We start from the raw sequence: 60,948 nt of genomic DNA, 5'->3' as shown, positions 1-60,948 counted from the left end.
GGTTCAAACCCAGCCCCAGCCAAAAACTGCAAAAAAAAAAAAAAAAAAAAAAAACACAAAAAAACCCACTTATTGAAAAAAAAAAGCAAATTGCAGAAGGGTATCATTTAACATTAAGTGAAAATCTCACTCCCCAAAAGCTATCTTATTTGTGAATAAATAAATACATACGTGTATAGAAACATTAAGGATATATAACTGGGAATTATATCCACTGATTTCAAGATAATGGCTGTCTGTGGGCAGGAAATGAGAGGAATGGGATGGAGGAGGGATACAGAAAGAACATCAAGTGTAAGATTTTATTTTTTAAAAACCTGCCACTTTAGAGGGACTTTACCTAACAATTGCAATCAGTGTAACCTGGCTTATTGTACCCTCAATGAATCCCCAACAATAAAAAAAAAAAAAAAAAAAAATTCCGCTTTTTTTAAAAAGGAAAAGTGTAACATTTGTTAAATCTGGGTTGAGATAAAATACATGTCTTATATTTGTCTGTGTACTCCACTGAATATTTTCACTATTTTACAATAATTTTAAAATTTAAAAGTTGCTCCTTTCACTTGTGAGTACTAGAAAACCTCATTGTCTGTATAGGAAGAAGTCCTTCGAAATGACTGCCTCAAGAGATTTTAAAAAATTGATTCTTTGTGACATCTAGTGGTAGCAGAAATAGTTATAACATAATACATGGTTAAAAATAATCCTGATTCGATGCATTAATAGCTGAATATTTTGTTTCACTTGGTTTTCAAAAAAAATTAATTTTCAAAAGATTATGCTTTTGCCCATTAAAAATAGGGCATGACACTGTGGAGTGAGGTTATTATCATGCATACATTAATTATGTGGCTCAACTGCTGACCTCCTGAAAAAACGTATCGATTATGTCAGTTCTAGTATCCCCCAAATCGGTGGCCTCCTCTTGGGGTCAGCGAGAGCAACCTGCAAAAGCTCTGGGCTTCTCCTTTACACCTTACTACACACCACCTGGCCAGGGGGTCCCTCCCAGCCCACACCTGCACCTCTGCCTGACCCCTCTAAGCTCTCAGTGCCCCACTGTTGTTCTGCAACCCGGGCTGTCCTTTGTCCCTCACCCCCATCCAATCAACTGCCAAGTCCACTTATGAAATGTGTCCCACCTATCACTTGTTTTTCTTGCATCTTCTACATACAGCACAGCCATAAAGTTTGTGTGCAATTTAAAATAGCGTACAGCTTAAAAGTGTACACAAACCATATTATGGCCACCCCTGTATTGTGACTGACCTGAGAGCAGGCACCACGTTTTGCCCATATGTTCCCTATGAGAACGTAGTACAATGCTTGGCATATAGCAGGCACACGGTAAGTGTTCACTAGATGTTAATTCCCGCTGCCACAATCTAGGTTCAGACCTTCATTATATTAAGCCTAGACTCTTTCAACAGCATTCTAAATACCATCTTAAATACCACTAATGAAGCATCTTAAAACATCTCTTTGCAACACAACACCACTTTCTCACTTTCCACTCCCAATAAGTGTTTTCAATGTGCTTATCTCTAGACCCATTGTCAGAAGATACCATGTGAACTTCTTAGCTTGGAATTTAATGTGCTTCAAAATCTGGTTGAGTTTCCTGAACTTCTCTCTCACTACATCCCTGTACACATCAGCTATTCTTCAAGCACCCTACAGACATTCCCACTTTTATTTCTCTGTACACATTTTTTCCTCCTGCCCACCCATGACGAATTTGTTTTCTTTTGAATTTTGTTGCTTGGTTTAGTAAGATTCTCCCCAAATCCAAGGATAAGCCTGAAACTTCAAAGGGACCAAGAGTGTGCATCCTGTGTCCAGGGAGATCTTTACTTCAGTGGTTACTCCGGTATTTGAGCTTATTGATTATTCTGGAAGACACTCTGCTTCTTTGCACCCCAAACCTTTGTTTGGTCCCATTTGTTTGGTCCCATTTTCACTCTATGTGGAAACTTCCTACATTATCTCTGGACTTCATAGACTCCAAAGAGGAAGAGGGAAACCTGTACGCCCAGCTGGATAGAGAGGTGAGGGAAAGGAAGACCCCAAATCTGTTCCTGGGTGTGGATGAACAAACTAAGGTGGAGGAAAGCCCAGAACCAGGACAGTGGTAAAGTGCTCCTTCCCCAGCCCAACCCCATCACCTACGTGTGTATTAAGTGGTACTATGAAGCATCACCTGCTGCAAACTGGGAAAAGCTTTGCAGTTTACTCCCAGGAAGAGACGCCATATCTAAAGCACACTCAATACTCCTGGGTCCCACAGAGAGGCTGCCTCATTCATGTCCCAGAGACCAGCAACTTGCCTCTTGGGCAATCTTGTTTGCAGGCAGATGTGTCCTTTGTCACCTCGCTTCCCATTCGCCCTTTCAGTTGCTTCAGCAAACTCCTCTATTTTCCCACTGGAATCACAAGTCACCTGTTGCATTGTGGGATCTGAAACAATATTTTAAGGCTACCCTTGAAGCCCATGTGTGAAGCTGACTTTAGAGGAAAACAAGAAGTCGAATTCAAGTTTGGAGGTGGGGGGTGGGATGCAAATTGGGGACTTCACGATTTGAAATTTGAAACAAGCATAAAAATTTATTGCTCTTAGGCTGGTTGTTCCTACAAATCTTGATCAATGTTTAATGCAACCTAAAAAACAAAACAAAAAGTAAATTTGCTTTCATACAATTCAAACTGTGAAAAGGTGCAAGCCAAAGAAAACAGTTTAGGTAATTTCTAGGTGACTATGGGAACGAAGTTTTTTGAGAGGTTCAGACAATTTGAAATAATATTTGAATAGGATATGATCCTAAATTATATTCTTGTGATAATTCTTATCCCATCCATTTTTCTATTTCTCTTGCTACGCTTTCTCATTCCTGTGAGGTCCTCTTCCTGTGGCTTCCCCTTCAATGTTAGAATTTCTAATGGTTTCTCCAAGCCCTCGGGGCTGCGCACACTGCACACTCTCCTGGGTATTTACTCACTCCTGTTTCAGTTAGCACTCATGCCCATGAGGGGGAATTGATATCTCCTGCCTGGGCCTCTTTCCAGTTCTGTAGCTTCATACTACACAGCACTAGTCTTTGACCATTTTCACCCGTGTATCTCAGAGTCACCTGAAAGGCAACATCTGAAGCCATTGTTTTCAAATAACCTACTTCCTCTTCTTATATTCATCAGTTTATCCAATGATAATACTCCTACCTCATTTACCCAAGGAGGAAATTTGGACTTCATCCTGACCTCTCTCTCCTTTATCCTCAAGGCCAATCTCAAACCCACTCAGTTCTCTCTGTCATTTCATCTCTGCAGTCTAACCCTAGTCATCTTGTGTCTAGATGACTGAAATACTCCTATGTGGTCTCCCTTTTCCATTCCTGTCCCTCTCCAATTCTATCTCCACCTTATAAAAACACAAATCTAATCCTTAAATTCTTTCAACAACTCCCAAGGCACTTAGGAACCCAGCAAGATCTGGCCTTTTGTCCACTCTCTAGCTGTGAATCGTGCCCTTCCCCCTAGCTTCATACAACCCAGACATAGTCCTGGACCATTTCAGTCCCTTGAAAGTGTCTTGCTCTCTCCCTCCTCTGGGCTCATTTCAGGCTAATATCTTGAACTTCACTTCCTCAGGAGGATTCATCCAGACTAGCTCAGGTCTCCCTTCCCTGTCCCCCAGGGCACCTTTCCCACTGGCCCACACCCTCAGTGATTTTTCATAGGCCCAGATCATAGCAGACATTTAATACAAATGTATTCCCAATGGACTAGCATGAGCCCATCCACTCTACTTTCTGGAAACACCATTCTCTCCAGGCTGTCAAAGTCTTGTGTCTCTAAATTACTACCATAGCCTCCTCACTGGCCTCCTCGGACCTACTTCTCCATTCTTTTTACCCTCACAGTGGTAGATAGTCTTTTTTTTTTTTTGGCTGGGGCTGGGTTTGAACCCACCACCTCCAGCATATGGGGCCAGTGCCCTACTCCTTTGAGCCACAGGCGCCGCCCGGTAGATAGTCTTTCTAACACGCAGTTGTGAACACATCAGGCTCCACTCCCTTTAGGACAAAATATAAGCTCCTGAGGAGGAATCACAAGCCCTTCTGTGGTCTGGTCCCTGCTTCCTCCCTAGCCTCATTCCACAACTCTTCCTGCCTCTCTCTCTCCAGACCCCCTCCTATCTACATCCTCACATGTTCTGTGCTCTCTGCCTAGAACACTATCCACAGCCTCTCATGCCACCACTGAGTGACAAATCATTGACTTTCTCCTGGAAGCCTTCCCTGACCAAGCTTCCTTGATTGTGCAGGCTGCCCCACCTTGTCAGTACACAGTGACTAAAGTCACCCACTGCCACCCCTCCTACCACAACAGCCCTGGTTTACACCTGCTGATATGCCTCTATTATTAATATCCTCCTTCCATCCTCAAAAGCACACTAGTTAGCATACAATAAATTACCTGACCACTCTAATAATGACTATTAAATGTTTGTCTAATCATCTGTTTCCTCCTGGGTCAGTAAACTCCAGAAGGTCAGAACTCCGTCTTACTCACAAAAGCATCTAGCACAGTGCCTGGCACTTGGAAGACTCGCTATGTTTGTTAAATAAGCAAAAGTAAGTAAGTGCACTCATATGCTGGAAACGCATGCACTATCATTAGGATATTTACTTGGTTCTAGGGTTTGCTACTAAGAACTAAAATGGTAGCCCCCCAAATATAAAGATCACATATTTCACAAAATGATTTCAAAAACATGTTTTGGGGAGGTTTTGTGATTTTCACACTCTAAACCAGGCGTCTTCAAACTTTTTAAACAGGGGGCCAATGCACTGTCCCTCAGACAGTTGGAGGGCCGGACTATAGTTTAAAAAAACAACAAACTATGAACAAATTCCTATGCACACTGCACATATCTTATTTTGAAGTAAAAAACAAAACGGGAACAAATACAATTCACACCGCGGGCCGCAGTTTGAGGACACCTGCTCTAAACTACAGCTATAGATAAGCCAGTGACACACTTCACAAAAAGGCAGAACGCCAGTTAGGAATATGGTCAGCAACTAGTTTTCAGTCTATGAAGCAAAAGGCCCATTTGTCGACCAACCCTGGCCTCATTTTCCCTAGGCTTTACCTATGCTTTTGAAAAATCCGATTTTTACGAAACGTTTGATACTTACGTCAGATAACATTGGCTCATCAAGCTCTTCTACTCTGCTCAAGTTAGGCGCTCCGTATCGATCGCTGATTTCAGCCAGGGTTTTGCCTGCATCTTGTGTTGCTTCCTATAATCATAAAATTCATTTTCCCATTTAAGTGTCCTCAAAATTATGGCCCAGGCACAGTGGCTTAAACTTGAAATCTTAGCACTCTGGGAGGCCGAGGCAGAAGGATCACTGAAGATCAGGATTTTGAGACCAGCCTGAGCCAGGGTAAGACCCCCATCTCTACAAAAAATTAAATTAGCTACGTATGGTACCCCATGCCTGTAGTCCTAGTTGGTTAGGAGGCTGAGGCAGGAGGATCACTTGAGCCCAGGAGTTTGAGGTTGCAGTGAACTATGATAATGCCACTGCACTATAGCCATGTGATAGTGAGACTCTACCTCAAAACAACAACAAAAAAATTGCCTTCAAAATTAATGCATTACTTTCCTTTCTATTTTGATAAAGGATTTCTAAATTACATCAAAATGCAGCATTTTTATTTAATGGAATTAACCAATACCTGTTAATAACAAGAGAATTCTAGTAAGAAATGCTAAAACTTACAAAAATACATGTAAAAATTCAGAATGATTCTAAGTTATTATGTGGTCAATATCTTAAGATAGTTTAGTTTGTATAATAAAAATATAAATACAAAACTGTCCAATTTTTATTTATTTTGAGATTTTGCTTCAAAGCATATATTTATGACTTATTGTTATTGGATTATATATTAGGACTATCTGTTTTTCTGACATCCTTATTAAAAATTTAGCTACTAACACATCAAAATTAAGTTTTACATTCCAGAATACTCACTCATTTCACGTAACATAAAACAATATTTTGTTCTCACCTCTGAATGTAAAATATCTTCACTCTTAGCCATATTTTCCACATTCATTCTCATCTGCTATAATATGTAAAAATGGAAAAATATTTAGAACACACTTCATTTTGATTCCATGTTTAATTTTCAAGCATTTTTAGCTTTATATAATATGAAGATCAATTTAAAGCAAAAATGCTATCATTCTGTAAGGAGGGATACAAACGTACTTATCACAAAACTGCAGATCACAGTCTCAATAATACTCTACAGTAATAGAAGACAAACAAGTTTTAAACATAAACCTTTTAAATAAAACTTTTTAGGATGGGTGTGGGACTCACACCTGTAATCCTAGCACTCTGGGAGGTTGAGGCAGGTGGATTGCTTGAGCTCAGAAGTTCGAGACCAACCTGAGAAAGAGTGAGACCCTGTTCCTACTCAAAATAGAAAAACTAGCCGGGCATCATGATGGGCACCTGTAGTCCCAGCTAGTTGGGAGGCTGAGGCAAGAGGATTGCTCAAGCTCAAGAGTTAGAGGTTACTGTGAACTATGACACCAGGGCATTCTACCCAGGGTGACAGAGCAAGACTCTGTCTCAAAAATAAATAAATAAATAAATAAATAAGCCTTTGTTAGAAATAAAGTGGACTGAAACATTTAAACTGAAGCCAAAGTGACAAAATAAAAATTCTAATCAATTCTTTTAGGAGAACTTGAAGTTTTGCACCTAGAAAGAAAGAAGTAAATATTTCTGAAGGTATTAATCTGGTCCAAGTCACTACTGAATGCATAAATCTTGTCCATGGTACCCGAGCACTGCCCCCTACAGTACTCTGAACACTGTGGTAGGAATGTACTGCCCACCACGCAGGCCTCTTGCTGGATGTGAAGATGTTCTAGCTGTGCCAAGCCCCACTATGGCATCCATCTTTGCACTCTAAGTCAGAAAGTGATCTAACTGATCCTGAGCTGGTTTGTTTTGGCTGTTGGGAGACTCGTAATCACCCTAATTACAGGGACATATATGGTACTGTTTTCCCAAGATCAGTCAATTTTCCTGGTAACTTCTTATCCCAGTGTCCACAAGGCCATACTGGGAACACCCATGTTCTTAAAGGACCTTGTCCCCCAGCCACAGAGATACATATTTCACACAAACTAAACCAGTCACAATCCTTCCCCAAGATTCTTTTCTTAACTGAAACAAAAAAATAGAATATATCACTGCTGGATGGTAAGAGCTACAGCATAACGAAGCTCAGAGCCATGGAGGACGGTGTTCGTCACCCATGTGTAGCACCCCAGGCCATAGTGAGAGAGACTGACATTGTCCTCCAGAGGGCAGTCGAGGTGAGATCCTGGTAGTATCTGCTTATCTTGTCCCCAGAGGTTTGCAAAGCCAGAGTCCTTCACAGTTCGAGTGTTAAGCACTTTCTTCAAACCAGGATCCTTCAAGTAAACTTCCTTTTGCAAGTGCTAGTTTAAGTTGTGTGTTGTCAGCCACAAGAAGGCCATGGCAAATGACATGAAGGGACTCATCTCTGAGCAATGGGTGAAGCACGGGTACTGCTTAGGGGGAAAGGTGAGGGAGGATAAGCCAGTAGGAATATGAATTATTAAAGTTACCATGACTCTGATCACATGAGCCAAGAGATAATGAAATAGCATGAATGCATCACCCTGGAACTGCAAAGCAAAGGCTGTTCCTTTCTTTCTTTTTTTTTTTTTTGAGACAGAGTCTCACTTTGTCGCACTTAATAGAGTGCTATAACATCACAGCTCACAGCAACCTCCAGCTCTTGGGCTTAGGTGATTCTCTTGCCTTAGCCTCCTGAGTAGCTGGGACTACAGGCACCCACCATAACGCCCGGGTATTTTTTTGTTGCAGTTTGGCTGGGGCCTGGCTCCAACCCGCCACCCTCAGTATATGAGGCCGGTGCCCCACTCACTGAGCCACAGGCTATCCCTTCTTTTTCTTTTTAATTTCAAATTAATATGAGGATACAAATTTTTAGGTTACATTGTTCTCACTTTCAAGGTAAAGTTCAAGTTGCAGAAGAGCACCTCACCCGGGGGCGTGCTGAACACCTTCACCTTGTGCACATTAGGTGAGATCCCGCCAAATGCCCCCCCTCCTCCCCCTAGTCACCCTCTTCTACTCCTCCCCTCTTGCCCCTCCCCTCTCCCTTCTCCTCCTGTTTTATCGTTTGTATAAGAGTGTAATTGTTGGTCCTTTCTACAGACTTCTTTAAAAAAAATTTTTTTTTTATTTTTTATTGTTGGGGATTCACTGAGAGTACAAGACTTTCTATAGACTTCTAAGCATTTAAATATAGCTATCTGGTCATCTCAATGCAAAAATCCTTTTAAATTCTCTTATTTTGATCATTGTCTCCTTGATATGTTCCTGGTTTCCGTTTCCTCTTTCAATTTAGTCACTGAATTACTTTAATTTTTATGGATACATAATAGTTGTACATATTTATGGTGTACATGTGATATTTTGATACAAGCATACTACACGTAATGATCAAGTCCTGCTTAACTGAGATATCCATCACCTTAAACATTAATCATTTCTTTGTGAATCTTTTTTTTTTTTTGTAGAGACAGAGTCTCACTTTATGGCCCTCAGTAGAGTGCCGTGGCCTCACACAGCTCACAGCAATCTCCAACTCCTGGGCTTACGTGATTCTCTTGCCTCAGCCTCCCGAGTAGCTGGGACTACAGGCGCCCGCCACAACGCCCAGCTATTTTTTTGGTTGCAGTTTGGCCGGGGCTGGGTTTGAACCCGCCACCCTTGGTATATGGGGCCAGCGCCTTACCGACTGAGCCACAGGCGCCGCCCTTCTTTGTGAATCTTAATTAAAGAGAAAGAGGCTACTTAAACATGTGTGTGAATATATACATGTCCATATGCTCCTTTTACACTCAAATTAAGACAACACCAGCCTCTGTCCTTCTCAAAACCATGTAGAGAGCTTAGAATTTATCCTTTAAAAATCTTTTTTTTTAATTTAATTCCTGCTTTACACTTTTTAAAATTGCTTTAAATAATGATGCTCTCATCTAAGCATTAATAAACTTACTGAACATATTCTATAAATATTTTATAGAATATTTATATTCTGCTTCTCTTTTCAATTTTTTTTTTCTTTTAGAGATTGGGTCTCGCTCTTGCTGAGGCTGGTCTCAAACTCCCGAGCTCAAGCAATCCACTCGCCTCAGCCTATATTTTCAATTTTAATTTCTTTTTTTTTATTTGAATGAAATAAATAATGGGAGTGACATTTGAGTAAGAGATAGTGGCTATAAACTCAGTCAACCAGAAGTTTGCTCTATGTGACATATACTTTTTGGATAACAGGAAATGCCTGTCAAACTAGAGGCTTGATGTTATACAGACACACTCAATGAAGGTGGACTATTTTGAAATAAATCACTGCATAGTTTATTTATTTATTTATTTTTTGAGACAGAGTTTCACTTAGTCGCCCTTGGTAGAGTGCCATGAAATCATAGCTCACAGCAACCTAAAACTCTTGGGCTCAAGCAATCCTCTTGTCTCAGCCTCCCAAATAGCTGTGACTACAGGTGCCCACTATAATATCAGGCTATTTTTAGAGACAAGGTCTCACTCTTGCTCAGGCTGGTCTTAAACCTGTGAGCTCAAGCAATCCACCCACCTAAGCCTCCCAGGGTGCTAGGATTACAGGCATGAGCCACTGCACCCGGACACTGCAGTTTATTTTTAATGAAAAGCATGAAAAATTCACATAAAAATATTTTAAAATGTAAATTATTGTGAATACATCTAACATGAAGAGATGTTCTATTTTTTTTTTGAGTTTTTTTTTATTAAATCATAACTGTATACAATGATATGATTATGGGGCATCATACACTCACTTCATAAACCATTTGACACATTTTTATCACAGTGGTTAACATAGCCTTTCCAGCGTTATCTCAGTTACTGTGCCAAAACATTTACATTCTACATTTACCAAGTTTCGCAAATACCCCTGTAATATGCACCACAGGTGTGATCCCACCGATTCCCCTCCCTCTACCCACCCCCCCGCCTTTCCCACTTCCCCCTATTGTTAAGTTGTAGCTGGGTTATAGCTTTCATGTGAGAGTCCCAAATTAGTTTCATAGTAGGGCTGTGTACATTGGGTATTTTTTCTTCCATTCTTGGGATACTTTACTAAGAAGAATATGTTCCAGCTCCACGAATGGATTAATAAATTGTGGTATATGTATACCATGGAATACTATGCAGCCTTAAAGAAAGATGGAGACTTTACCTCTTTCATGTTTACATGGATGGAGAGATGTTCTATTGTCTCAGAGATCAGAATATCCTCAATATTACTAAGTATTTAAACTTCAAATCAACATCAGCTACCATAATTAGAAACAGCTAGCTTTTGACTAAAATATTGAGGGTATCAACATTATAAAAGAACTCTACCACTGGCAAAGTTTCATGTGTATGATTACAATTGATCATCAGAAAAGTCTAATGAGATATTGTATATAATATAATATAAATAGTACTGTTATCCCTATTTTTGAAATAGGTAAACCAAGAATGAAAAAGGCTATGAGCCCTTCTAAGTTACACAGCTAATGTGTGACAAGCCTTTAGAGTGTAAATATCGTGATCTTTCTACTGTAATAGCTAGAAGAAACAGTTGGAGGATTCTAAGAAGTTTTAAATAAAACAGACATTTATAAAATTTCAAATTACCTTCTCTAACTGTTCTTGAGCTCTCTGTAGTTCTTCTATTCTCTGTCTCTCTTTTTCTTGCATTTCCAACTCCATCTGGAATGCCAGCTGTTGCTGAATATTCAGAAATACATGTCAGATTACAGTCAAATTAATAGCAAGATAATTAAGTTTATACCCACCTAATTTCAGACACTTACAAAAATAAATTGTCCCAGCCACCCAATACTGCGGGTTTCTACAATGTTTCCTGAAGCATAAAATTTTAGAAAGAAGCTTTCTTCATTGCTAATGATTGTACAAAATCAAGTCATTTTCTCTGTTTTTAAAGTTACAAATGAGATTACGGTAATTTTTTCATACAAAATCTCTTTAAGCATAGATAGGTGTTTATATAGCCAAAGCTTGGCTGTAGAACAACCATATACTTAAATATATTATCTAAAACCACAGATAACCAACAATGTATTTATTCCCAACTCAAAATATATGTCACACTGGTAGAGATCAGTAACAAAGTCTTTTTTTTTTTTTTTATGTTTACCATTATTTTATTACTTTTTCTTAAGTTCAATATACAAATCCCCATTGTATACCATTAACAATTAAAGAATTAAAGTTAACATGACAACGCAAAATATGAAATACATAGAAATAATTCTTCAGAAATATATAGTATTTCTACATGGAAAATTTCTAATTATTATTAAAAATATAAAAAGACACATGTGTGTATATATTGCAAAATTTGTTATTAATGATTTTTTTTTACTTGTTTAGGTATTCCTTCTGTTATAACTCGGGTTATTGTCTTTCTAGAAATATCAGTATACCACATAGGAAATTCAGTTTGCTCTGGAGATTCAGAAGGATTGGAGCAAATAGCTGGCCCACTGTGGGGGGGGCACACATATCTGATATTGGGTGTTATTATATATGCAAGTACTTTCAAGGCTTTCCTGTACATTTATCTTACGAGTAAACCAATAACACAATTTTGACAGTTTGTCTAGTGTGGGTTACCTTTGGATACATTTTTTCACAACCTTCATCATGATGAAAAAATCAAAAGAGTAATATTTCATGACATACAAAAATTATATGAAATTCAAATTTTAGCAATTTTTTTTTGTTTGGGATTCATTGAGGGTACAAAGAATTAGGTTACACTGATTGCATTTGTTAGGTAAAGTCCCTCTTAAAATTGCGCTCCGCCCCCAAAAGATGTGCCATACACTGTGACCTCCCCCACCAACTACCTCCTCCCCTCTCCCCACTTGCTCATTGCCCTAACCGCACCCTCCCCACCCCGTCGTATTAGCTCATCTACTGCCTTTATATCAGAATTGAGTACATTGGATTTCTGCTTCTCCATTCTTGTGATGCTTTACTAAGAAGAATCTGTTCCACTTCCATCCAGGTTAATACAAAAGATGTAAAGCCTCCATCCTTTTTAGTGGCTGAATAGTATTGCATGGTATGCAGCTTTTTAATCTAACCCTGGGTTGGTGGGCATTTAGATTGTTTCCACATTTTGGCAATTGTAAATTGAGCTGCTATTAAATAGTCTAGTGCAAATTTCCTTATGATAAAATGATTTTTCTTCTTCTGGGTAGATGCCTAGTAATGAGATTGCAGGATCAAATGGGAGGTCTAATTTGAGTTCTCTGAGAATTCTCAGACTTTCTTCCAAAAAGGTTGTATTAGTTTGCAGTCCCACCAGCAGCGTAAAAGTGTGCCCTTCTCTCCACATCCATACCAGTATCTGCAGCTTTGAGACTTTGTGATGTGGTCCATTCTCACTGGGGTTAGGTGATATCTCAGGGTGGTTTTGATTTGCATTTCTCTGATGATCAGCAATGATAAGCATTTTTTCATAAGTTTGCTAGCTATTCGTCTGTCTTCTTTAGAGAAGGTTCTATTCGTGTCTCTTGCCCAGTGAAATTCCAGCATTTTTAAAGTTGTGTGGAGACACAACCATGCTCATTTGTTTATGTATTGTCTATTTCTGCTAGACCACGCCTGGTACTCTGATGGCTTTGCACTGCTGCTCGGCATGCTATAAATTCATGACATCCTTATGGCAGTGTTTTGGGTACTGTATCACAATACCCTGATGTTTTGAAATTCGTATTCATCATGTCAAAACAAGAAGTGAACTTTGTTGCACTTTTAAGAGAAAATGGAGTGGAGATTATTTTGTTATCAAATTCAATGGCAAAATATAGTTTTTATTATACAATGACACTGTGCTAAAAGAATACAGGAAGTGTCAACATTACCTGACTAAGCACTCATCACAATATTCCCAACTCACATGAAAGCAAAGGTCAGAAAAATTAGAAAATTTAAAACAGAATTATCACAGCAGAATTTCTTCACAAAAAAATTAAAATAAAAATAAGGCTGCAATGAAAGTAAGCTTCCAAGTACCCAATGTGTTATCCAAGCAAGGAAAGACATTTACCAATGGTGAGTTAAAACATGTTTGATTTCAGTGGCTGAAAAAAGAACATGTCCAGAAAAAAATAAGTTTGTTTATGATTTTAGCCTTCTGGTGAGAACAGTTGTTCAAAGAGTTGACATTGGGAACAACATCAATAGTCAAATTAAAAACAAGGCACATTTGGAGTGGTTTGGAGTGGTTTTCCTTGGCTCTTGATGAGTAGGCAGATGTTCCAAACATTGCTCAGTTGTTGTTTAAACTAACTGAGAGAGAGAAGAACTAGTCTCTACAAATAGTATGAACAGAACAGTTATAGGCAAGAATATTTTCAACAAAGTTGAGAAACACTAATTCAATACAGCTAAAGTGAAATCTGCTAAGATGTGTTATAACCAATGGTGATTAAAAATATGTGCAGAGGCTAGGCACAGTGGCTTATGCCTATAATCCTAACACTTTGGCAGGCCAAGATGGAAGGATTGCTTGAAGCCAGGAGTTTGAGACCAGCCTGAGCAAGAGTGAGACACCATCTCTACAAAAAATAGAAAAATTAGCCAAGTGTAGTGGTGAATGCCTGTGGTCCCAGCTATTGGGGAGGCTGTGGTAGGAAGATTGCTTGAGCTTAGGAGTTTGAAGTTGCTGTGAGCTGTGATGGTGCCACTGCACTCTAGCCAAGTGACAGAGTGAGACCCTATCTCAAAAAAAAAAAAAAGTAAAATAGAAAAAAAAGATGAGCTTAACAAATTTATAAACTTGTGAGAAAATAAGAGTGTTTAAAGCCTGTGAGTATTCATCATATAATTCAACAGCAGCTACTCTGTAGAGAATATTTGAATCTATCATATGTTAATGAGCTAGTAATGTCAACTGTGACCTTCAGTCACTCTTGAAAACCTGACCATCTTTAGTTCTGTGAATTGCAATAAGAAAAAGAAGCTAAATAGATCCTGACTTGCCCTACCATACAGCAGTACCATTACTGAACAATGGTAGTGTTTCACTGTGAATTTTTGAGCTCAGGACCAAGTTTAATTTTTTTTATTTTGTAAATTTAAGGTCTATACAACATGATGTCTTGATATACATGTATAGTGAAAAGATTACTACAGGTAAGCAACTCAACATGCTTGTCATCTCGCAGTTACTTTTTTATGGTAACAGCACCTAAAACACACTCTGACACATTTTCCAGGATATAATACTATTCGCTATCATCCTTATGCTGTACCTCAGATCTCTGTATCTCCTCATCCTGCACAACTACAGTTATGTGCCTTTTGATCTAAATCTCCTCATCCTCCCTTCCCACTCCCAACCCTACCTCTGATAACCACCTCTATTTTCTATGTATTCAACCTTTTTTTTTTTTTTTTAAGATTTCAACATTTTTCGTTCTGGGTCTGGCTTATCTCACTTAACATAATGAGCTCAGTTTCACTGATGTCACAAACGGCAGGACCTCCTTATATAAAGCTTTATATGTGCATACATATGATACATATATATGAGATATATATATGTGATATACATGATATAGATGTCACAATTGTTTATCCAGTCATCCTTCAACAGACATTTAAATTATTTCTGTGATTCTAGTATTGCTAATAATGCTGCAATGGACATGCAGTGTAGATAATATCTATGAGGTGCTGATTTCATTTCCTCTGGATATACCCCCAGAAGAGGGATTGATGGTCATAGGGTAGTTCTATCCTTAACTTTTTGACATACTGTTTTTCATAATGGCTGCACCAGTCTACTCTCACCAACAACGTACAGAGTTCCCTTTTCTGCCCCCCTGCACCAACACTTGTCATCTCTTCTCTTTTTGATGACAGCCATCCTAACAAGTGTAAGGTGGTGTCTCACAGTGATTTGATTTGCATTTCCCTGATGATTAGTGATATTAAGCATCTTTTTTTTTTTTTTTAAGATAGAGTCTCACTTTCTTGCCCTTGGTAGAGTGCCCTGGCTTCATAGCTCACAGCAACCTCAAACTGATCAAACGATCTTCCTGCCTCAGCCTCTTGAGTAGCTGGGACTACTGGCACCTGCCACAATGCCCGGCTAATTTTAGAGACTAGATCTAAACCCTTCTCGCTGGTCTTGAACCCTTGAGCTCAAGAGATCCACCTGCCTCAGCCTCCCAGAGTGCTGGGATTACAGACATGAGCAACCATACCTGGCCTAATATTGAGCATCTTTTCACTGTCGGCCATTTTTACATCTTTGGAGAAATCTCTATTCAGGTCCTTTGCCCATTTTTTTATTGGGTAACTCTTTTTTTTTTGCTATTCAGTTTGAACTCCTTATATGTGTATATTTTAGATAGATATTAACACCTTACATATATATGGTTCACAAATGTTTTCTTCCAAGCAATCCACAGGCTGCCTTTTCTTTAGTTGATTGTTTCCTTTGCTGTGCAGAAGCATTTTAATTTTATCTAATCCCACTTGTTTATTTTGTTTTTATTTCTAATGCTTTTGGTGTGATATCCAAAAAAACATTACTGATGCCAATATCAAGAAGCTTTTCCCATACTATGTCTTACAGTTTCAGGTCTGACATTTTGGAATTTATGGTTTTGTATGCTGTAAGACAAGGATTGGGTTTTGTTCTTTTGTGGATATCCAGTTGTTCTAACACTATTTATTGAAGAGACTGTCCTTTCCCTATTATATCTTCTTACAGGCCTTATCAAAAACTGACTGTATATGCCTTGGCTTTACTCCTGGTCTCTATATTCTGTTCCATTGTTCCAGCCAATCCAGCACCATATTGCTTTAATGACTGTGGCTTTGTGATATAACTTTGAATCAGGTCATATGATGCTTCTGACTTTCTTTTTTTTCCTTCTCAGGGTTGCTTTGGCTATTCAGGGTATTTTGTGGTTCTCTGTAAATTTCTTTTTCCTATTTCTGCAACAAATACCGTTGGAATTTTTGTAGAGATTAAGTTGAATCAGTAGATTGCTTTAAGTTGTACAGACATTTTAAAAATAATCACTCCCCCAATCAATGAAGACAGAATATCTTTCCATATATTTGTGTCTTCTTTAATCTTTTCATTATTGTTTCATCGTTTTTAACAAACAGATCTTTCACTTCCTTGGTAAAATTTATTCCTAGGTATTTTACTCTTTTTGATGCTATTATAAACAGAACTATTTTCTTGATTTCTTCCTCAAATAGGTTATTAGTATGCAAGACTTAAATTTTTCTTAATGAGAAGAACCACTCTCAACCATTATTATCAAACATTAAGTGGCTTTGGAAATTAGCTTTTGCAGCAGACTAAATAGTATATCTTAATTTCCACCTAAAATTACAAGGCAAAACACCACTCATATGTAAAAGTTACACCACCGTAAAGTCACTTCAACAACTCATGTCATTTGAGTCACGAGTAATGTCAAGCTGCTTTATACACGTTCAGTGCTGTCAAACACTAAAACAAGGTATTAGATCTCCATTTCCACACAAATTGGCAAGGAGTATATTTTCTAATCTCAGACTATAATTCCAGAGTGTTTGTTAGGTCTCAATGTAAGTGCACAGGAAATTCCCCTATTTCAAAATCCATTTAAAACTGTGCAGGTAAAAAGTTTCCACCAACCTTCAAATGGAAGTGATTCATCTATAAGGTAATGACATGTTAAAAGGCAAATATCCAGAGAAAAATCTAATAGAATTAGATTAGAATTAGAATTACAAATGCCTTCTAAGAGCTCAATTTCAATTATATGTATATAGACTGATCTCGACACTTGACAGTACCTATGTGTGTGAAAAAACATTTTCAAAGATTAAATACATAACATTTCACTAAAGATCAGCATTAAAAGATGAACATTTTCAATTGATTTTGATGATAGGGAATACCAGTTTTGAACTCTAACTATGTGAAACGTTATGTTTTTTTAAAAATTTAATTCTCAATAGTAAGTTTGTATTAAAAAAATTACATTCAATTATTATTTGATAATTAAATAATGTAATTATTAAATAATGTGTAACTGACCCTTTACAGAAAGAGCTTGCTGGTTCCCAAGCTGGAAACTAATTTCTCACTACCAGTCCAGCACCGTCTATCTCATAAATAAGCTAAGCTCATCTCAGTAAGAGCATTCTACAATTACATTTTCAAAATCATACATATCTTAAATAATATACTGTTTATTAACAATGATTAATGTTTTGTTTGCAAAAGGTAATTTCTTAGTATTCCTGTATTATTCCCACCAAGATAAAAGTGACGGGTTAGGGAGCAACAATGCAGAAACAGTATCATTCAATCAACTTTCAGACATTGGTAGAGAAAGTGAAATAACCTCAATCTTTCAACAATAATACAAAGTGCAGTTGCTAAATGGCAACCAGCTTGGTCAGAAGCAACCAATTTATTAACATTTTCAGGAAATTCTCAAAACCCAATTCCTTTCTTCACACATAAGGAAAACCACTGGGAGGTCATTCAAACAAATAAAAAACAAGAAAGCTTTTACTTCAAAAAATAAACTCTTAGATACGAACTGGCAATAAAAACACTTCCCTGTTCACGAGAAACTACGCTTGCTGGAGAGTGCCCAAAATTTCAGGGCATTTCAAGTTGGCAGTTCTGACTCTGAGGACAACCAGCAGGAAGGGAGCATAGTCCCTCAGCCTCCTACTCTCCTGGTCAGCAGGCTCTGGGCAGCCTCTCTGTTTCTCTTCATCTCAGCCTCACTCTCTCTTAAAGCCTTCTCTGTTGGTTCATCTCTCCTTTTCCCATCTATTTCTGCCCACCAATCTGCTTCTTTAACAGGCCATACATTTTTTTCAGGATATTACTTTATCTTCTACCCCCCAATACAACACTTGGGGTCCAAAGCACAGCAGATTAGTTCATACTGGTCAATATAATTTGGCTAAAGAAATGTTTGATTTCTAGTATTGTCAAATTATATGTAAGATTAAGTAATTAATGTAATTGTCTTGGGGAAGGAGAACTGCTAAGAATTCTCCTGATTCTGATAGACGGGGGACAGATACTCTGTGAGAGGAAGGATGGATCCTCATTCAAACTTGTGGAGGCTGCAGGAGACACTCTACCTGTTCGGATGAGAATCTGACACCAACTCAACATTTTTGCAATCTCCCCTCAAGAATAAGCCAAATGACTAAAAATGAAGACTCAGCAAACAAAGAAGCAGCAAAGTTTTCCATAGCCCTATCCATCTAAGGTGCCTAGAATTTTCTACTTCAGTATCAAAGATGAGAGATTAGGCAGGGAAGCTACTTGCCAGGTCTGTATTTTTTTTCTCTCTTTATTCAAACATCTACATGATAGGCTTCTCTCCCTTTTATAAATGTGTGGACTCAATTTGAGGCTCTAGAGCAGTGCTTTTCAACTGTTTTTATTCACGACATTCTTGAACCTATAGTGAAAGTTCTGCAACACACTTAAATTATGTTATCCAAAAAAGAGTAAAAAGAAAGAATATACTTACTGTGCTTTGAACTTCTTTTGAAAATAATTTAATTAATGATCTTTAAAATTTTTTGTGGCACACCTAAGATCCTCTCATGGCACACTGGTTGAAAATCACTGCACAAGAGTTAAGTACTACATGGTAGAACTACAGAGGTGCCTTAAATTCAGTTCAGAAGTTTTCTAGAGAGTGAGTCCAGAAGTCACTTTGAAACTTTTCCCTATTAGTGCATACTCCTGACCCATCCTGTCACCCTTACTAGCATCTTCAGCTCTCCAATCCTGCCACCCCAAACCAACTTCAGCCAAAGGGTCTGTCTCATCCATATCTGCACTCAGGTATCTTGACTAAGTGAAGAAAATCATATAATCACACAACCAAGCCAAAGGGCACCATTATGAATACATGGTCTCCAGCTGCTACTGACTAATGCTAAGCTTCCTCAGTCAACTTCTCTCTTCCTTTCTCCAAAGGCACCATTTCAAACCTTCACAAGTCCCCTCACCTCCTACCTTACCACCTCATTCTTGGCAGATAATCATGGTCCCTGCTTCATAGAGAAAACAGAAACAGTCAATCAGAAGCTGCTTCTAATTCTGTGCTATGAAACCTATAGTATTCACATTATTCTCTCCTCTTTCTCTCAGTTATAATCAGAGAAGTGCCCTTCCACCTGCTGAACCTGCTTTGCAGACCCCATTCCTTTTGATCTCTATGAAGGGCTGACTCTCTGAATCTACCCCTCCATTTCCCAATGTCAACCACTTCCCCTTAGAGTGCTCCTAAATCAAAACAAACACAAAACCACCTCTCCTTCCCTTAAAAATCTCCTTGAAAGCATTGCTGACACTTTCCATCCCCCCGCTTACCTCTACCCCCACACTCCACCCACCCTGTTTCCGCCAAGCATGGGGGCCACAAACGAGCACTTTTCAGTTCAGCAACAGCTATGGTTGACCACTCCGGTGTCACTGAGACACTCTGTCCCTTTGACTACTGTGGCAGTACACCCTGTGGGTTTTCCTCTAACCTAGAGGTATGTCATCTTTTGTGTTAGCAACAGCAGTGACCAAGAAATGTGTCTGTGCGTATACACAAGCATAGTCATAAAAACCCACTGCTGCTACTTCTCCAGCCAAGAAGACACCCACATCCATAAAGATCGAGATATTAGAAAGCCATATCTAATAACTGGAGCTAGGGAGTTTGTCATTGTTTGGATAGCAGCACATTGAGGCCGACATCCCCAATTCCCACACACCCACCACAACACCCAGCTATTTTTTGTTGCAGCCACCTCTGGACTCCCTTACTTGTCTTACCTGCTGAAACAAGAGCTCCTCTGCTTTGAGCCTCTCCATCATTTCCCGCTCCATCAGAGCTAATGCTCGTTCACGCTCCAACTCGGCCATTTCCTTTTCTCTCTTGCATTGTTTAAAAACAACAGCACACAACTTATTAGAAATAAGACAATTTGTAAAAACTGATCTTCAAAACAACTGAATTACCACCAACAGGGAAAGGGTTAAGCAAATTACAGTCTATCCATTTGGAAACTATATAGTAATTGTGAAAGATGTGTGTTTTCTTTGAACCCAGAGCACAAAATTAAAATTGTGCCTTGTCTATGATCATAAGGTTAAAAAATAATCTATGGGGAGGCGCCTGTGGCTCAGTGAGCAGGGCGCCGGCCCCATATGCCGAGGGTAGCAGGTTCAAACCCAGCCCCGGCCAAACTGCAACAAAAAAATAGCCAGGCGTTGTGGCGGGTGCCTGTAGTCCCAGCTGCTTGGGAGGCTGAGGCAAGAGAATCGCGTAAGCCCAAGAGTTAGAGGTTGCTGTGAGCTGTGTGACGCCACGGCACTCTACCCGAGGGCGGTACAGTGAGACTCTGTCTCTACAAAAAAAAAAAAAAATAATAATAATCTATGAATGAATATGTAGAAAAAAAGACTATGCATAGAAGAAAACACCTAAAAATCTAAATAGAAGTCTTCTATGGGTGTTGTTGCTTCCTTTCTATTTTTTTGTGTTATCCATGTTTTTATATAATAAACATTATTTTTATTTTTATTATTTTTTTTTTTGAGACAGAGTCTCACTATGTTGCTCTTGGTAGAGTGCTGTAGCATCACAGCTCACAGCAATCTCAAACTCTTGGGCTTAAGCGATTCTCTTGCCTCAGCCTCCCAAGTAGGTGGGACTACAGACCCCACCACAACACCCAGCTATTTTTTGTTGCAGTTGTCATTGTTGTTTAGCCGGCCCCGGCCGGGTTCAAACCTGCCAACTTCGGTGTATGTGGCTGGTGTCGCAACAAATGTGCTACGGGCGCTGAGCCAATAATATTGTATTTTTTTTTAAAGCAGACAAGTTGAGACAAATTGGACAAATTATTTTACCCGTCTAGTTTCCTAAACAGAGATTCATACCTACCAATTGTTCCATGATCATGTTTTCCTTATACTTGTAAATCCACAATGCTAAATATTCTATTGGATCCACTGGGCGAACTCTTGCCACTTCTGCAAGACCTTGAGTTAGGCACGTCCCAAGGTGCTTTTGAAGATATATAGACTCCATTTCTAACGTCCAAATAAAAACTTCTAAAAATAAGTGTTTTGCGTTAGTGCAGAAAATTTTCAATGTGGGCATTGAAATAAGACATATAATCACAGAATAATCGGAGTAAAATCCAGGGGGGTCTGATGAAACACTACACCCCACTCGGGATAGCATAAGCAAGCTAGCCTCAGGAAACTTCTCATGGTTTCCAAAAGGGTTCCACAGAAGTCATGGCAACTAAAATAGTTTCAAAATCTATTTTAGGGATCTAGGGATCTCAAGTTCAAGAGTCAGGAAAGAGATATTACCATTACCAAATGCAAGATGACTTTACACCAAGGAATGTGTGTCTCATTTAATCTCACAACATACCTGAAAATGGGTATCACGATCCCCAGTGTACACATGAGGAAGCCTGGCAAAAAGAATGTAAGTGTACATTCAGGATGATGTAGCGGACAGAGGAAGGACATGGGGTTTGCACCTACCTCTTCATTCCAAAGCTCCAACCCTAATGACTATACTAAGATGCTGAGCTATGAGAACCATCTTTACAAAACATCACAACAGTTCACCTTTCAAAAAAAAGTCCACAAACTTCCAAGGCCAAAAGGTGAAAATACAGCCTCCAAAGAATAGCATATGAGGCTCCTCATAGTCTGGTCCTCATTTTTGTTTCAGATTCATCTCCAGATATACTCCTGCCCCAACGGACTCTGGGCTTTAACTCCACTGCCCATCCTGTCATTCTGCTGATCACATCTCATATTTGTCCATCTCCATAACCCTGGCGTGTGGTGATCCTTCACTCTCTCTCAGCTTGGAAAACATCTCCCCACCCACAAGGTGTATTCAGGGGTGTCCAACCTTTTTTTCTTTTCTGCCACACATTGAAAGAATAAGAGTTGTCTTGGGCCACACAGCAAATACACAAACACTAATGAAAGCTGGTTAGCAAAAAGAAAAGGACTGTGAAGACTTTCATGATACCTGACACCATAGGTAAGCGAAAGAAGTCCTCACAAAATAAGCCTGCTGCCCTCAGGCTGCAGGTTGGACACCCCTGCAGGATCATTTCTCATTTCCTAAGCTTTCCAGGCAACCCAAAGAAGTTCCTCCTTTTCCAAGCAGCTCACATGACACTTGTCCCGCCATGTGAGAACTGTGTGTGTGTGCATGTCTGTCCTCCCACTAGAAGACAAGCTCGTCTAGCTCCTCAAGGAGTGTTGTTTGTTTGTTTGTTTGTTTTTTGAGACAGAGTCTTCCTCAGTGCCCCCAAGGTTGAGAGCTGTGGCATCATAACTCACAGCAACCTCAAATCTTGTCTCAGCCTCCCAAGTAGCTGCGACTACAGGTGCCCAGCCCACAATGTCCAGCTAGTTTTTTATTTGTAGAGACAGGGTCTTGCTTTGCTTGTTTGTTTGGTTTTTGAGACAGGGTCTTGCTCTGTCACCCACGTTAGAGTATAGTGGCATCATCCTAGCTCACTGCAACCTCAAACTCCTGGGCTCAAGTAATCTTGAAGAGTGTTTTAACCATAAGGTTGACACAGATGTCTCTCCCTGGTGGCAAAGGAATGAGTTTCTCTCTTACACCAGGTATATCCCAGTCTTTCTAGTTACAAAGATAAGAATAATATTAGACTAGATTGTTTTTAAAAAAAATTTATACTAATTAATTAGTATTAATTAATTTTTTAAATTAATTAATAATTAATTAATTAGTTTTAATTTATAAAAAAAAACAAACCTAACCCACTATACCATAGGTAGCTTTCAAAAAACTAATCACCTTCAAATTGCCCTTAAGATTTTATGAAATCTAAACTCTTCTGAGAATCTGATAACATGTATTCAATCATTCAACGCATTCTCAATGCCTATTATATGTCAGACACAGTGATAGATACCAGTAATATAAGATTATTATGGGTTGAATGTCTGTGTTCCCTCAAACTTCATATGTTAAAATGTGTGATGGTATTAGGAGGTGGGGCTTTAAGGAGGTAATTAGATCATGAGAGGGGAGCCCTCACAAATGGAATTAATTCCCTTATAAGAAAAGATAGGAGAGCTCTTTTACAAATGGAACTTTGCCCTGGAAGTGAGAATAATGTAACCTAAATATTATACCATCAGGGAACCTGTAGTCCCAGCTGCTTGGGAGGCTGAAGCAAGAGAATCGCTTAAGCCCAGGAGTTGGAGGTTGCTGTGAGCTATGTGAGGCCACGGCACTCTACCGAGGGCCATAAAGTGAGACTCTGTCGCTACAAAATATATATATATATATATATATAATACCATCAGATTAATTTGAATAAGTTTTTTTTTAAAAAAAGAAAAAGACAAGACATGAGAGCTTACTCTCACTCTCTGCTCTCAGACATGTGAGAATGCAACCAGAAGACAGCTGTCTGCAAACCTAAAAAAGATGGTCCTCATCAGACACCAGCAATACCAACGCCTTAATATTGGACTTCCCACTCTCCAGAAATGTGAAAAATAAATGTAGCAGCCCAAATTACAACAAAACGGGCTCTTTCTTCATGGAGCTTACAGATGAGTAGGGAAGACAAATATTAGCTACATATTCAAAGCAATAAGTTGGGAGATTGGTGTGTTCCCACCTCATGGGCACAATGTAAGGGCATATGGCTCACCTCCTGGGTACAGAACACAACTACGACAGAGAATTTTACCTAAAAAATGCGAACATTGTAACCTAATCATTTTTGTCATCATATGAATATAAAATGTTTTAAAGGGAAAAAAATAAATTTGAAATAAGTGTTATGAAGTCCAGATAATAGGGGAAGTCTGAAAATGTCAGAGAAGGCAAGGAAAGCGTCTCTGAAGGGTGGCATTTGAACTAACCTCAAATTTACTGAAAGAATAATAAAATTAACAAGGCAAAGAAGAGAAGCAAGAACCTCACAGGTATGAAAAAAAGGAATGAGCATGGCGATTACAGGGGATAGAATGCCAATGTGTCTAAATGCATTCCTGCACAAATTCGCCAATATTCTGCACAAAATTTCAGAAACCCTGTTACCCTGAGGTCAATCCATAGTCCCCAATACTGCTCTTCTGTCATATAATGATGATGGGAGTGTAAATGGTATAACCCCTATGGAGGGGAATTTGGCAAAATCTAGAAAACTTATTGCCTTTTGATCCACCAATCTCACTTCTGGGATCGTATCTCTAAGAGACATTTGCTAAAATAGGAAATGGCATATGTACATGGTTATTTACACCATTATTCATAATCAAACAGGAACACCATCTGAATGTTCATCAAAAAAGAGGATTGACAAAACACAGAAACACTACAGATTCTGTGTATTATGCAGATGTAAAAGTGAATGAGAAAACTCTCTAAAGTAGGGAGTGATGTCTAGGACACAGAATGAAGTAAAAAAAGGCACACAAGTTACATACGGTAAGCCAGCTTTTATATTAGCAACTGCAGTAGAGAAAGGAATATGTGTGTAACAACCAAAAACCAAAAACAGAAAACACACAAATGAACCTAATTCCCTATCATATTGACATTGACAATCCTAACCACACGGAGAAAAAAATTTGCTACAATTGACTCTGGAACACAGTACCCCAATGTACTTCTTCAGTGGGATATTACTTTTAAAGACAGAAATTAGACATAGACATCTCAATATCGTTTGAAGTAACGTAAAAAAGGGAATGAACTCCTGTTACTGCTCCAATAAGATAAAACGTGTGAAGAGGACTGTTGTCCCTAGAGAGAAAATCTCTGGCCTAAGGTTTGGGGCAAGTTGAGGGTCTCCCTGAAATTTCTGAACTCTGTATAGTGTTATACCTGGGCAAGCATTGGTACCTTCGCTATCTCGTTTAACATCTAGTTCCTGTCCATGAAACAGTAAAATTCCCATCTCTCCTATTGTTAAGTTATCTTTCATATGCACCAACAGGTTCTTGGCTCAGCATGAGAAAGCCCCTTCTCACAGACACAGCTGCCTGCAGCCTGAAGAACTTGCCACAGGAGTTAGATGGAGGTCCCTTTCCCCTGCCTCGGAGATAGCCAGCCACCCAGGGAGTGAGCAAGAGGCACCCGGCAGCGGTACCCGAGTTGACAAAAACACAGCTCACCTAATTAAATATAAATTTCTGATAAACAATGAAAACTTTATATGATGCTATATTTGTACCAAAAAGTAACTCGTTTGTCTGAAATTCAAATTCAACTGGGCATGCGATACAGTGTGTGATCCAGCAACTGTGGTCCTGGGGCGCTCAGGTTGGTTTCCCGCCGGGTTGGGAGAAGGGTCTCTTCAACCCGGCGGGTACCCCGCCTGTCACCCCTCACGAGGAGGGGCCAGCCGGTGAAGGGTCACCAACTAGTCCCAGCTAGGCCACCGGCTGCCCGGTGAGTCCTGCGCAACTCACAAGGTCCAACCGTGGGAACCGCTTCTGCCCACACCAACCCAGCCAAGCGAAGAGAACGGTTCTCGGAAAACAGCTGGTGCCTTCTCAGAGCGCGCGCCTGACACGCGCGGCCGTTCTCAACCTAGGAGGAGCGTCCCGTTGCCAGGCAACGGGCGCGTGCGCCACCGGGCCGGAAGGACCCGAGCCCGCGTGCCGCAGTATTCTGGAGCACCGATAGGTGAGTGGGGGGCGCAGGGCGAACGCGCTGGTGTGGGGGCGCGCGGGGAAGAGCTCGGGAAACTTGCAGCCCAGAATTTTGAGAAGGGGGCGGCGGAAAAGAATAATCCACACCGACGGGCGGATGGGCACGCTCTGGGAGAGATGAAGGGGCAGTGGGACTTTGGAGAGAAGCCATAAAGAGCTGTCTGTCTGAGAAAGGCTGGAGACACACACACACCCCCTCGAATACCTGGGGAGCGTCGCTGCAAGCTCAGGGGCCCAGCAGTTTCACGACTCCGCACCTTACACTTGCTGGTGACCTCTGCTTGGCTCCTTTGAGAACCAGCTCAGGAGCCCCTACCTCTGGGAAGCCGTCCAACCTCTACCAGGCCCGAGCAATCGCAGTGTTCTCTGGTCTAGTGATCCGTGCACAGTTCTCTGTTATCATTTCTCATGTTCTGTTTCAATTTGGGGGGAAGGGTGTGCAGTCCTGAGAGGAAGAGACCGTAATAAATGTTAGTTGAGGTAGTAAGTGCCAGAATGAACACTGGAGAGTAATAATTCTCACTGATTAAGTCAAGAAATATTTTCTGAGCACCTAATGTGTGCCAAGCACAGGGCATATCGTGTGAGTAAAGACAGCCCCTCCTTGGCTTATTCGTGCAAGGAGGACCAGTGTAAGCAGACCCTCAAGGGAGCTCTGGGGAACCCTGAAAAATAGTAGGTGCCCTCTTGGTGATTGTGCCCTGAGTTGGTGGGAGTGAGCGGTGAAAGGCATCCCTTTAATCCATCACCATCCAGGCCTGGCATGTGGCTCTACTCTGGCTCTGCTTTATTTACAAGGAATCGTGCAAGTGTCAGGGCAACGTATTTCATGAGACCATTGCTGAAGATGTGCAGTTTAGAGTAGGTGTTTTCTCCTAATACAGTTTGCCAAACCTAAGCAGTGGGGCCAATGGCCAGGGAATGGAGAGGCTTTCTGGGATGCAGAGTAGGTGATTTGGGTTTCTGCCCTCTGGGGAGGACATTGCTACAGCGATAAAGGCAAAATATATCTGTAACTATACATCACTTGAGGATTTTGTTAAAATGCAGATTCTGAATCTATAGGTCTGAGGTGGGACCTAAGATTTGGCATTTCAAGTCCCAAGGATAGAATTCTACTGGTGTTATCTATCCATCTATATTTCTCTTTGTAACTATTGGAGAAGAAACTTTGAGACTATGTAAACATTCAGTTCCTTGTCAGATATTCAGCCCATTTTGGCACTCATTCATGGTTCTGGATTGACTCAGTTATTCTATGAGGGTTACAAAATGGTGATTTTTTTTTTCTTTTTTTTTTTTAATTTTTTTATTAAATCATAACTGTATACAATGATATGATTATGGGGCATCATACACTCACTTCATAAACCATTTGACACATTTTTATCACAGTGGTTAACATAGCCTTTCCGGCGTTATCTCAGTTACTGTGCCAAAACATTTATATTCTACATTTACCAAGTTTCGCAAATACCCCTGTAATATGCACCACAGGTGTGATCCCACGGATTCCCCTCCCTCTACCCACCCCCCCCTTTCCCACTTCCCCCTATTGTTAAGTTGTAGCTGGGTTATAGCTTTCATGTGAGAGTCCCAAATTAGTTTCATAGTAGGGCTGTGTACATTGGGTATTTTTTCTTCCATTCTTGGGATACTTTACTAAGAAGAATATGTTCCAGCTCCATCCATGTAAACATGAAAGAGGTAAAGTCTCCGTCTTTCTTTAAGGCTGCATAGTATTCCATGGTATACATATACCACAATTTATTAATCCATTCGTGGATCGATGGGCACTTGGGCTTTTTCCATGACTTAGCAATTATGAATTGGGCTGCAATAAACATTCTGGTACAAATATCTTTGTTATGTTGTGATTTTTGGTCTTCTGGGTATATGCCCAGCAGAGGAGTTACAGGATTGAATGGCAGATCTATTTTTAGATCTCTGAGTGTTCTCCATATATCTTTCCAAAAGGAATGTATTAATTTGCATTCCCACCAGCAGTGCAGAAGTGTTCCCTTTTCTCCGCATCCACGCCAACATCTCTGGTCTTGAGATTTTGTGATATAGGCTAGTCTCATTGGAGTTAGATGATATCTCAAAGTAGTTTTGATTTGCATTTCTCTGATGATTAAAGATGATGAGCATTTTTTCATATGTCTGAAGGCCGTGCGCCTGTCTTCTTCAGAGAAGTTTCTCTTCAAATCCCTTGCCCAGCCTGCGATGGGATCCCTTGTTTTGTTCTTGCTAATGCGTTTGAGTTCTCTGTGGATTCTGGTTATTAAACCTTTGTCAGAGTTATACCCTGCAAATATCTTCTCCCATTCTGAGGGCTGTCTGCTTGCTCTGCTTACTGTGTTCTTAGCTGTGCAGAAGCTTTTTAGTTTGATCAAGTCCCAGTAGTGTATTTTTGAAGCTGCTTCAATTGCCCGGGGGGTTCTCCTCATGAAATACTCACCCAGACCAATTTCTTCAAGGGTTTTCCCTGCATTCTCCTCTAGTATTTTTATAGTTTCATGTCTTAAGTTTAAATCTTTAATCCAATGAGAGTCTATCTTAGTTAATGGTGAAAGGTGTGGGTCCAATTTCAGTCTTCTGCAGGTTGCCAGCCAGTTCACCCAGCAAAAATGGTGATTTTTTAAAACTCCCCAGTTCTTTTCACATTTATTGGTTGGCATTCTACTTTCAGAAAGAACTTTGCTTTCTCTTCCATTCATTACATCCATCTACTTATTTAGTCTCATATGGACTCATGGATTCTTATTTCATGAATAAATGTCCATTACAGTCATTGCCCCAGTATTGGCTAGTGGGAGCCCCTTCAAGCTGGCTCCTCTGTCCATAGCCAGTTTAATTTTTAGAATTTTCTCACTTTCTAGCACAACAAAAGGTTGCAGGCTCATTAGACTTTTCCTGCCCTTGCCTTGGAGTCAGTCATTTCTCCAAGGAGCCCTGATTCCTTGTAAGTGATGAAGGCTATTAAAAAAAAACAACTTCACGGACAGCCTCTATAGCTCAGTGCGTTGGGCGCCAGCCCCATATACCGAGGGTGGCAGGTTCAAACTCGGCCCCAGCCAAACTGCAACAAAAAATAGCCGGGTGTTGTGGCGGGCACCTATAGTCCCAGCTACTCTGGAGGCTGAGGCAAGAGAATTGACTAAGCCCAGGAGTTGGAGGTTGCTATGAGCTGCGACGCCACTGCACTCTACTGGGGGTGATAAAGTAAGACTTTGTCTCTAAAAAAAAAAACAAAAACAAACAAACAAAAAAACTTCACGCTTAGTATGCTCATTGTTGCTAGTGAAGTATTTTGGCTTATAGACCCTTGCGGTGAAGAGCCATGAAATCTGTTTTTTTTCTATGTCCATAGCTATCTATCTACCTACCTATTTTCCTTCCTTTTTTATTATTTATTTTTATTTATTTATTTATTTTTGAGACAGAGTCTCACTTTGTCACCCTGGGTAGAGGGCTATGGTATCATAGCTCACAGCAACCTCCAACTCCTGAGCTCAAGTGATCCTCTTGCCTCAGCCTCCTGAGTAGCTGGGACTATAGGCACTACCACAATGCCTGGCTAGTTTTTCTATTTTTAGTAGAGATGAGGTCTTGTTGCTCAGGCTGGTCTCGAACTCCTGACCTCAAGCAATCCACCCATCTCAGCCTCCCAGTGTTAGAATTACAGGCATGAACCACTGTGCCCCACGTGAGTATTTTTCCTTCCTTAAACTGTAAAGCGGGGTGGGAAGACAAACTGAAAAAAACATCCAGAAAATCTTAAGATGAGAGAGGATACCTGGGAAGGGTGAGGTCTAGGAGAACAGAGGTCTTCTCAAGGAGACCCCAATGATACACCTGCAAGGTTTTTCCCATGCTGACTCAGCTCTTAGGAATTTATAAAACCTTAACTTCCTGGAACCTGGAGACTGGCACTTGTTTCTGCTTCGGTGAAAGCACATGATTCTGTAAAAGCCAGAGCCCGCTTCTCCAGCTTGATTCAAACTGACCAGTGAGAAAGGTACTTGTGGGCTGGAACTTTTTGACCAGAGATAAAAAGGGAAAGATTGAGCCTATGGGGAGTGTGGCCATTTTGAATTCTTCTATGCCATTTGCTCTGCTGGCTGAAATAAAACCCGTCCTCTTATGAACATGGTGTTTGGGTGCTCTTTCTCTCCATTGGACCTGTCTTTCTGCAACAAAGGGTGGATCTGAACCTTTATTATTCACTGGGATTTCGGATTTAAAATGTGTAAAGTTCAGCCACATGGAGTCAGTCAGGAGGGAGCTGTGTGGTAGGCCATTTCATGGCAATATTCTACCTAACAGCAAATGTTTATTAAACATTTACAATGTGCCAGGCTAAGTGTCTTGTATGTGTTTATTATCTCTTCTAATTCAAACATTATGGGGTATGTGCTTTTTTTTTTCCTACAGATGAGGGAACTGAGGCTCAGAGAGATTGAGTGACTTGCTGAAGATCACACAGCTAGTCAGTGGCAGAACCAGGACTGGAACTTGGTCCGTGGAATCCTGGAATCTCCGTGCCTACAGGTATGATTCACTGCCACTCCTAACTTACGATCAGGCTTCATTGCCTCCAGCTCTAGAAATCTAACTAATAGCAAATCCAGGGGCATCAACCCAACTTAAAGTGGTTTCTTGCTTAAGTAATAGGGAGCGGAATATTATATCAGTGCTAGCAAATCCTCTGACCATAGCTGCAGCACCAGCATTTTCCTTCTTTCTCCTCCCCAGGGCTTTTCTGTGGTTCTTTGTTAAATAAATGAGTCTATTCTATGTCATAGGTGGCTCTGACTGTACCTTCCAACCTCACAATAGCACAGCTTGCTGGTGCTCAGAGCCCCTCCCCAGGGCCTCCTGCCAGCTCAAGTTATTTCCTTCCTACTCAAGGGTGGAATATGTTTGTGAGTAACAAGCTCTTAGCCACATTTAACTACCAATGGATCAAGCTTCTCTCAGGCCTGATAACCCCCGGGACTTATTGTCTGACTAGTACAGCTGGAGAGCTCTAGAAAAAAGTCCATTTGAATATAAGAGCTATTGGCAAGTATGTATTTGTTGGTTCTTTTGGGAAGAACCCTGAAATTTATTTGTCTTGAAATAAATTTAAGTTGGTTAGAATATGTCTATTTTTATAATCAGATTAAGTTTGTAAAATAGTATGACTCTTGTTTTGATGTTTCCCAGGGCCAAGGATGGAAACTGAGTACCTGAAGAAGTGCTTTGGAAATTGCCTGACCCAAGCCCTGGCCGAGGTGGCAAAGGTTCAGCCCAGCGACCCAATAGAATACCTGGCTCACTGGCTTTATCATTACAGGAAAAGAACTAGAGCAGAAGAGGTATGTGTGCTGGCGCACTGGGTCTGCTTAGGGAGAGCTCAGCTTTCCCAGAGGAATTTGAAATCCAAGGCAAGATTCTAGAGCTGGGAGGGGGAGTGTTCTCGTTTATTCAATTTAGGAATATGGCTTAGGCCCAGCTATTTCTGAAAAGTGTGGAGTTTGGGGGATAAAAAAGGGAATCCAACTCAGAGGACTTGTGCAGTGGGTGGGTTTGGAGCTGCAAGCAGGCTAATGGTAGTTACATAAGGAAATGCAGCAGGCCTGAGGACCAGGGCTCAAGTCTATTGTAGCAGGGGGTATGGAGGTCTATCTTGTGGGGGCGGGGGCATTTATAAGGCTTCCTGGTACTGACCCAATTTCACTCCACCATGTCACCTCAGAACAGGCAGGAGAAGATCCAACTAAAGGAGGAACATGCCAGTAGCCACAAGGAAAGGGAAATGACAGAAATCCCAAAGGAAGAGTATCAGGTGCAACAGAAGTGTAAATTGTGTCACCAGGTAGGAAGAAGGAACTCAGCGTTAAGTGCACGCATATCCTGATGGTGGATTCGAGGAAATCTACAAGTCAGCACGGCCACAATGCAAGGCACATGGAGGCTCCCCTGAGCCTACTTTTTACTCCATATTCACATATTTACATATAAATCAATCTTATTTATTTATTTATTTATTTTTTGTAGAGACAGAGTCTCACTGTACTGCCCTTGGGTAGAGTGCCGTGGCGTCACACGGCTCACAGCAACCTCATTCTTGGGCTTAAGCGATTCTCTTGCCTCAGCCTCCCGAGCAGCTGGGACTACAATCTTATTAACGATCTTTGTCAATGAAATCCTTGTCAGTGAAAAAAGAAAATTCTTAAAAGACAAACTTATTTTAGATTTCAGGAAATACCTTTGATGTTACTAAATCTGTTTACCTGGAACAAATATTTTTTCATACAAGATCCTTTGAGCCCTTTTCAGAAATTATTCAATATTTTTCAGAAACCAAGTCTGGTTATCAGTGCATACTTATGTATGTACTTAGATATAGTACTTGCTTGGTATTTAGGTTTTTTTATTCTATTTATTTTTATGTCAAGCCTCAGATGCCTCTATGATACTGTAGTATTGGACATAAATTATTAACTTGGGATAGTTCGAAACAACTCTGCATTCATCAGTCTGACAAGCATATCCTTTACCTCACCCAATTTTCTTCTGCAATTTCCTGGGAAATGTCTTGTGCCATACTATGTTTTCTACAAAGTACATGATATCTGGATAGAGAGTTGACTTAACTGCAATGTTGGGCTTGATATCTGACATCTTTTTAACTATTACTATATCCTATGCATTAAAATCTTTAATGCATTTCTATATAATTTACTAGCTTTTGTTAGTGAAAGTAACCAAACTTCACTAGTGACAAAGGGCCACTTTTGAAGACATGAAAATATTAACTTTTTTATATTTTATACTAATAGACTCAATGTCCTCATAGATAATGTATTTACCTGGTAAGGCTGGATTTTGTGAATAAATGAAATCAAAAGAAAGATGATTTCATGCTACCGTTTGACAAGGGAAGTCTCCCTCAAGAAGAATTCATTCTTTGAGCCATTTAGGGGGAGGTGGATGGGAGAGATGAGAATCATTAAGCAAAATGTGTCATCAACTTGCTGCCCTCTCTCATCCTTTTCTAATACCATACTTCACTGTTAATAGAAATAAAAATACATAAGGCAGGAAAAAAACTCCCAAAACTCTATCCTAGCTTTATAGTGCCCTCATTAAATAAAATTTTGCTCATCCAATATTTTGACTGTCTTTTTATATTGCACTCAGGAGTTTTTGCAGTTTTTGTCAATATTCCATAGCAAATCCTAGCACTCCAGGAGTCCGAGGCGGGTGAATTGCCTGAGTTCACAGGTTCGAGACTAGCCTGAGCCAGAGTAATACATCATTTCTAAGAAATAGCCAAGCATTGTTGCAGGTGCCTGTAGTCCCAGCTACTCAGGAGGCTGAGGCAAGAGAATCACTCGAGCTCAAGAGTTTGAGGTTGCTGTCAGCTATGACGCCACGGCCCTATACCGTGGGCGACAAAGTGAGCTCTGTCTCCAAAAAAAAAAAAAAAATTTCAGGATGGCGCCTGTGGCTCAGTGAGTAGGGTGCTGGCCGCATATACTGAGGGTGGCAGGCTTGAGCCTGGCCCCCGCCAAACTGCAACAACAACAACAAAAATTTCCTTAGCAGGATTTAGATAAAAGGGTACCTCATTCTTTTGCTAAGTGTGAGACAAAGGCATTGGTAAGGGGAGATAGGCAATGAGAGCCAGCATAATACCCAGACCTTGTGCAAGTTTTTGGTTTTTGGAAAGAGTTCTTATGCAAGTTGACGTTATGGAAATTGATTCTCTCTGTTAGAAGGAAATAAAGAGAATCCATGCATGATCTAAGAGAAAACGGAATGTATTTCTTACCTGACAAGACAGAGCGCCAATGTTCAGGTGTGAGTTACTCTCCAAGTAAAATTTGGACAGGGCTGGATAAAGGACAAAGAAGCAGACATATACAAATAAGACAATTACAAACTCTTCCTTACTATTGGTTACCTTCAAAACTTTTGTCGTAAGTGCTGGGAAACCTGGTTCCAAACTGATCTAGCTTGGTTGCATAAAGATTCAGCAGGCCTGCTGTTTTACCTGATGGACTTTCAAGCACACAAAGCTATGCAACATTTTTCCTTCATCTCTTAAAATCATCTTTGCTTGCACACACCTTAGAAAGTCTTTGGGCTCAGCGCCTGTTGCTCAAGCGACTAAGGTACCAGCCACATACACCTGAGCTGGTGAGTTTGAATCCAGCCCGGCCTGCCAAACAACAATGATGGCTGCAACCAAAAAATAGCCAGGCGTTGTGGTGGGTGCCTGTAGTCCCAGCTACTTGGGAGGTGGAGGCAAGAGAATCGCTTGAGCCCAGGAGTTGGAGGTTGCTGTGAGCTGTGATGCCACTGTACTCTACAAGGCAACAGCTTGAGGCTCTATATATAAAAAAAAAAAAGTCTTTGAATACTGAGTATTGACTACTACTACTCTAGTAGATGTGTCCAAAGAGAAATGGAAATGTGTTCAAAGAGCTATGTGTGGTAGAACACACATCCCATTATAGGAATCAAGATGAATGCATGGGGGGCGGGGGGTAGCCTCTAAGTCAAGCTTGGAGTGGACTGGCAAAGCTTGTCCTTGTATTGCTTTTATTTCATTAAGTAAATGCAGCTTTGAGGAAATAAACCATAATTTTGTTTCTAAGTCAGAAAGCAGAAGCAATTCCTGTTGTTTATAAAGATCTGAGCCAAATAAATACACAAATATTTGAGAAATATATCTTCATAGAATCAATAGATACTTGTGCATAAACTTAAGACTTTGAAGTTAGAAGGGTCTTAGAGATCCTGCCGACAAGTACTCCACAGACATCTCTGCAGTGCCCAGGGAGTCATCGTGGACCTCTGGGACTTCCTGGCAAAGACTGGGGTGGAGGTGATCAGCAAAGCCTGAGTTCCAATGATTCTGACCTCAGCCAGGGACTGCATGTAGGCTGCTTGGCATTGTCTCGTAAATCACAGAGGCTCTGATCATTGCTTTAATCTTTTCTTCTCTGAGCTTCAGTTTGGATCATTTCTATTGATCTGCCTTCAAGTTTATTGCCCCTTCTTCTGGCAGTAGCCAATATCTTCCTTAATGATTCAGTGAATTTTTTATTTCAGATATTGTACTTTTCACTTTTTTTTTTTAATAATTTCCATTTCTCTGGTAATATTACGTATACCCTCGCTTTGACTTGCTATGTCTATTTTTCACCCTTCAATCTTTGAAAATATTTATAATAGGTGTTTTCAGTCCTTAGCTGCTAATTTCATCATCTATGTCATTTTGGGGTCTCTTTTTTTTTTTTTTTTTTGAGACAGTCTTACTACGTTGCCCTTGGTAGAGTGCTATGGCGTCACAGCTCACAGCAACCTCAAACTCTTGGGCTCAAATGATTCTCTTGCCTCAGCCTCCCAAGTAGCTGGGACTACAGGCACCCACCACAATGCCCAGCTATTTTTTTGTTGTAATTGTCATTGTTGTTTGGCAAGCCCAGGCAGAGTTCGAACCTGCCAGCTCTGGTATATGTGGCTGGCACCCTAGCCACTGAGCTACAGGCGCTGAGCCTGGGGTCTCTTTCTATTGAAAAGTTTTTCTCCGGATTATGGTTCACCTTTCCCAAATTTGTCACCTGTCTCATAATTGTTACTGGTATGGTGAACACTATAGATGATTTTTATAGAGTCTAGGTAAATTATGTTGTCTTTAAAAGGTATTGGGTTTTCAGTGTAACTGGCTTATTGTACCCTCAATGAATCCCCAACAATAAAAAAAATAAATAAATAAAAAAAAAAAAGGTATTGGGTTTTGTTCTGGCAGGCAATTAAATTATTCGCAAATCTTCTGACCCTACGTGGCTTGGTTTAATGCTTTGTGAGAGTGAGTATGTTTCAGAGTTGTTCTAAGTCTTGGACATGAGACTAGCACGATTGTGTTCATGCCATACCTGCATGTGTTTCAGTCTCTACTAATAACTTGTTTGCTTTATTTTTTTGTTTGTTTTCTATTTAGGAACTGATTTCCAAAACTGTTTCCTCATACGGGAGTGTACTCATGCAGGAAGACTTGAAGCTGCTTGAGGAGGAAGCTTTGAAGCAGGATTCCTGGAGAGGAACGCCCAGCATGATCCCAGAAATGCCTCAACAGGCTCCTCCTTTGGGGCCTGCTGGCCAGATTGGCTGGAAGCTGGAAACTCCACAAGAACTAAATTACCAGGAGGCTCTTCAGTCTGAAGTTGCCTATGAAATGCCTTCTGGCTCTAAGTCTACTTCCTAGATCGTTCAAAAATTCTTCCCTCAGGCTAGAAGCCAGGGGAGCTTTTACTTAACCCAAGATTTGGGGATCTATGAAAAGTAGACTATGGAGAGCCTCTTCAACCCAGTCTTTATCTGATAGCCGTGAAAACCCCCCTAATCATGGGAAGATTTGAACTAGGTATAAAATCAAATAAACTCTGAGTAAGGATTTAAAATAAGTAACTAAACTACTGACATTTTTTCCTCTTGTTCTATCTTGTTTTTGGAGACTACACAGTGAAAACACATCCATCCCATGTATTCATGTCTTAACTTCAGCTGCAATTTGTAGTCAGGCCTCACAGAGTATTTGTATTACATGTCCTGTAGTCTGCCTGTGTTACTGATAGCAGGTGTTTTTCTCCACATATGTTACCAATTTTTTTACACTTTTTTCCAAATTTTTTTATTGTGGTAAAATACATATGCTTTGCTGGTGGGAGCACAAAATGATGCAATCTCTCTGGAAAATAGTTTGTCGGGTTCTTACAAAACTAAGTATTAATTTCCCATGCAACTCAAAAATCGGAGTATTGGGCATTTATCCCAGAAAATTAAAACTTATACTCACACATTAATTTGTATGCAAATGTTTATGAAAGCTTTATTCATAGTAGGCAAAAACAGAAGTGACCAAGATGTTTTCTAAAGAACTTGACTCTGATGTGTTGCTATCATGTAATGCATGTACTACTCAGCAATAAAATGGAATAAACTATTAATACATGAACAATTTGGATAAGGAAAGAAATTATGTGGTGTGGAAAGTCAATATTACAAGGTTACACACTGTATGATTCCATTTATATAGCATTTTTAAAATAACAAAATTATAGAGATGGAGAATCATGGTTTCTAGAGCTTAGAGACAGGGTAGGAGAGGAAGGGAGATGGAAGTAATTATAAAAGAACAATAGGACTTATTGTGGTGATGTAATTGTTTCATATTTTGATTGTGGTAGTAGATAGACAAACCTACATAACTGATAAAATTGTATAAAATGAAGAACACATGAACACTCAAATAAATAGCATCCCTCAATATTCAAGGGAAATTGGTTCCAGGATCCTTTCCTCCAGGGATATAAAAATACAAGGATGTGGGCGGCACCTGTGGCTCAGTGAGTAGGCCACCAGCCCCACATACCAAAGGTGGCGGGTTCGAACCCAGCCCCGGCCAAACTGCAACAAAATAGCTGAGCATTGTGGTGGGTGCCTGTAGTCCCAGCTACTTGGAAGGCTGAGGCAAGAGAATCACCTAAGCCCAGGAGCTGGAGGTTGCTGTGAGCTGTGATGCCACAGCACTCTACCGAGGGTGACAAACTGAGACTCTGTCTCTAAATCCAAGGATGCTCAAGTCTCTGAAATAAAAAGGCATAGTATTTGAGTATCATCTATGCACATCCTCCCATAGACTTTAAATCATCAAGATATTACTTATAATATTTAATGCAATATAAATGCTATGTAAACAGCTGTTACACTATATTTTTAGCATTTTTTATTGTTGTATTGTTATTTTTATTGATTTTTCCAAAGATTTTGATCCATGGTTGATTGAATCTGCAGATGCCAAACCCATGGAGACAGAGGGCAGACCATAAAAGTAAAACTGAAAATATCTGAAAGCAAGATTAAGATGGCCAACTGGATGCCTCTTCCATGGAAAGGAATGAGAATAGTGAGAAAATAACTCACATTTTAAATAGATCATCTAGGAGAGAATGTTAGAATTCACCAGAGAAGTGACAGGAAGCACCAAAAATAGGTAAGAAGAGAGTTCAGACAAATTGCCCAGTAGTCTGCCTGAGGGCCAAGAGATGCTCCAAGATGCAGGGAAACAGAGAGAAATTTCCAGGCTCCACACTCAAACCTGGGCTTTTTCAATCTTGGCTACTGGAGAACCCCTCAACCTGAAGTATAACATAGAGAGCTGCCCAGAGATTGCACAGAGACATTGCTTGAGAAAACTAACCCACATGGAATCCCACAGGCATCTGAGCCAAGAGCAGCTTCAGCTAGGTACCATTCTGAGAGCCTAGGTACTGGAGATCTAAAGACGCAGCTGCACTGCTCCAAGGAGAAAGGGAGGAGACTGAAGACTCTCAGGTACCACCAGGAAGGTCACTACTGCCTTGCTGTGGCTGCTGTTGAGAATGAGAGGCAAGTGAACCACACCGCCCACAGCTTCTTGCCCACACTACTTGCCTGGGAGGGGTCCCATCCTCTCTGGTTGCAGGCCCAAGGTACCATTTTGAACATTTAATATTGGGGTGTGGCCTGCGTTTGGGCTGAGTTCAGTCTGACATAACTGCAGCTGTTGCCTAGCCAGGAAGAAACAGGAAACCAGGCTCTTATACACATACCTGTGACAATACCCACCATCCTGTACAGGACTGCTATGAGATTGAGATTCAGGTGGACCATACTCACTGCAGCTTCCTGCCCACGTTGCTTGCCTGAGAGGCTCCTAACCTATTGTAGCTATAAGCAATACCAACACAGACCATTTAGGCCACAATGAGTTGTTCCACCAACACTACTGCCATTAACCACATCACATGAGTTTCCCAGGGGCCTGAGAACCCATGCACACACCTGGCCTACCAATCCTACTACTAGCTCCTGAGCAAGCCACGTGGAGGCTCAAGAATCAGCTCTTCAAGACCCACTAACACTGGTGAAAGTGTAAGACTCTTTGGAGCCTAAAACCACATATATTCGGTTCACTTCTGCCACCACTGGGACCCAAAGACTGTCTCAGTTGGCATCCAAGTACCTGGCAAAACTTCATCACAGCTTCTAATAATAATTGTACCCTAAGTCACCAATGAAATCATAGATATCACTGACCCTGTGAACTGCCAAATGAATCATACAAAGATCACACTAACAAAAGCACCCAAAATCAAAGCCAAAGTGTCCTGCTCAAACAATATACATACATTCTTTGGGAAAAATTCTCCCCTGTAAAAGCAATTGCAAAAAATTAGAAGAAGTAACTGCTAAACTAGATGTGCAGGGGTCAAAAAAGGACATGGGAAACAAGAAAAAATAAGGAAATATGACACCACCAAAGGACCACAACAATGGTCCAGCAACAAATGCCAATCAAAAATAATTACTTAGGGGCGGTGCCTGTGGCTCAAAGGGGTAGGGCGCAGGCCTCATATGCCAGAGGTGGCGGGTTCAAGCCCAGCCCCGGCCAGAAAACTGCAAAAAAAAAAAAAAAAAATTACTTAAAATGTCAGATAAAGAATTCAAAATATTAGCTCAGTGCCTGTAGCTCAGCAGCCAGGGCACCAGTCACATACACCAGAGCTGGCGGGTTCAAACCCTGGGCCTGCCAAACAACAATGACAACTACAACCAAAAAATAGCTAGGCATTGTGGTAGGCACCTGTAGTCCCAGCTACTTAGGAGGCTAAGGCAAGAGAATCACTTAAGCCCAAGAGTTTGAGGTTGCTGTGAGCTGTGATGCCACAGCACTCTACCAAGGGCAATAGCTCTCTCTGTGGGAGAGCTGCCCCTGTGTGTTGCAGCGCGGGGATCAGCCAGGAGATCCTAGGCAAGCAATCTAGTGACTGAGCTGCTCTAAGGCGGGGACTGAGACACTGGGGAAGTGCGGAGATCCAAGTGTGGCAGATTAACAGCTTTGGCCCTCAGGGGCATAGTGGGAGTCTAGACTTTGTGTACTGAATAAGCAGGCAGCCACACCAGGAGAGTTCCTAGGGTTAAGTGCTTTCCTTGGAAAGCTTCTGCTTGGCCAACGTCATAGTTTGGAGTGTCTTTTGGAGAGGTACTGGCCCCCCAACCAAAGCAAGTGACACGACCTCCTGTGCTCCCCGAGGAATGTTGCCCTAAGATGGAAAAACTTCTTTCTTTGTGGACATGCCCGAGCTAGTAAGAACAATCAGTTAAATGTTCACAGAAAGGAAAGTTACTGGAGGGCTTCACATGGTTGCAGGTGGGGGCTGGGCACCTGCGGAGGTTACAGGAAGAAGTACTCTGTTCTATTCTCCTTTTAGCAAACTATCCTTTCTTAAGTTTTAAGGAACTAATCATTCAGAACAGACAGCTAGAAGCCATTGTGGTTAAGCCTTCAGCAAAGTGTAGGGCAAAGGGTTCTCGATTTAGAATTAACTATGTAAGTGTCTCGCAGCATGTGTGCTGAACAAAGAATTTTTTAACAGTCTTTATGATTTCACCATTATATGTTCCTTTTTCTATTTCTATACCTTTTTTTCTTTTGACTAGTGCTGTGTATAAAAACACCCAATAAATGTGGGTAGTCACCAAGAGCCTGAGCGAGCCCTGTCATAATATTCATTCTGTGTGCAGTGCTTGTCTCTGTGTCTCTGAGCATCTAGTTCTGAGGACAACAACAGTCTTTTAAGTGGGCTGAGGAGACTTTTGGGCTCCCAAGCCTGCAGGGTCTGAGATATCAGCAGAGGCCTCCGGTCTCCAACTCGTATGTACAGCTGTATCAACATTGTGATTAACATCCTATGCCTCAGAAGATCACCTGTTGCCTGGACAATATTCAGCAAGATATATATACTGTTTGGTTCTTTGATTTGGGGTTTTTTCAGTTTGGGGAGGTTTGTTTGTTTGTTTTCTTAATTTCAACATTTTTCCTTGGCATTTTTCTTGTTTTTTTCTCCCCCCCCCCACTATTCTAGTTTAAATACACTCTTCCATTTTTCTCTTCTTTAACAATTAGAATTTTGTTTCTTGCCAGTGTTTCTGCTCCTATTATTTGTCCCCCCCCATTGTTATCCCATAAGGGTTCTTGCTTATTTTTTTTTGGTTTCGTTTATAGTATTTTTGGCTTTCCTCTCTACCTTGTGGAGGTGGGGTTCTGTGTCTGATCTGGCTAGCAAAGAGCTGTTGACCTCAAGGGAATCAGCCAACCCAACACCCCCAGAGGTTGTGGGTCTTCAAGGTTAGGTCATAGTACCCTAATATACACCTGTATTACTCCTGTTTCTTTCTCTCAGTGCTTTTCTTCTTTTTGTCAATATTTCCTTTTACTCACCCACTCTTCTTTCTCTTTTTTCTTTCTTTTTAAAATCATTTTTCCCTTCTTGCTTTTCAATATTCTCATCTTTCTGGTCCCATACCAAAAGTACTCATTAAAACTTTAAAGAGCAAGAAGAAGTGAAAGGATAATTAGGGTAAGAAAACAGATACAAGAAAGCACTCATGAAGAAGAATCATCAGAAAAATTCTGGTAACATTAAATACCACTCCAGAGTAACCCCTTCTAGGGATTGCAAGGTAGCTACAGGAGAGGACTCCTACTATAAAGAAATGTTAGAAATGACAGAAGGGAAATTTAAAGTACAGATGATGAAAACAATGAAGGAAATTGCTGAGAAAGTGGAAAATAACCAAAAGGAAATCCAAAAACAGAATCAAATAAGAGATGAATGATACGAAAAATATAGAAAGGATATGGCAGAGCTGAAAGAACTGAAGCAGTCAATTAGGGACCTTAAGGATGCATTAGAAAGCATCAACAACAGATTAGATCATGCAGAAGAAAGAATCTCAGAGGTAGAGGATAAAGCTCTTGAGATAACTCAGTTAAAGAGGCAGAAAAGAAGAGAGAGAAAGCAGAACATTCACTGACAGAATTATGGGACTCTATGAAGTATTCAAACATACAAGTTATAGGTATCCCAGAAGGGGAAGAAGAATGCCCCAGAGGAATGGAAGCCATTCTAGAGAATATTATAAATGAAAATTTCACAAATATCACCAAAGATTCTGACATACTCCTTTCAGAGGGATATCAGTCACGTGATTGCCTCAATTCATATAGAGCTTCTCCAAGGCACATTGTGATGAATCTATCTAAAATCAAGACAAAAGTAAAGATTTTGCAAGCTGCCAGGAGTAAGCACCAACTGACCTACAGGGGCAAATCCATCAGGGTGACCACAGACTTCTCTAATGAAACTTTTCAAGCCAGAAGACAATGGTAATCTGTCTTTAATCTACTTAAACTGAACAACTTTCAGCCCAGAATTCTATATCCTGCTAAGCTAAGCTTCAAAATTGATGGAGAAATCAAATCTTTCATTGATATGCAAACATTGAGGAAATTTACCAGTTTTACAGGAAATATTTCAACCTGTTCTACACACTATCACAATGGACCTTCAGCAAAGTAAATACCCAGAAATTAAAGGATATAACCTAGTTTCCATGATGATGCAAAAGACAAAACTAATCAATGTACTTTCACAAAATAAGTTGAACAGAACACTACCACACTTATCAATTATCTCAATAAATGTCAATGGCTTAAATTCCCTACTGAAGAGGCATAGATTGGCTGATTGGATTAAAAAACACAAGCCATCTATTTGCTGTCTGCAGGAAACACACCTCACGTCAAAAGACAAAATTAAAATTAAAACTCAGAGTTGAGGGCGGCGCCTGTGGCTCAGTCGGTAAAGTGCCAGCCCCATATACCGAGGGTGGCGGGTTCAAACCCGGCCCCAGCTGAACTGCAACCAAAAAATAGCCAGGCGTTGTGGCGGGCGCCTGTAGTCCCAGCTACTCGGGAGGCTGAGGCAAGAGAATCGCTTAAGCCCAGGAGTTGGAGGTTGCTGTGAGCTGTGTGATGCCATGGCACTCTACCGAGGGCCATAAAGTGAGACTCTGTCTCTACAAAAAAAACCCCCAAAAATAAAAAACAAAAAACTCAGAGTTGAAGGTTGGAATTCAATTCTCCAGGCTAACGGAATGCAGAAGAAAAGAGGGGTTGCAATCTTGTTTTCAGATACATGTGGATTTAAAGCAACTAAAGTCAAAAAAGACAATGATAGTCACTTCATATTGGTCAAGGGAAAAATACAACAAGAAAACATTTCAATTTTAAATATTTATGCACCCAATTTAAATGCGCCCAGATTCTTGAAACAGACCTTACTTACTTTGAGCAATATGATATCCTATAACACCATAATAACAGGGAACTTCAACACCCCTCTCTCAGAGCTGGACAGATCCTCTAAACAGAAATTAAACAAAGATGTTAGGGATTTAAATGAGACCCTAGAACAACTGTGCTCAATAGACATATATAGAACACTCCATCCCAAAGGTAAAGAATATACATTCTTCTCATCATCCCATGGAACATTCTTCAAAATTGATCATATCCTAGGACATGAAATAAACCTCAACAGAATCAAAAGAATTGAAATTCTACCTTGCATCTTCTCAAACCACAAGGCACTAAAAGTAGAACTTAACTCCAACAAAAATGCTCAACCTCATACAAAGGCATGAAAGTTAAACAACCTTATGCTGAATGACAGTTGGGTGGGGGAAGAAGTAAAAAAGGAAACCATTAACTTCCTTGAATATAACAACAATGAAGACAAAAGATAGCAAAACCTATGGGATACAGCAAAAGCAGTCCTGAGAGGAAAATTTATCTCTTTAGAAGTCTACATTCGAAAAACAGAAAGATGAGAGAATGCCAGGAAGGCTATGTTAACCAGTGTGATGCAAGTGTGTCATATGGTCTGTGAAGCTAGCTAATGATGCCCCATGATCATATCAATGTACACAGCTATGATTTAATAAAAAAAGAAAAAAAAAGAAAACAGAAAGAGAGCACATCAACAAACTCATAAGCCATCTGATGGAATTGGAAAAAGAACAATCTAAGCCTAAACCCAGCAGAAGAAAAGAAATATGCAAAATTAAATCAGAGATTAATGAAATTGAAAACAAAAGAATCATTCAGAAAATTAATGAAACAAGGAGTTGTTTTTTTGGAAAATAAATAAAATAGATAAACCTTTGGTTAGATTAACTAGAAATGAAAAAGTAAAATCTCTAGTAACTTCAATCAGAAATGACTGAGGGATTGATCCCTGTGAATTGAATAGTGACTAATTCTCACATAAATTGGATTTAATTTTGACCAAAGTACATTATTTAAACATTAATTTTTAATTCAACTTGTTAATATGTTATTTAAGATATTGCATCCTCATTTATAAGTGACATGTGTTTGTAATTTCCTCTTTATATTTTCTTTAATTTTAATATCAGGTGTACCCAGATCAAGTAGAATTATTTTGAAGCATTTCTTCTTTTTCTTTTGTCTATAAGATTTATCATGATCTGTTTTTAGAAATTATCTATTACTTTTATTTATAAATATTAGTTGTCTATTTTTTGAGACTTAAAAAAATAATAATTAACTGATGACTCCATACTGAACCTCAGAGTCAAAGCATTCTATATATAATAGACATACTCTTATTTGACAATGTGAATGTTACTTTCTTTGCATTATTATTATTATTTGCTTAATATTTCAATGTAGCAATTGTCTGATTCCTTTTCTGAATGTATTTATGTTTGTTTGTTCTTTATGAGGTTTTTGTTTCTAGTCCTTATTTTAAACATTGTTATTGTTATTAAAATTTAAGCCTTTTGGGTGGTGCCTGTAGCTCAGTGGGCAGGGCTCTGAACCCATATACCAAAAGTGGCAGATTCAAACCTGGCCCCAGCCAAACTGCAACAAAATAGTGGGACATTGTGGCAGTTGCCTGTAGTCCCAGCCACTCAGGAGGCTGAAGCAAGAGAATCACCTAAGCCCAGGAGTTGGAGGTTGTTGTGAGCTGTGAGGCCACAGCACTCTACTAAGGGTGATAAAGTGAGCCTCTGTCTCCCAGGGAAAAAAAAATTAAGGCTTTTTAACTTTGTGAAGGCAAAAAAAATGGAAACCTAATAAACACATGTATATGTAAAAAAAAACTCAATGAGATGCAAGAAAAATCTAAAAAAAAACAATATGAAGATACCAGAAGATGAATTCAGAATATGAATGAGAAAGTTACCAAGGAGATTTATTTATTTATTTATTTTTTTAAGAAAACCAAATCTAAATTCTGGACCTGAAGCCTTCATTATGGAAAATACAAACTACATTCAAAACTTCAATAATCAGCTAGACCAAGCAAAAGAAGGAAATTCATATCTTGAAGACATGTCTTTTTAAATAATCCAGGCAGACAAAAACAAGGAAAAAAGAATGAACAAAGCCTTTAAGAGATCTGGGACTATCTAAGGTGGCTGAATTTATGAATTATCAGTATCCCTAGGGGGTTAGAGGTGGGAAGAGAGAACAAAAAAGTTTAGAAAACTTATTTGAGGAAGTAATTGATATAAATTTCCCAAGTCTAGTAACAGAGCCATTCAAATACAGGAATCCTGGTTATCCTCAGGAAAATATACTACTAAAAGAACTTCACACCAGCATATTATATTCAGAATGTCTAAATTCAAAGTGAAAGAATGAATTTTAAAATTAGCAAGAGAAAAGCATCTCATCATCTATAAAGGAAACCCCACTAGAAAACAAAAGACTTTTCAGCAGAAATCTTACTGGCAAAAGAGAATGGAATGAGATTTTCAAAGTACTGAAAGCAAAAAGAAACTATCAATCAAGAATTTTACATTCAGGCTCAGCACCTGTAGCACAGTGGTTTTGGCACCAGCCACATAACATCAAGGCTGGTGGGTTCGAACTCAGCCCAGGCCAGCTAAATAACAATGATGGCAACTGCAACAAAAAATAGCCAAGCATTGTGGCAGGTACCTGTAGTCCCAGCTACTTGGGAGGCTGAGGTGAGAAAATTGCTTAGGCCCAGGAGTTTGAGGTTGCTGTGAGCTGTGACGTCACAGCACTGTACCGAGGGTGACATAGTGAGACTCTGTCTTAAAATAATAATAATAATAATAATAATTTTGTATTCAGCAAAATTCAGCATCATAAATGAAGAAGAGAAGCAAATCCTGAGAGAATTCATCACATCCCTTGTTGAAAGGTCAATATTCACCATCATGGAAATACACGAAAATATAAAACTGATAGGTCTTATAAAACAGTTACGTAAAGAAGGAGAGAAATAGAGTAGCCTGTGACCTGCAAGTACTGAACAATCTGTCAGGAGGATGCTGGGACAACAAGGAAGCTGGGAAATGAGAAAGAGTCTCATGTTGGCACCCTCTGTAGAGTGCTATGGTATCACAGCTCACAGCAACCTCCAGCTCTTGGGCTTAGGAGCTGGTGACATTCAGAGATATTACCATAGAATTTACTACAGAGCAGTAGAAATACCTGAACCCTGCTCAGTGGAATTTGTATAGAGATGTGATGTTAGAGAATCTCAGAAAGCTGGTCTCTGTGGTACCAGTACCTATGGAGAGAAGCAAATACCAGTCTTCTCAATACCCCAGAGAAACCCAGGACTTTGGGTATATAATTGGATTAAGTGTTCCATCAAATGATTCTGAAGACTAGAGATTTAAAATTGAAGAGGATATTTATGAATGTCATCAATTTCATGAGTTCTTCATTAATACTTTATTATTCTTACAGCAACTGATATTACCTTCACATTCCAAAATCTATAACTGGGATGAGTTCGGGAAGATGTTTATCCAGAAATTGTTGTTTATTGAAAATCAGGGTAGAAACAATTGGAAGAAACATGACATATCCAATAAAATAGTCCTGTTCCAGAATATTACCCTAAATAATTACTTTATTGTGTATGTGGATGAAAGAAATTATCAATGCAATATCCCTGAAAAGACCATCAGTCGAGTCTCCTGTTCTGTGCAATATCTGAAAGGTCAATATCCAGAGATCCTACACACAAGTAAAAAATGTAAGCATGTCTTTCAACAGTGTTTAAAGCTAATTAGCCATGATGATATCTATAATGAAGAGTATTCCTACAAGTGTACTGAATGTGTAGAAGCTTTTCTCCAGTCAGAGGAAGATTCCAAAATTCAGGAAGTTGATATTGGAGAAGACTCATACAGAAATAATGTGAGAATGTCTTTAGTGAGTCATGCAATCTGAGAAACAACATAATTTGTAATCAAGAAAAACCCTACAAATGTAAACACTGTGGTGTATTCTTCACTCTCTCCCCAAAGTTTGGAAAACATCACGTTTCATACTGGAGAGAAACCCTACAAATGTGAAGAATGTGGCAAAGCCTTCACCCAGTACTCAGCCCTTATGAGACGTAAGACAATTCATACTAGAATAAAACCTTTCAAATGTAAGGAATATGGCAGATCCTTTAACATGTGTTCAGACATTATGATGCATAAGAGAATTCATACTGAAAAGAAATTCTACAAATGTGAAGAATGTGGGAAACCCTTTACTCGTAGTTTGTTCCTTAGAATACATCGTAGAATTCATTCTGGAGAGAAACCCTACAAATGTGAAGAATGTGGCAAAGCCTTTAAGCAGAGGTCAACCCTTAGAGAACATCACAGAATTCACACTGGAGAGAAACCCTACAAATGCAAAGAATGTGGCAAAGCTTTCACCCAGTACTCAGCTCTCATGAGACATAAGACAATTCATACTAGAATAAAACCTTACAAATGTAAGGAATGTGGCAAACTGTTTAATGTGTGCTCAGACTTTATGATCCATAAGAGAATTCATACTGAAAGGAAACCCTACAAATGTGAAGAATGTGGGAAAGCCTTTACTCGTAGTTCATACCTTAGAATGCATCATAGAATTCATACTGGAGAGAAACCCTACAAATGAGAAGAATGTGGCAAAGACTTTAAGTGTAGTTCAACCCTTAGAATACATCATAGAATTCATACTGGAGAGAAACCCTATCAATGTGACGAATGTGGCAAAGCCTTTAATCATAGCTCCACATTTAGAGTACATCAGAGAATTCATATGGTACAGAAACCCTACAAATGTGAAGAATATGGCAAAGCCTTTAATTGTAATTCAAAGCTTAGAATACATCAGAGAATGCATGATGGAGAAAAACCGTACAAATGTCAAGAATGTGGCAAAGCCTTTTATTGTGGTTCAAAACATCAGCGAATTCATACTGGAGAGAAACCCCACAAATGTCAAGAATGTGGCAAAGCCTTTAATCACAGTTCAAAACTTAGAGTTCATACTGGAGAGAAACCCTGCAAATGTGAAGAATGTGACAAACTCTTTAGCTATAGTTACTTCCTCACAATCCATCAGAGAATTCATACTGAGAGAAATCCTACAAATGTCAAGAATGTGGCAAAGCCTTTAGCCAGTATTCATATCTCATGAACCATAAGGGAATTCATACTACAGAGAAATCCTACAAATGTGAAGAATGTGGAAAAGCTTTTATCCAGTGTTCAACTTATGAACCATAAGAGAATTCATGGTAGAGAGCAATCTTACTAATGTGAAAATGTAGAAAAATCTATATCTCATTCTAACTTTTGTAAACACCAGAAAATTTTTATTAAAAAACAACACTAAAAAAAAAGGAGAGAAATAGTAAACACAAAATTTTATCAAACCACAAAGATAAAAAGAGAAAAAGGAAAAACAAATTTATAAAACAACCAAAAAACAATTAAAAATATGACAGGAATGAAGCCTTACATATTGATATTAATCTTGAATGAAAATGGGTTAAATTCTCTACTTAAAAGATATAGATACACAGAATAGTCAACAATGAAAATCATGATCCAACTATATGCTGTTGACAAGAAACTCAACTAACCTATAATGACACTGATAGACTGAAAGTAAAAGGGTGGAAAAACATATTCCATACAAATGGACACAAAAGTGAGCAGAAGTACCTGTAATTGTATCAGACAAAACAGATTTTAAATCAAAAACAGTTTTTTTTAAAAAGGTAATTATATGATACCTATTGATAAAGGGATCAATTCAGCAAACGGTTGTGACAATCTTAAGTAAATATACACCCAATATCTGTGCACCAAGATTCATAAAACAAATATTACTAGGCCTAAAGAAAGAGACAGATGTCAACACAATAAAAGTGGGGGCCTTTAACACCCTGCTCACAGGATTAGATGAATCATTGAAACAGAAAATCAACAAAGAAACTTTGGACTTAAATTGGACTTTAGACCAAATGAACTTAGACATTTACAGGCAATTCTACTTAACAACTGCAGAATACACATTCTTTTCATGAAGACACAGAAAGTTCTCCAAAATAGACCACATGATAGGCCACAAAAAAGTCTTCACAAATATAAAAAAAAAAATCAAAGTCCTATCAAGTATCTTCTCATACTATGGTAGAATAAGACTAGAAATCAATATAAAGAGGAACTTAGAAACTATACAAATACACTATATGGAAACTAAACAACATACTCCTGGATGATCACTGGGTCAACAAAGAAATTAAGTGGAATGGATGAAAATGAAAACACAATTCATTGTGTTTTCAATTTGATTCATTTGCAGTGAATTCAAAGAACTCAATGGAACCAACCACAGAAAGTAATGATCCCATTACTTTTTTACTCCTGAAAAGAAACATCCCATTAAAAAGTGTAAATAACATCAATAGACATTTTTCATATAAGTGGCCAATAAGCAAATGAAAAAGTGCTCAACATCATTAATCATCACAGAAATGCAGATTAAAGCCACAATGAGATATCATCTTACAGCAGTCAGAATGGCAATTATTAAAAAGACAAAAATAACAAATGTTGGCAAGGATGTGGGGAAAAGTTAAACACTGCTTGTTGGAAAGTAGTACAACCTTTATGGAAAATAGTACAGAGAATGCTTAAAGAACTAAAAGTAGCACTTCCACTACTGAGTACACGTATCTCAAGTGAAAAGAAATGATTATATAAAAAAGATACCTGCAGACATATGTTGACTACAGCACTATTTATAATAGCAAAGATATGTAATCAATTTAAGTGTCTATCAATGGAGGACTGGATAAAGAAATATTTATATGTATATACACAGTGGAGTACTATTCAGCTGTCAAAAATAATGAATTACGTCTTTTGCAGCAAAATAGATGGAACTGGAGGCCATTATCTTGTGTGAAACAATTCACACGCAGAACGAAAAATAAATGTTCTCACTTATAAGTAGGAGCTGAAGAATGTGTACATGTGGAAGCACAGTGTGGAATGCTGGACAATGGAAACTCAGAGGAGAGAAGGAGGGAGTTGGATGGATGATGGGAGGTCACTTGGTGGGTACAATTGAATTGTTCCATTGATGGATGCACTGAAGGTTCTGACTTGGTTACAGTGCAATATATCAATGTAGCACAATTGTGCCTGTACCCCATGAATATATACAAGTAAAAAGTGAATTAATTTTTAAAAACTGAGGAAATCTGAATCTGATCGGTGAATTTAATCAATGTCAATATCACGTTTTGGAAGATGTTACAATTTGGGAAAACTTGGTAAGGGTACATGGAATCACTCTATATTATTTCTTACCACTGAATGTGAATCTACAATTATCTCAAAATAAAAAAATTAATTTTTAAGAAGTTGATAAAAGGGAGGCGGAGCAAGATGGCACCTGAGTAACAGCTTCGTTGCATCTGGGCACCGTGAGTCTGGGGAGATAGGACTCCAGGCATCTCTGGCTGGTGGGATCTGCCTATCATCACCCCTGTGAGGATGGATACAGGGAGTCAGCGAGAGACTTCTGGACCCCAAGAGGAGGACTAAAACAGTGGAAAACCGGCAAGTGGTGGCATGTGTTCAATCCGTCTAAACCCGCCCGCAACTGTAAGTTCAGTAGCAGCGAGACTGCAAACCAGAAAGGCCTTACCTGTGAACTGTGTCTTTGGACTTGGCACTCAGTTGAACTGCCTTGGGGAGACCCTGAGCGGGAGTGTGGAGAACTTTGGCCTTTGTCTAGGGCCCCAGTCTGAGCCGCTGAGCCAGACGGAGCTAATAGTGTTTGGCTCTGGGTCACAGGGAGCCATTGTGAGCGATCTGCCCCGGCAAGCTCCACCCTCAGGGTCGCAGAGCTAGAATTGGGTGGGAGCTGGTAACCCAGCGACCAAGTAGGCTAAGGGCGGGGTCTGAGCCACCTTGCAGCCCTAACCCTCGGGGGCAGAGGGAGACCAGTTTTGGCACACAGGGTAAGTGGATAGCCACTTCAGCAGTGATTCCAGCAACAAGCACTTCCCTGGGAAAGCTTCTGCTCAGCAAGTGAACAAGTTCAAAGTGCCTTTTAAGTGGGCTGAAGAGAGATTTAGGGTGTCTACCTGCTGGGGTTTGAGAAATTAGCAGCCTCCAGTCATATCAGAACTGTGATTAACATCTCATACCCCAGAAGACCACGTGTTGCCCAGACAATATTCAATAACATATACATACTGCTTTGTTCTTGGTTGTGTTTTTTTTTTCTTTTGGTTTGGTTGTTTTTTTTTTTGTTTATTTTGATGTTGTTGATCTTGCTTTGTTTTTTAAGTTCAACCTTTTCCATACAGATCCTTTTCCTTTCTCAATTTTCCTACTTTAATTATAATTTCCCTCTTGCTGCCTATTTCAGTAATTAGAACTTCATTTTTGTTAGTGTTTCTACCACTATTATTTGGATTTCCACCCAGTTTTATCCCGTAAAGTTTTCTGTTTGCTTGTTTTGGTTTGATTTATAGCATTTTTGTCTTTCCTCTCTACTTGATGGAGGTGGGGTACTGTGTCTGATCAGGTTAGCAAAGAGCTGCTGACCTCAAGGGAACCACCCAACTGGGCACCCCCAGAGGGTGGGGTTTTTTTTAAGGTTGTATCAAAGTACCCTACTGTACACCTATACTGCTCTGTCTCCCTCTTTCTGTGCCTCTCTTCTTTTTGTCAATATTCCTTTTACCCACCCCCTCTCCTTTCTCTATTTTTCTTTGTTTTTCTTATCACTCGGTCCTCCTTTCTTTCATCCATTTTTTGCTCTTCAACCTTCTCACCCTTCTGGTCCTGTAACCCTTAGTCCACAGGCACGACAACTTAAAGAGCAAGAGGAAGTGAAAGGACAATTAGGGCAAGGAAACAGATCAAAGAAATCACTCATGAGGAAGAATCAGCAGAAAACTCCAGGCAACATGAAGAACCAGTCCAGAACAACCCCGCCAAGGGACCATGAGGTAGCTATTGCAGAGGATTCCACCTATAAAGAAATGTTAGGAATGACAGAAAGGGAATTTAGAATACAAATGTTGAAAACAATGAAAGAAATGATGGAAACAATGAAGGAAACTGCTAATAAAGTGGAAAATAACCAAAAGGAAATCCAAAAACAGAATCAAATAAGAGATGAACGATATGAAGAATATAAAAAGGATATAGCAGAGCTGAAGGAACTGAAACAGTCAATAAGGGAACTTAAAGATGCAATGGAAAGTATCAGCAACAGGTTAGACCATGCAGAAGAAAGAATTTCATAGGTAGAAGACAAAGTTTTTTGAGATAACTCAGATAGTAAAAGAGGCAGAAAAGAAGAGAGAGAAAGCAGAACGTTCACTGTCACAATTATGGGACTTTATGAACCGTTCCAACATACGAGTTATAGGAATTCCAGAAGGGGAAGAAGAATGCCCCAGAGGAATGGAAGCCATACTAGAGAATATTATAAAAGAAAATTTCCCAAATATCACCAAAGATTCTGACACACTGCTTTCAGAGGGATATCGGACCCCAGGTCGCCTCAACTCTAACTGAGCTTCTCCAAGACACATTGTGATGAACCTGTCCAAAGTCAAGACAAAAGAAAAGATTCTGCAAGCTGCCAGGAGTAAGCGCCAGTTGACCTACAGGGGCAAATCCATCAGAGTGACTGCAGACTTCTCTAATGAAACTTTCCATGCTAGAAGACAATGGTCATCTACCATTAATCTACTTAAACAGAACAATTTCCAGCCCAGAATTCTGTACCCTGCTAAGCTAAGCTTCAAAATTGATGGAGAAATCAAATCATTTACGGATATACAAACATTGAGGAAATTCGCCACAACAAGACCAGCTCTACAGGAAATACTTCAACCTGTTCTGCACACTGACCACCACAATGGATCAGCAGCAAAGTAAGAACTCAGAAATTAAAGGACAGAACCTAACCTCCACACTGATGCAAAAGATAAAACTAAGCAATGGACTCTCACAAAATAAGACAAATAGAATACTACCACACTTATCAATTATCTCAATAAATGTTAATGGCTTGAATTCCCCACTGAAGAGACATAGATTGGTTGACTGGATTAAAAAACACAAGCCATCCATTTGCTGTCTGCAAGAAACACACCTGGCTTCAAAAGACAAATTAAAGCTCCGAGTCAAGGGTTGGAAGACAATTTTTCAGGCAAATGGAATTCAGAAGAAAAGAGGAGTTGCAATCTTATTTTCAGATACATGTGGATTTAAAGCAACTAAAGTCAAAAAAGACAAACATGGTCACTTTATATTGGTCAAGGGAAAAATACAACAAGAAGACATTTCAATTCTCAATATTTATGCACCCAATTTAAATGCTCCCAGATTCTTGAAACAGACCTTACTCAGTCTGAGCAATATGATATCTGATAATACCATAATAACAGGGGACCTTAACACTCCTCTTACAGAGCTGGACAGATCCTCTAAACAGAAATTAAACAAGGATATAAGAGATTTAAATGAGACCTTAGAACAACTGTGCTTGATAGACGCATATACAACACTCCACCCCAAAGATAAAGAATATACATTCTTCTCATCACCCCATGGAACATTCTCCAAAATTGATCATATCCTGGGACACAAAACAAATATCAACAGAATCAAAAGAATTGAAATTTTACCTTGTGTCTTCTCAGACCATAAGGCACTAAAGGTGGAACTCAACTCTAAAAAAAATGCTCGACCCCACCCAAAGGCATGGAAATTAAACAATCTTCTGTTGAATAACAGATGGGTGCAGGAAGAAATAAAACAGGAAATCATTAACTTCCTTGAGCATAACAACAATGAAGACACAAGCTACCAAAACCTCTGGGATACTGCAAAAGCAGTTTTGAGAGGAAAATTCATCGCTTTAGATGCCTACATTCGAAAAACTGAAAGAGAGCACATCAACAATCTCACAAGAGATCTTATGGAATTGGAAAAAGAAGAACAATCTAAGCCTAAACTCAGTAGAAGAAAAGAAATCTCCAAAATCAAATCAGAGATCAATGAAATTGAAAACAAAAGAATCATTCAGAAAATTAATGAAACAAGGAGTTGGTTTTTTGAAAAAATAAATAAAATAGATAAACCATTGGCCAGACTAACGAGGAATAGAAAAGTAAAATCTCTAGTAACCTCAATCAGAAATGATAAAGGGGAAATAACAACTGATCCCACAGAGATACAAGAGATCATCTCTGAATACTACCAGAAACTCTATGCCCAGAAATTTGACAATGTGAAAGAAATGGATCAATATTTGGAATCACACCCTCTCCCTAGACTCAGCCAGGAAGAAATAGAGCTCCTGAACAGACCAATTTCAAGCACTGAGATCAAAGAAACAATAAAAAAGCTTCCAACCAAAAAATGCCCTGGTCCAGATGGCGTCACTCCAGAATTCTATCAAACCTTCAAGGAAGAGCTTATTCCTGTACTGCAGAAATTATTCCAAAAAATTGAGGAAGAAGGAATCTTCCCCAACACATTCTATGAAGCAAACATCACCCTGATACCAAACCCAGGAAAAACCCAAATAAAAAGGAGAATTTCAGACCAATCTCACTCATGAATATAGATGCAAAAATTCTCAACAAAATCCTAGCTAATAGATTACAGCTTATCATCAAAAAAGTCATTCATCATGATCAAGTAGGCTTCATCCCAGGGATGCAAGGCTGGTTTAACATACGCAAGTCCATATACGTTATCCACCATATTAACAGAGGCAAAAATAAAGATCACATGATCCTCTCAATAGATGCAGAAAAAGCATTTGATAAAATCCAGCATCCTTTTCTAATTAGAACACTGAAGAGTATAGGCATAGGTGGCACATTTCTAAAACTGATTGAAGCTATCTATGACAAACCCACAGCCAATATTTTACTGAATGGAGTAAAACTGAAAGCTTTTCCTCTTAGAACTGGAACCAGACAAAGTTGTCCTCTGTCACCTTTACTATTCAACGTAGTGCTGGAAGTTCTAGCCAATACAATTAGGCAAGACAAGGAGATAAAGGGAATCCAAATGGGAGCAGAGGAGGTCAAACTCTCCCTCTTTGCTGACGACATGATCTTATACTTAGAGAACCCCAAAGACTCAACCACAAGACTCCTAGAAGTCATCAAAAAATATACTAATGTTTCAGGATATAAAATCAATGTCCACAAGTCGGTAGCCTTTGTGTACAGCAATAACAGTCAAGATGAGAAGCTAATTAAGGACACAACTCCCTTCACCATAGTCTCAAAGAAAATGAAATACCTAGGAATATACCTAACAAAGGAGGTGAAGGACCTCTATAAAAAAACTATGAAATCCTCAGAAAGGAAATAGCAGAGGATATTAACAAATGGAAGAACATACCATGCTCATGGATGGGAAGAATCAACATTGTTAAAATGTCTATACTTCCCAAAGCAGTCTACCTATTCAATGCCATTCCTATCAAAATACCAACATCGTACTTTCAAGATTTGGAAAAAATGATTCTGCGTTTTGTATGGAACCGGAAAATACCCCGTATAGCTAAGGCAGTTCTCTGTAACAAAAATAAAGCTGGGGGCATCAGCATACCAGATTTTAGTCTGTACTACAAAGCCATAGTGCTCAAGACAGCATGGTACTGGCACAAAAACAGAGACATGGACACTTGGAATCGAATTGAAAACCAAGAAATGAAACTAACATTTTACAACCACCTAATCTTTGATAAACCAAACAAGAACATACCTTCGGGGAAAGACTCCCTATTCAATAAATGGTGTTGGGAGAACTGGATGTCTACATGTAAAAGACTGAAACTGGACCCACACCTTTCCCCACTCACAAAAATTGATTCAAGATGGATAAAGGACTTAAATTTAAGGCATGAAACAATAAAAATCCTCCAAGAAAGCATAGGAAAAACACTGGAAGATATTGGCCTGGGGAAAGACTTCATGAAGAAGACTGCCATGGCAATTGCAACAACAACAAAAATAAACAAATGGGACTTCATTAAACTGAAAAGCTTCTGTACAGCTAAGGAGACAATAACCAAAGCAAAGAGACAACCTACACAATGGGAAAGGATATTTGCATATTTTCAATCAGACAAAAGCTTGATAACTAGGATCTATAGAGAACTCAAATTAATCCACATGAAAAAAGCCAACAATCCCTTATATCAATGGGCAAGAGACATGAATAGAACTTTCTCTAAAGACGACAGACGAATGGCTAACAAACACATGAAAAAATGTTCATCATCTCTATATATTAGAGAAATGCAAATCAAAACAACCCTGAGATATCATCTCACCCCAGTGAGAATGGCCCACATCACAAAATCTCAAAACTGCAGATGCTGGCGTGGATGTGGAGAGAAGGGAACACTTTTACACTGCTGGTGGGACTGCAAACTAGTACAACCTTTCTGGAAGGAAGTATTTGATCCTGCAATCCCATTACTGGGCATCTACCCAGAAGGAAAAAAATCCTTATATCATAAGTACACATGTACTACACTGTTTATTGCAGCTCAATTTACAATCACCAAAATGTGGAAACAGCCTAAATGCCCACCAACCCAGGAATGGATTAACAAGCTGTGGTATATGTATACCATGGAATACTATTCAGCCATTAATAAAAATGTAGACTTTACATCCTTCGTATTAACCTGGATGGACGTGGAAGACATTATTCTCCGTAAAGCATCACAAGAATGGAGAAGCATGAATCCTATGTACTCAATTTTGATATGAGGACAATTAATGACAATTATGGTTATGGAGGGGAAGCAGAAAGAGGGAAGGAGGGAGGGTGTGGGGCCTTGGTGTGTGTCACACTTTACGGGGGCAAGACATGATTGCAAGAGGGACTTTACCTAACAATTGCAATCAGTGTAACCTGGCTTATTGTACCCTCAATGAATCCCCAACATTAAAAAAAAAAGTTGATAAAATTCTTACTTTATGTACAGTGAATTTTCAAACATCCTCAATTATCCCAATAATGTCTTTGTAACTGTAAAGTAAATTTTACAGGCAATTTTACTTTATTTTATTATTGTTGTTTTTTTTTAGAGACAGAGTCTCACTTTGTCACCCTCCATAGTGCGCTGAGCCATCACAGCTCACAGCAACCTCCAACTCCTGGGCTTAGGTGATTCTCTTGCCTCAGCCTCCCGAGTAGCTGGGACTACAGGCACTCACCACAATGCCTGGCTATTTTTTGTTGCAGTTTGGCGGGGGCCGGGTTCGAACCCGCCACCCTCAGTATATGGGGCTGGTGCCCTACCCCTTGAGCTGCAGGTGATGCCTGGCAATTTTATTTTTAATTGCAATCAGTTTTTCCATCTTGTCATTCAGACAGACTAATTTACACTCCCATGTGAAAATGGCCATTTCTTTAGAGTATGCATCTTTAAAGATGTTAACATCTGTAGTCATCAGATAAATGCAAATTGAAACTATAATACCAACTCACATCTGCTAAAATGGTTGTAATCCAAAAGACAGACAATAACAGATTTGAGAAAATGTGATGAAATTGGAACATTCATACATTGCTGATGGTAATGTAAAATGTTACAACCATTCTAGCAGTTCTAAAAAATGTTAAACATAGTTACTATGTGATCCAACAATTTCATGCGTAGGTGTATATGGAAAAGAATTAAAAACTTGTGTTCCGCCTATTATCCTAGCATTTTGGGAGGCCAAGGCAAGGTGGGTGGATTGTCCTGAGCTCACAGTTGGGAGACCAGCCTGAGCAAGAGCAAGACCCGTCTCTAAAAATAGCCGAGCATTGTGATGGGCGCCTGTAGTCCCAGCTACTTGGGAGGCTGAGGCAGGAGAATAGCTTGAGCCCAAGAGTTGGAGGTTGCCATGAGCTGTGACACCATAGCACTCTACAAAGGGTGACAAAGTTAGACTCTGTAAAAAAAAAGAAAGAAAGAGAAAAGAGAAAAAGAAAATGTGTGTCCTTATGAAAACTTGTTCATGAATATTCAAAGCACCATTATTCATCACAGCCAAAAGGTGGAAACAATCCAACTATCCAACAACTGATACATGGATAATTTAATATTTAATGGAATATTTATTATTATTTAATACTATTCAGCTATTAAATATGAATATTATTTTATATTTAATATTATTCAGGGATTAAAAAATGCCACATCATGAATGAACCTTGTAGAGATCATGCTAAGTAAAAGAAGCCAAACACACACAAAAAGATCACAGATTGTATGATCCCATTTACATAAGCTGTCCAGAACAGGCAAATCCATAGACACAGAAAATAGATTGATCACTGGTTTCCAGGGATGGGAGAAGAGCGATGGGAAAGCAATTGACAATGGGTATGGACCTTCTTTGTAGAAAGGTGATAAAAAGAGTAATGGATGCACAACTTTGTGACTATACTAAAAACTGCTGAATTGTACAGTTTAAAGGGGTGAGTTTTATGATGTGAATTATAGCTCAATAAAAAGGACTGCTGAAGAACACACAGGCACATTCCACTTTAAAAAATAGAAATATTTATAAATAATATTGATGATATATTAGTGTAAGCCATGGAAAATACCCGGAGCAATAAACACCAAATAGTGTTGATATGAGTTAAAAGGCTTTAGGCAGGGACTGGAAAACAGCCAGAAGAAGAAGGGGGAGGGATTTCTTTAGGGAGACCTGTGCAGCCATTGGTCACTGGCTGTTGCTAGGCAGGGTGATGGCAGGGGAGGGACTTCACCTGGGGATTGGGTGGAAAAAGTGCCTGCAAAAATAAAGGGCTAATCACCAGAGGCCAGTCAGTTAAGGTTTAAAGGAACCAATCAACAGTAAACCAGTTAGGTTTGAAGGACCAATTGCTGTTTGCTAGCAGGTTTGGGTGGGCAGACAAGGTATAAAGCCCAGACTAAGTGGCACTGCAACGGCAACCCATTTGGGACCCCCCGTGTTGTGTTGGAATCTTTTCTGTCTTCTAATAGACTATCGCTCTATCACTTCTGCTTGCCTGTGGTCGATGAGTTCTTTCTTCCATTACCGAGACCAAGAACCCGGCCTGGAGAAAAATCCAGTTACCAGTGTCATCACAATAGCAGTGAGTAAGGGAGACATTGACTTTTGGTTATCTATTTCTTGAAAGGGTCGGTCTTTCTAATGAGCACAGAATATTTTTGTAAGAGAAAAGGAAGGCATATTTTCAGTTAAGGTTGGATTCTAGAATGTTTTCATTTAAGTCTCGGCTCACCGCTCAGAACTCAGTGAGTAGGGCACCAGCCACATACACCAAGGCTGGCAGGTTTCAGCCCGGCCTGGTCCTGCTAAACAACGTCAACTGCGACTAAAAAATAACCAGTCATTGCGGCGGGCGCCTGTAATCCCAGCTACTCGGGAGGCTGAGGCAAGAGAATGGCTTAAGCTCAAGAGTTTGAGGTTGCTGTGAGCTGTGACAGCACAGCACTCTACCGAGGGGGACATAGTAAGACTCTTTCTCTCTCTCAAAAAAAAAAAAAAAGTCTAACTCTTGTAGCTGCCTCAGTGTTTTCCAACTAAAGGCTAAAAGCTGAGTATTTACATTCCTTGGTTTCTTATTTAGTACCCCTCTAATTCTATGGGACATACTTTATCCTTTTTGTTAATCATTTATTGAGCACTTAAGTGTGCTGGGCAAGACAGCTATACAAGTTGTATGAAAATGCGGGGCCCCTTTGTTCAAAAATTTTCAAGAATTTCAGGACAGAGACAACAGAGGTTTACTGAGGGCTCGCCTTGCCTAAGGCCTGACAATAGAGAAGAAAAATGGCCAAGTTCCCCATCCCTCGAGCTTGGAGGTCACTGCCAATGCTTGTGCTGCCCCCTTCTGATGGACGCATTCTTGATAAAGGAAGCTGAATGCTTTCCCTCAGGGGAGCGCCTTTCTAGCCTCTCTCTGAAGGTGCCTTTATGAATCTCAGCTCTGGGCAAGCTTACGTTGCTTTTACAGATAAAGCAAACAGAGGCTATCTCCTTTTCCTCGTCTCCTAGTTCTTGTGTGTTTGGCCGAGCTCTTTATCTGCCCTGGCTACCTTTCAGGGCAGGTGTGATGGGCAGGAGAAGGGATCCAATTCTGAGCATGACCGAGATGGTAGATGACCATGGAAGCGCAGCGCACGGAGAGATGATGACATAAATGGAGGCAGGTGAAAGCCACCACAATGAGCATGTGAGACCAGGAAAAGAGCATGCGCAGAGGCACAGAGGCAGGAGTTGGTGATCACGACAGGGTACTCAGCGATTGTGTGGAGGAACTGCAGGAGGGCACAGGTAAGAATCTGAGAAGGAGAAGCCACAGTGAGTGCAAGGGAGAAGTCTAGAATGGCCCCCAGGTTTCATTTGTTTATGGGCAAATTGAAGGATGAAGTAAGTTTACCTCAAAATAATGCCTGCTCTTGAAATGACTTTAAAATCAAGGCCACTGTCAAAAGCAAGGGTCTACGATGAAGTGTGCAAGGGTACATGTTCATCAGTTATTTCACACTTTTCTAAAGGGAATATGAGACTTCTCCCTCTTAACACACAAGGTTATTTCTCCATATGGTTTAGAAAAGAAACAGACATTATTAAAAATCATTATCTCTGCTTTTAATAATAATAGCTGAGTTATTTGGATGTTTAATGTGTGCCAGGG

At 39.7% G+C, this 60,948-nt stretch overlaps 2 protein-coding genes across 3 annotated transcripts; one reads left to right on the top strand and one right to left on the bottom strand.

Annotated features, from left to right (window-relative positions):
- Nucleotides 1–2,577: 2,577 nt before the first annotated feature.
- On the bottom strand, nt 2,578–26,252 carry DYDC1 (DPY30 domain containing 1). The gene is made up of 8 exons (XM_053584921.1): nt 26,156–26,252; nt 21,653–21,695; nt 21,152–21,321; nt 20,038–20,139; nt 10,815–10,907; nt 6,082–6,138; nt 5,199–5,303; nt 2,578–2,658 (listed from the first exon to the last, which is right to left on the bottom strand). Exons 3-8 carry the CDS (start codon nt 21,296–21,298, stop codon nt 2,629–2,631), a joined length of 534 nt encoding a protein of 177 aa, XP_053440896.1. The 5' UTR covers nt 21,299–21,321; nt 21,653–21,695; nt 26,156–26,252; the 3' UTR covers nt 2,578–2,628.
- DYDC2 (DPY30 domain containing 2) lies at nt 25,881–37,029 on the top strand. 2 transcript variants are annotated; one of them, XM_053584924.1, is made up of 5 exons: nt 25,881–25,924; nt 30,388–30,504; nt 31,162–31,313; nt 31,694–31,813; nt 35,954–37,029. In XM_053584924.1, exons 3-5 carry the CDS (start codon nt 31,170–31,172, stop codon nt 36,215–36,217), a joined length of 528 nt encoding a protein of 175 aa, XP_053440899.1. In that variant the 5' UTR covers nt 25,881–25,924; nt 30,388–30,504; nt 31,162–31,169; the 3' UTR covers nt 36,218–37,029. The 2 variants fall into 2 exon arrangements, with proteins under 2 accessions (XP_053440899.1, XP_053440898.1); XM_053584923.1 differs by having other exon boundaries at nt 25,888–25,928.
- The last annotated feature ends 23,919 nt before the right edge of the window (nt 37,030–60,948 follow it).

Source organism: Nycticebus coucang, chromosome 3, assembly GCF_027406575.1.
Source record: "Nycticebus coucang isolate mNycCou1 chromosome 3, mNycCou1.pri, whole genome shotgun sequence".
Lineage (NCBI taxonomy): Eukaryota > Metazoa > Chordata > Mammalia > Primates > Lorisidae > Nycticebus > Nycticebus coucang.
This window is presented reverse-complemented; position numbering and strand designations above follow the sequence as displayed.

Bases quoted from the DNA above. Each gene is read 5' to 3' on its own strand.
- DYDC2 (XM_053584924.1), top strand. From the start codon at position 31,170: ATGGAAACTGAGTACCTGAAGAAGTGCTTTGGAAATTGCCTGACCCAA. The intron at 31,314-31,693 runs GTATGTGTGCTG...ATGTCACCTCAG, and splicing joins AAAGAACTAGAGCAGAAGAG to AACAGGCAGGAGAAGATCCA. The intron at 31,814-35,953 runs GTAGGAAGAAGG...TTTTCTATTTAG, and splicing joins AGTGTAAATTGTGTCACCAG to GAACTGATTTCCAAAACTGT.
- DYDC1 (XM_053584921.1), bottom strand. From the start codon at position 21,298: ATGGAGTCTATATATCTTCAAAAGCACCTTGGGACGTGCCTAACTCAA. The intron at 10,908-20,037 runs GTAAGACAAGTA...CTGAATATTCAG, and splicing joins AGGAGCTCTTGTTTCAGCAG to CAACAGCTGGCATTCCAGAT. The intron at 2,659-5,198 runs GTAAGTATCAAA...TTTGTTTTTTAG, and splicing joins ATGAGCCAATGTTATCTGAC to GTTGCATTAAACATTGATCA.